This window comes from Zosterops lateralis (assembly GCF_965231275.1).
Source record: "Zosterops lateralis genome assembly, contig: HAP1_HAP1_SCAFFOLD_222, whole genome shotgun sequence".
Classification (NCBI taxonomy): domain Eukaryota; kingdom Metazoa; phylum Chordata; class Aves; order Passeriformes; family Zosteropidae; genus Zosterops; species Zosterops lateralis.
The window spans coordinates 1-55,533 of record NW_028154471.1 but is presented as its reverse complement, the minus strand read 5'-3'; the positions used below and the strand labels follow the sequence as shown (position 1 = coordinate 55,533).

At 55.0% G+C, this 55,533-nt stretch overlaps 2 protein-coding genes and 1 long non-coding RNA gene across 3 annotated transcripts; 1 reads left to right on the top strand and 2 right to left on the bottom strand.

The window, feature by feature from the left end:
- Nucleotides 1-6,215: 6,215 nt before the first annotated feature.
- LOC310923712 (uncharacterized protein) lies at nt 6,216-23,460 on the bottom strand (the record flags this gene model as incomplete). The annotated part of the gene is made up of 12 exons (XM_083885639.1): nt 6,216-6,232; nt 7,105-7,480; nt 14,955-15,228; nt 15,619-15,723; nt 18,005-18,087; nt 18,992-19,188; nt 19,588-19,687; nt 20,078-20,195; nt 20,955-21,064; nt 22,105-22,153; nt 22,985-23,048; nt 23,379-23,460. 12 exons carry the CDS (start codon nt 23,458-23,460, stop codon nt 6,216-6,218), a joined length of 1,575 nt encoding a protein of 524 aa, XP_083741765.1.
- Nucleotides 23,461-29,149: 5,689 nt separating this feature from the next.
- On the top strand, nt 29,150-32,611 carry LOC310923711 (class II histocompatibility antigen, B-L beta chain-like; the record flags this gene model as incomplete). Its single annotated transcript, XM_083885638.1, has 4 exons — nt 29,150-29,156; nt 31,410-31,542; nt 31,586-31,680; nt 32,097-32,611. 4 exons carry the CDS (start codon nt 29,150-29,152, stop codon nt 32,609-32,611), a joined length of 750 nt encoding a protein of 249 aa, XP_083741764.1.
- A 1,112-nt stretch (nt 32,612-33,723) lies between these two features.
- Nucleotides 33,724-44,889, bottom strand: LOC310923714. Its single transcript, XR_014592683.1, has 2 exons — nt 44,733-44,889; nt 33,724-35,485 (listed from the first exon to the last, which is right to left on the bottom strand). It is a non-coding gene; the product is annotated as an uncharacterized lncRNA (long non-coding RNA).
- Between the last annotated feature and the right edge of the window lie 10,644 nt (nt 44,890-55,533).

Sequence of the window (55,533 nt, the reverse complement as noted above, 5' to 3'; positions counted from 1 at the left end):
TTCTCTTCTCCTTGTGCTGCTGTGGTTTGGTTGGGAATAAATTCACTCCCTGTGCCCAGCCTGGCTCCGTTGTGGCTGTGCTGGAGTTTGCTGAGGGATCTCTCCCTGTCCTTGTCCCCAGCCAGGACTCCCCAGTTCCATTTTCTGTCCCCTGTGCAGCTGGGGGGGCAGGGACAGAGTGGCTTTGGTGGGTACCTGGCATCAGGCCAGCATCACCCCATGCCATGGGCACCCCTGAGATCCCAGAGTGGGGGTGCATTCCCCTCTCCTCCTCCTTTCCAGGCTGCAGTGTGATCTGAGAAATGCTCCTTAGGTCTTGTCCTTGGAAACAGCACCTGGGCTCAGCCTTTCCAAGCTTATCAGAAATACTGTCTGCTCCCAGGAATTGCTAACAGGCTCCTGTTTTCCTTATGACCAGCCTTGGAAAATATTCCTCTTGTCTGAATGGCACAACATTCCTGTTCTCACACATTTAGAGAAAGTGCCGACCCAAACTGTGGCCAGGATGAAACATTGTTATGACTGAAGCCCACTCTCCTGTGACCCTATCAATAGTGGTCCCAAAGGAGACCCTTTGAGCTCTCCTGGGCCACCATGGGCTGTGACCAACAATGTCCCCCTGTGGGGGCCTCTCAGAGCCAGGAAATCCTCGTGTTTGCTCTGCCTGGAGGATCCCTGAGACACAACGTGTCCTGGGCTGATGCCCTCACTCCTCAAGGCCCGATCCTTCACCCAGCAGGAGATGCAAAAGCGTCTGAAGTGAGGATTTCACTGACCTCTGAGGGGAATTTTTCACAGGTACCTTGCTTGCACTGACTGTTTCTGTCTCTGTGTGTGCCCCTCCACATATGCTATAGCAAATCTGAGACAAATATTGCTTTCTTGGATGTGGAAGTGCCTTGGATATCCAAGTTAGGCCTGTAAGCAAGGGTCAGTTATAGTTATGAACTTACTTAAATGCTGCCAAGGGTTGTTCTCTTGCTAAGTTGTTAAATGGAAGTTCTAAGCTAAATTAAGTGTTACTAAGGGTTGCTTTTTTGTTAAGTTGCTAAATAGAACTTGGAAGTTATAGCTATAAGTTAGGTTAAATGCTATTAAGTGTTATTCCTCTGTTGAATTGTTAAGGTTAAGTTATAAGTTAAGTTAGGTATAAGTTCAGTGTTGTTCCTCTGTGGAATTGCCAGGGCTATGGTATAAGTTATCTTATAAATTAAGGTAGAAGATAAAATGCTGCTCAGTGTTGTTCAGCTTTTGGGCCATGTTCCCTTTAATCCCTGCCTGCTTTGTCTCTTGTCTCTTGCACCCAAAGACAGCACACACCCACCCACACCCCCCTGGAGAGTTCTCAGTTCATTTCTCCTTTGGTTGCCTGGATTTTGTTTGGTTTTGTTGGTGCTTGTTTTCCCTTGTTGTGCCTTACCTGTCCTGTGGGCAGTAGAGTGAATCTTGCCAACCAACTTGTGCTTTGTGGCTAAATATTAAAACGGACTTTTGCCCTTTTCCCTGATGTTTAAGCGATCTCAAACACTCTCATTCACGACAGCACCACCATGTCCTGCATCACCGAGGGCCCTGACCACGCCCGTGTCACAAAGGGCCACACCCGGCCCCCAACAACAGAGGGACAGAGTGGAAGCGGCCCGGAGCAGCCCCGCCTTGTGGCCTTGTAGCCCGTGCCGTGCCCAGAGCCCTGGGAGGCTTTGGCCACGGTGCCACCCGACAGCCCCAGCCCCGCCCCGCAGAGCCGTGGGGCTGCAGCCCGGGCTGTTGGGGGCAGCAGGAATTGGCTGGCCGGCCGTGCCGGGCCCTTGTGGGCAGCGGCTCCTTGTCCCGTGGGAGGCCGGGGACGAGAGGTGTCCCTCAGGGCTCGGCCCGGGCCCCAGGACTCGGCACTGCCTCGCTCAGTGACACCCAGGGGCGCCCAGCACAGCCTCAGTGACACCCAGGGGCGCCCAGCACTGCCTCGCTCAGTGACACCCAGGGGCGCCCAGCACAGCCTCGGCGCCTTTGCAGGGCACGGGGAGCTGAGCAGGGCAGGGGCACCACGGAAACATCGAGTGTCTGCCCGGGGCACAGCCCGGGGAAAGCCAGGCTGGAAAGCCGCCAGAGGCTGCTCAGAGCTGCCCCGGGGACTTGGGTACCTGCGAGACAGAGCCCGGCTCTGAGCTGACACTGAGCCAAATACCTGAGACATGACAGCACGTTTTGCTGGACACGCTTCATTATTCTGGAGTTTCTCAACGTGGCTTTTTAGCAGGGAATATTTTCAGTGTTCATTTTACTTTATTTTTTAGCCTTCAGAAAGAGTTCCATTGTATTTTGTTATGTGTGAGGAGGGATGGGCTGGGAGAGGTTGTGGGTAATGGAGTTTTTAACTCAATATATTTTCAAAACTGAGATGTGACAAGTCCACACTGACTCCGACAGCAGTGTCTGGTTCCAGGCTGCTCTGCTTTTCATGGTGAGATCTCAGTTCTTTCAAATCCAGCAGTCAAAGCCCTTGAAAGATGGAAAAGCTGGAAATTTGGTTAAAGCCTTTAGAGGGTTTGCTCTGTCCGTACATTCCACATCTCCCCTGGTGTCCGTTCAGCCTCTCTGCTCCTGTCCTACGTGCACATTGCTGAGTCCAGAGTTCAGCACAGGCTTTTAGAGATAGATAGATACATGTGATTATTATTATCATCACTCCAGAGTGGCCTGTTTTAAATCATCTCTCTGAGTGGGACAGCCTAGAAGAGCTTGAAAAGCGGAATGAGCTCCAGCCTGAGCTCCCACCTGACCCAGCACCAGGAGATCCAAACTAAGGAACATCGCTGCTGGTGCCTGGAATGTGGGAAGAGCTTCAGCAAGAACTTCCACGGCATCGAGAATCACAGGATCCACATCAGGGACAGGCCCTACGAGTGTCCTCAGTGTGGGAAGAGCTTCTCACAGAGCTCTAACTTGACCAGACACCAACAGAGGCACCATAAGGGAAGCCCCGCGAGTGCCCCGAGTGCGGGAAGAGCTTCGTGCGCTGCCCCAGCTCCATCCCCCATGGGAGGATCGGCGTTGGATGATCCCCAGTGACCCCGTTGGGCAGAGCCCTGGTGATCCGTGGTCCTGGTGATCCGTGTTTGGTGTGGGGAAGGTGTTGGAGAGATTTCTTTCCCTTCTCCGTGTGCTGCTGTGGTTTGGTTGGTAATAAATTCACTCCCTGTGCCCAGGCTGGGTCTGTTGTGCTCAGGGCGGGATCTGTCCCCATCCTTCTCTCAACTGCCGGGCCTCTCCTCAGCCAATCAGAGAAGGCACTGAAATAATAGAGCCAATCAGAGCACAGAACGCTGATGACTCCCCAGTTGCCAGGCAGACCCACAGTGCCCAGAGCTCCTCCCCTGGACTCCACCCGCGCCCCGCCCCCAGCACCCCCCGCCAGGGGAATTTGGGGAGGGGGGCGGTGTCAGAACCCGCCTGGCGCTGCCCATGGGGCGTGTGGCGGCAGCTGCGGCCCGACTGTGGCACTGGGACCCCCTGGCTGGGGGCGCGGAGCTCTTGGGTCAGCGGGAAGGGAGGGGGGAAGTGGCGGGACGGTGGGAACAGTGGGGAGAGAAGGGGAAATGGGGAGGTGCGACCCCCAAACAGATGTTGGGGATGGGGGCGGCTGGGGACTGGGGAGCTATGGGAAAGGTGGAGGAAAATACGGAGAAAGGTGGAATGGAGGAACTGGGAGCGCGGGAAGGAGGGTCCCACGGCGGCCGTGGGGCACTGGGGCTGCGGAGTCGGGGTTGCCCCGGAGCTCTTGGCTACTGTGGGGTGCTGGGGGGCACCCCCGGACCTGTGTCCTGCACACACAGCGCTGTTCCAGGAGATGGGAAAGTCCGGCCGTCACTTCATGAACGGCACCGACCGGCTGAGGTTCGTGGACAGGAACATCTACAACCGGGAGCAGCTCCCGCCCTTGGGCAGCGACGTGGGGCTGTTCGTGGGGGACACCCCGTGTGGGGAGAAGTTGCCACGTACTGGAACAGCGACCCGGGATGGAGGGAGCACAGACGGGCTGCGGTGGACAGGCACTGCCGGCACAGCTGAGAGTTGTCCAGCCCGTTCCTGGGGGAGCGCAGAGGTGAGCGTGGGGCAGAGCGTGTCCCCTCGGGCCCTGCCCTGGGAATGACCCTGGAGCCCCTCAAACCCTCCCTGGGAATCACCCCAGAGCCCTCAGCCCTCCTTGGGCCCATCCCCGGGGCCTCCTGTCCCTCACCGGGACCCCCGAGATTATCCCAGTCCATCTCAGTCCGTCCAAGTCCATGCCCAGACTCCTCCAGTCCATTCCCAATCCATCCTACCTTATCCCAGTCCCTCTTCGTCCATTCCCAGTCCATTCCCAGTCACTCCCAGTCCATCCTAGTCCATTTCGACTCCCTCCCAGTCACTCCCAGTCAATCCGAGTCTTTCCCAGTCCATCCCAGTTCCTCTCAGTCCATTCCCAGCCCCTCCCAAGCGCACACCGCCCCTCCCCTCTCTCTCCCAGTGGTCCCCAGCTGATCCCAGTGTGTCCCCGCTCTCTCCCAGTGCCCCCCAGCGTTTCCATCTCGCTGCTGCCCTCCAGCTCCCAGGCCGGCAGTGCCAGAGGCCTGCTGTGCTCCGTGATGGATTTCTACCCCGCCCACATCCAGGTGAGGTGGTTCGAGGGCCAGCAGGAGCTGTCGGGCCAGGTGGTGGCCACCGACGTGGTCCCCAACGGGGACTGGAGCCACCAGCTGCTGGTGCTGCTGGAAAGGCCGCCCCGGCGCGGGCTCAGCTACACGTGCCAGGTGGAGCACGTCAGCCTGGAGCAGCCCCTGAGGCGCCACTGGGGTACGGGGGAGCCACTGGCCGGGCTGGCAGAGGCACTGGCGTGTGCTGGGAGCGAGTGGGAGGGAACTGGAGAGATCCTGGTTGAACCTGGGAGAGGGGCTGGGGGCTGTGGAAGGGCTGAGCAGGAGTCGGGAGGATGCTGGGGAGGGGGGTGTGGGGTCCCGGGGGTGCTGGTGGGCGCCGGGAGGGAGTTTGGGGGCGGCGGGTGGAAGTGGGAGGGATTGGAGTGAGGCTGGAGGGGCTGGGAGGAGCTGGGGGATGGGCAAGCGGGGCTGGGGCTGAGGTGGGTTGTGGTGGGAAGAGACTGGGAGGGGTGTGGGGGAGCGGTGGAGGGGCTGGGAAGGGACTGGGAGAGGGTTTGGGGGGGTTTTGGAGGGGCTTTGGTGGGGGACGAGCGGTTTGGGGCTGTGGGCTGGTGAGAGGGGCCAGGAGGGGCTTTGGTGGGCGGTGGGGAGGGCAGGCAGGGATTGGAAGGAGGTTTCAAAGGCTCCTGGGCATGCTGAGGGAGACTGAGAGGGAGTTTGGAGGGGCTCGGGGTGCAGGTGAGAGATTTGTGGGGGTCCTGACCCCTCTGGACCCCCCAGAGATGCCGCCGGACGCCGCCCGCAGCAAGATGCTGACGGGGATCGGGGGCTTCGTGTTGGGCTCGGTGTTCCTGGCGCTGGGGCTGGGCCTCTGCCTGTGCAAGAAGGTCAGGGGGGGTCCCGGGGGTCGTGTCCCCCCTCCCCCAGAGCGTGTGTGCCCCCCCAGGGCCCCCCAGCCCGGTGTCAACCCCTTTTCTCTGCCCACAGAGCTCCTGAGCCGCCGGCGGCCGCAGCCCCTCCCCGTGGCCTCGGGCCCAGCCGGGACCCCCCGCTCCGTCCCCGAGATGATTTTGGGGGCCTCGTGTGTCCCCCCAGCCCCACTGTCCCTGTGTCCCCGCCCGGCTGCTCCCAGTGTTCCCAATAAAGCTTTGAAGTTTGCCCTGGTCTCGGGGAGCAGCTGGAGCAGCTGCCCCAGAACCTCCCCCAGGGTCTCCCAGCACAGCCAGAGCCGCTGGGCCTGGGGTCCCCAAAGCCCTCAGCAAGCCCCAAGACCCTCCCAGGAACCCTCAGCTCCCTCAAACCCAGCATCCCCCACAGCCCCTGCAAGTTCCCCCCATGGCACTGGCCATGGCCATGGCCCCACATGTCACTGGCCATGTCCCACCCTGTCCTCACCCATGGCTGTCTCCCCACCCCATTCCCATCCCTGTCATTGTCCCCATATCTCCGTCCATGCCCCTGTCCTCCCACATCCCCATGAATGGCCACGTCCCCATCCACGTCCATGTGTCCCCATGTCTATGTCCCCCCATATCCCCAACCATATCTTAGTTCAATGTCTTTATTTTTACCCCAGTTTCAGGTGTTTTGAAAGGCTGAAAAGAAAAGCAAATCAAGGCCAAAAGAAAGGGATTTCCCTGTACATGCCGGCTGAGGAGCCACATAGTTGAGTGGGAGGGAAAGAAGCTGTTTCCACCTCACTGTCTCCAAAATCTTGGTCTTTGCCCAATCCATCACCATCTGGCTGCAGAAGAAGCTCTTGGGCCAGAGAAAATTGGAATGGAATCACTGAGGTTGGAAAAGACCTCAAGACCATCCAGTGTTGCTTGATGCCACTAGAAGATATGACTGAACTCAAAATAATTTTTTGGGCTTGAAAGACAACCAATCCACTCTCCCCAATGAATTCTTGATGTCAGTTTACATCCCCATGGATATTGCTGCCCCTGCATTCATCCAGGTGCCCACAGGGAGACAGGAACCAGTGGATCCCCCCAGCCAGGTGTCTTCCCAACACGGATCACCAGGACCACGGATCACCAGGGCTCTGCCCAACGGGGTCACTGGGGATCATCCAACGCCGATCCTCCCATGGGGGATGGAGCTGGAGCAGCGCACGAAGCTCTTCCCGCACTCGGGGCACTCGCGGGGCTTCCCTTATGGTGCCTCTGTTGGTGTTGGGTCAAGTGAGAGCTCCTGGAGAAGCTCTTCCCACACTCAGGACACTCGTAGGGCCTCTCCCCGGTGTGGATGCGCCGGTGCCTGATGAGGTTGGAGTTGCGCTTGAAGCCCTTCCCACAGTCGGGGCAGCGGAAGGGCCTCTCCTCCGTGTGAATCCGCTGATGGATGAGGAGATTGGAGCTGGTCTGAAACCTCTTCCCACACTCAGGACACTCGTAGGGCCTCTCCCCGGTGTGGATGCGCTGGTGTTTTCTCAGATCAGAGCTCCATCCAAAGCTCTTCCCACATTTCCCACACTCATAGGTCCGTTCACCAGTGTGGAGCTTCTGGTGCCGGATCAGGACGGAGCTGTAGCTGAAACCCTTCCCACACTCCCCACACTCGTAGGGCCGTTCCCCAGTGTGGATCCTCTGGTGCTGGATCAGGAGGGAGCTGTAGCTGAAGCCCTTCTCACATTCCAGGCACTTGTGGGGCTTCTCCCCTCCATGAGGCTTCTCCACCAGCTCTGAGCTCCGCCTGGATCTCCGGCCACCCTCCTGGCACAGGGCGGCTCTTTCCTCCTCGCAGCTCCCTGGGCTGGGTTTGCAGCCCCTCCTCCTGCGGGATCTCTGGGGCTTTTCCTCCTCCTTCTCCATCTGGGCACTCCTTGGCAATGAAAAATCCTGGTTTGGGGAAAAAACAAATGGAAAGCACTTTAGGCTGGGGGTTCCTCCTTCCTCAAGTTCATCTCAGGAAGTCAGTTCGCACCTTGTGTCTGTGAAAACCTCCAAAACACCAGGATTCAGCCCAAAAGTCCTCCAAACATCGAGACACAGATAAAAAACTCCCCAAACATCAAGACTCAGGTAATTAAGGACATGCACACCCAGAGGGGCAAGAAGGGAAGTCCAGAAGGGATTTAGACAGCAGGGGATGGATGGTGTTGGTGTGCTGGGAAGGGTGAGGGGGAAGGGGAGGGTGCAGGATTACAGTTAAGGCAAGAGGCAGCAGGAGGAATCTCTGTGGTGAGAAAGAGGATGATGGAAAAGAGCAGCAAGAGAAAAATACTGAGGACTGGGACGTTTTCAAGCAGGGTGTAATGCTCAAACTCTGGGAGCTGATGCAGATGGTTTGTAACCCCGGTTGGCAGGAGAGGCAAACAAGGAGGTCAGGATCCCAGGGGGTTTCTCTGTGCTGGGGAGCGGCAGGAGCGGGCGCAGAGGGGCGGCACCGGGAGCACGGGCTGGGGGCCTGTGGGGAGCTGCGGGGCCGGGCCGGGGCTGTGGGGCAGCCGGGGCTCAGCGCCGGGCGCTGCCTGACCCCACCACCCCCCGGGCAGGGCCGGCACTGGCCCCCGGCCCCCAGGAGGCTGCGGGACGCCCCGGCCGCTGCCCGGCCCCGTGGAGCTGCCGGCCCTGCCCGCCGGGGGAGCCGCCTTTGGACACTGCGGCACCACAGGCACCGGCTCTGGGATACGGGCTCTGCAGGGCACGGCCAGCACAAGCACCAGCGCCAAGGAAGGAAGGAAGGAAGGAAGGAAGAGCTGGGAAATGTGCATTATCCCGGCAAGGATCCAGATCATCTTTGAAGGATCTTGTTTGGGCCCTGCAGAAAGGAATGATTGTGCAGAAAGCTCAGCAGCTGTCAGAGGATGAGCACCCACAGGCACTCAGGGGGGCTGCACGAGGGGCACAAGAAGCCCCTGCAGCACTTGGGCACAAAGGCACAGCAGGTGAAGGCAAGAAGGGAGCAGGAAAAGGCCAAGCTGAAGGCAAAGGCCATGGCAGAGTTTCCACAGCCCCTGAGGGATGAAGCCCAGGGCCCAAGGGGGCCCCAGCACCGAGGGGACGGGCTCGGCCACATGCACCTGGCACAGGCATTGCCCTCCTCGGCAGGGGAGAGCCCACCCAAACAGCCCCTGCCAAGGAAGCAGGGATCCATCTGCAGCCCACAGGGACACTGCAAGCACACACAGCAGCACCCTCAGCAGGAGCAAGTCCAGCCCTGCACGGACATGGATTCCTAGGGCTGCCACAGCTCCCATTACACCAGGGACCCACCACACTGGAGCCCTTGACAACATTCAGCCTGGGGCTGCATCCACACCAGGCCTTTCCTCATACACACAGGGGCCTCTCCACCCACTCTCAATCTCAGACCTAAGGGGGGAAAATGCCAAAAATGTCTTTGATTATCCAGGGGACAAGTGGGAAAGATGAGGGGCTGTGTTTTATTCAACCACTATTAGCAGATGCCAGGGATGGGTTTGAAATGCAGGAAGTTTTATTTGCTCCTCATTGTCATTATAATTTACTGGGAAGGCCTTTGATGGCTAAATTGGGAATGCAAATTAATATTGTAAAAGGTGATACAGAGGCCAGTTCTCTTGTACCTCTGTGTCAAATGTCTGGCAAGGCCTGTGCTGAAGTGAACCCACAAGTGTGGGCAGCCCCAGGGAAAGAGGAAAATTAGATTCCCAGCCTCTCGAAATCACTCTGAAGTAACCAGCACTGTTGGGAAAGATGGGACAGGAAGGACTTATGGATATGATTGTCTGGCAAGAAATACTGCAGATGAAAAACCTGTGAGTGCAATAGAAATGAAAGCCAGCTTTGACATGTAGGCATGGGAGGCAGGAAAACGGTGATCAGCTGGAGATGGGTTGAAGGGCAGAAACAAAAGGACTCAGGAATGCAGCCTTTCCACTTTGCAAGGGATCAGGGAAAAAGCAGATAAGAAAAGCAGTCTTTAGAGTTTAGAATATAACATGACATGGTAATATAGTAGTTCTCATAGGCTGCATGCAAAGTTTGTAGGTTTTGGATCTTGCACCGGTTGGTCACTGTGAATTAGAATATTCAACACAAAAAGAGAGATAATGGATTGTAACAAGGTGCCCTCTCTCTTGCTCTTGCTCTCTTGCTCTTTCCCCCCACGCTCTTGCCCCCTCTCTCTTATCCCTTCCCCCACTCTTACCTCACTTCTACCCCTGAGCTCTCTTCTACCCTCTCTCTCCCCTCTCTCTCTCGGGGCTTCCCTCCAGCCCAGGCTGGTGGCTGAAGGCAAAGCCCTCTTTACCCACCACCCTTGTAATAAAGCCACGTGTTTCTAGAATATCTCAGCTCTGCAGAGTTCCTTGTCCCTGCCGTCCACGGATGTCACTACACAGCACGAGTGGTGTCTAAAAGCAAAACCCTATTGCAAGGGAGGGAAGGAAGGGCTTGGTAATCTCAGAAATGTTACCCAAGTCTAAAAAGCAGCTGTGACGATTCTGAGGATTAATAGGGAATTGCAGGACCTGGATTGAGGATTCTCTGTTCTAGCCAGAACATTGGATGACTTTTTAACCCCACACAGCCTCAATGTTATGGTTTGGACATGGGAAATGGAACAAAACTTGAGAAATGAAAAAAAACCCCAAAATGATTGATGCCCCAGCCATGGCTCCTCCAGACTCAGAAAATGAACTGGAATTGTATGTGAGTGTTAAACAGGGCCAGGCCAAAGGAATTCTTGTGCTAAAATGTTTAACCCAGTGGCCAGAGTGGCCCCACTGTCTGCAGAATTGTGCAGCCACAGCTTGAATGGGACCTGAGGCCTGAAAACTGACAGCACAAGGATCTCCTGTTGTCCAAGTCTGGCATCAAGTTCAGGCTTTGAGAACCAAAAGAGCAGGGCTGGGTTATTACAGCAGGAAACTTGTTCAGTGGCACAGGAGGATTTAGAAGTGAGGACAGGGGAAGGGTTTAACCCAGCCTCCTGTTGGAACAGCCTGCACAGGGGCTGGGGAGAAACCCATGACTGCACTGAGGTGACAGAGCTCCAGAGCCAGGCTGGGAGAGATTGATGAGACATTCCCCGGCCTCAGGGAGAAAAGGTGTTTCTGGATGGGGCTCCAAGGGCAGCAGAAGGGAAAAGAGTTACAAGACACGCTGTTATTTAGGAAAGGGAATCAGACAAAGCACAGGTTACTCCCCACATGGTCAGCTCAACCGGCAGAGCTGTGTGTGCCTGTGAGAGCCTGGGACTGAAATGCCCTGAGCAGGAAGGCTGAAATATCTCCTGCTGACACCATGTCACCCAACAGGGGGGCTAAAAGCAATTCTGACTTCTGCAGTAATCACTGGATCACTTAGAAAGGTATTTCTGAAACAAATAATTCCAAGAGAAAGGATTGTGGAAGCAATAAACTACAATAGGGGAACTCATTTTACAGGAAAGATCCTTCAGGGGGTTCTGGCAGCTTTAGGAACACAATGGGACCTCCACAACCCCTGGCACCCCCAGAGCTCAGGTCAGGTAGAAAGAATGAATGGGGAAATAAAGAAACACCTTTGGAAGCTGCTGACAGAAACCAAGATGCCACAGGTGGGGCTTTTGCCATTGGCTCTGGCAAGAATAAGAGCCAGATCCAGGGCAGATATTCAATTATCTCCCTTGGAATTGATCTTTGGAATTCCTTCCCCTGGCAATTCTCCACCTAGTGCAGGCTGGAGATAAGGGATGTGTATTTAAAGCAGCCTGTGGCCAGAATCCTGTCTCCTGTGAAATCTCTCCCACTGGAAGCTGGGCGGGCACAGACCCTGCCTTGGGACTTTGCTGTTCACACCATCCAAGCAGGACATGGGGCCCTGCCTGAGGAGTGGGAAGAAGCACCACTGGGGGCCAAGTGGCCCATCCCAAGTGTCCCTGAGCACAGAAACAGCCCCAGCACAGCTCAGCACGGGGGGACCCCTCACCCTGGGCTCAAGGGCTCGGAAGGCCCAAAGGAGATTTGGACTTCCCGGCTGCAGGAGGAGGATGGGAGGCCACCACTGACCCGCCCTGAAGGCACCGGAGCAGCAGCCAGGGCTCCACAGCGGGGGAAGCCCCTGTGCCTGCCCACAGATCCTCTGCTGGAACAGTCTGCCTGGGCACCTCCTGGGCCATCTCCAGACACTGGGGGCCCAGCCTTGCTGCCACTGCTTCAGCTTCAGGCCTTTCTGTGCCTGCACTCGCCACAGGGGCTGGGGAACACAACGGGACAATTCCACTCTGCCTCTCAGTCACACTCACACACAGGGCTGGATGGGATCACATTGCTCCAAAATATACCAAGTTCAAATTTAAAAAAAAAATCTTATTTCTCTAGTCAGGCTTGGTTTGCCTTTGCCCTGGGAAAGGAATTTTAAATATTATCTTTTAAAGGATGTTACAGCACTCAACAGAGATGAGTTTAACATCTCAGCAGACTGGGAAGAGCCCAAAAGACACCCACAAAGACAACGACCATCAACAAAACATCAACGACCATCAGCAAACAGCAACCAACATCTGCCCCAGACACTGCCCTGGAATAGCTGGAGACACCTGGTCTGGAAAAGGCTGATGAGGAAATCCAGGAGTGAGGACCTAATTAACATCAGAGGCAAAGAAATCCGGCTCCAATAGGAAACCAAATACTCAGAGCTCAGCGACTTGGAAGCAATGAACATCAAACCAATGGATTTCTATGGGTTCAGACTGTACAAAGTTTAGGAAAAATCCAGTAAAACTCATGTGTCATGGAAAGATTTTCTCTGCACACCCTGGCTACATGTGGATGAAATGATTTCTGTTGCACATCCTGGCCAAAATCAAGTAATGCCTTGACTCTCTAACAATAAAAATATTGTTGGACAAATTCTGTTTTTTCTCACCGTTTCTGTGACAAGATTACACCACCACAATGATTTCTCATAACAATCCTGCTTTTATATTGTCAGTTACTTTGGGACCAGGGGTGTGAGAATAAATTCTACTCCTAGGAGAAAAGTAAATAAAACTTGATTACTTTGAAATGTTTTTGTCTATGTTTGTGTGAGGCTCTTAGTGATGGCAAACTTTCGGTTTGGGTTTTTCGATGTTCATCTTTAGGCTCCATTTTGCAAAACTAGAAGGGCTTTAAAGGTGACCCTTTAAGGCATAAACAGTCAAAAGAATTAAACAGTTAAATTAACAGCTAAAACAAAAGCAGATTGTGAGGGGGCACATGTGAGTCATTCAGCGGCTGCTCTGGAAGAGAAGCTCCATTCCAGGCAGCCAGGAGAGGAGCTTTAGAAATGCAAATTAACACTGCTGGGGAAAAGTGGGGACAGTGCACCAGGCTCTTCTTGCCTGCGGGAGGAATTGGGCTGATTCCCTCTGCCCCTCAGCCCAAGCTCTGCCTGCTTGCACAGATGGAATTGGCACAGCCAAAGGCAGAGCCCACAGGGAGGAGATCTGACTCTGCAACACAAATTGCTTCAGCTGCAAAGGGAAACAGCCAGTGGAGAATGGTGTGAAAACTTCACTACAACAAGTGGGGGGAATCATCCCTCTCCCCACTCCAACATGTGCTGGCACTGTCTGTGTCACACAGGGAGCATCAGACCACTGGGCTGTTTGTGCTACCACAGGCTCAGAGAAATCACTTGGGAATCCAAGTCTGGCATGATTTAATTAGAGAAAAGAGATCAATTGATGCAGCCCTGGGTTAAAGGAATGCTCTTTCTCCTCTGTTGTGCTACAGCAACTCTCATCTTTGGGCCCTGCACCACACCTTGCTGAGGGCAGCTCATTCACAGCTGAGCAAGGGGATGCAGGTGGCAGCCAGGCCTCCTGAGCCACACACGACTACGAAAGGACAGGACTGTTAAAAACGACCCGATAATATTGGCTTTCACATTTGTGCATTAGTCTTTGTATGTGGTTATTGATTTCAAGTACAGTGGAATTTATAATCCCTTTGAGCTGCCTGTTAATAAAACTTATTTCTCATTTTAGTATGCACAGTAAAGCCCATGGAAATAGTAGTGTGATGAGTGTTATGTTGATGTATTCACCTTACAGCTTATAGAAATAATTATGTGATGAATGTATTGTACCACAGGCCTTAGCAAAATATAAAATGTTAAAATACTTCTTGTAACCGAGAGAACTGTGTAAAGCAATTAGGTTGTTTCCCACATCTGCTGACTGACCTCTCCAAGTGATAAGGGTGACACCAACCAGAGCACGGGAGAAGAATTAGAGAAGAATTTGATACCTGTTCAGTATCTGGGAAGTGTGAAACAACAGGATGAAGCCACAAGAAGAAATAAAATATATTGACCTGATCCACAGGATGTTATTTAGATAAGCCAGAACAGAAACCCAAAATAAAGCAAAGTTTCTATAACAATGAAAGCTACCAAGAATATTTGAATAATGCATGAAACTCATGAACATGTATGTGCCTTAGTAAAGTAACAGTACAGAGATAACACTGTCTTAACGCACCCACGGGTCCCTTGGCTGATCGCCAGGAACACCCAGCGCTGGACATGGAACTGGTTTGTCCCTTATTGAACTTCTGAAAAATATTCTAAGACTGAATATTCGTTTTTCTCAGAATTGAGGTCACTGACAATAATCCCAAAACCAAAGAGGACCCAGCAAGAAAAAACAGAGTCAACGAGTGAATCTGTTTGGAGACAGGGCCGGGGACTGGGAGATAAGGGAGCAACGGGAGAATCCATCAGTTTCAGAAAATGTTCCTCATTGACACGGACTGTGCTCAGCCAAGGCCCTGCGAAATTCCTGAACACGGAGAAGAAGAACAAAGACTGAGCAGAGCCGGGAATATCGGATGTTCTACAAAAGGGGGGCGCATATTAACGAGGACATGCAGGAGGCGGATCGGGAAGTCGGAACTTTCCAAGGACCTTCGCCACGGGGCAAAGGGACAGGGAGATGCAGGAGGGAAAATCAGGAGAAAAAGGAGGCCGCGTCCTACAACAATTGGAGAGACCCCCCCGGCAAAGGCCGCACGGCCTCTCCCTTTGTTCAGGAATAAAGTCACTTTTACAGGACTCCTCGGGCTCCTGTGGGGACACAAACCTCTGGCCACCTCTGGGAATTTTCCCGCACAGCCCCCCCCGGGGACAGGGCGGCCACCTCCGTCCTCCCCACAGGAACCGGGACGAGCCGGCGCTGCTCCGGCAGCGGCTCCTGCCGAGGCAGCGGCGGGAAGGAGAGCGCGGGCAGCCGCTCCCGCAGCGCCCTCAGGCCACGGGCAACACGGCGCCGACACGGCACAAGGAACCCGCCGGAGCCCCCTGCCGCCCCCTCCGCCCGCAGCCAGCCCCGAGCCCCGGCAGAACCGAGCGCGGCTCCCACCTGCGCTGGGGCCGCCTCCGAGCTCCGCCAGTGCCGCCTCACCGGGCTCCGGCCGCTGCCGCCGCTCCCGGGCCCGCACACGCGCTCCCACAATGGCGCCTCTGCCCAGCCACGGGCGCCCGGGGGGCGGCCCCGGCAACGGGCTTGGCCCCGCTCCGCCCAATCAGCGCGCGAGATCCCGCAGTGACGGCAGAAGCAGCCAATGGCGGCGAGCGAGGCCCGGGCTGTGCACACGGCCCACACCCGCCCCGCGCTCTCAGGCCCCGCCCCCGGGCTGTGGGAGGGGAAAGCCGCAGATGAGGAACCGCCCTGGGACGGGCCCGGGCCCGAGGCGGGATTGAGCTGGAATCACAAACAAAGTTCTCGGCACCTCCCGGCCCGCCTTTCCCAGCCCTGCGTGTTCGCTGCCACCGGCTCCGAGGAAAGCCCTCAGTTCTCCCGGCCCTAATGAGGAGCATCAGCGCATGGCTTTGATTTCGCCAAAAAAAAAAAGGGAAAAGCCCCAAGGCCCTTGGGCTGAGTGAAGGAGGGGGGGAGATTTCTGTGAGAAAATTCCCAAAGTCGTTTTTCCCCAGAGTTGGCAGTTTGCCCTCATGATCCGGAGCTATGATTCTTTCAGCAATTTCAAAGTCTCCTCTTTTAGTGCTTGTGGTTTTAACCGCACCCAGTGGTCATGAGGGTCGGGGGGTATAAATCAGGTTCTTTGTCAGGATCAAAAGGTCCAGGATCAAAGGGATCCTCCTCTGGACCATCTTGATCACTCTCCTCGCTGTCACAGTCGGCAGTGAAAAGCCTCACGGAGCTCAAAAACACTTTTTTCCTGGGCAGACATTCCCTGACCCATCGTCCCTTGCAGCAGCCCACCTCCAAAATCCCAGAGTGTTGGCTCACCTCCCATCTCTGGAGGGGTTCCTTTTGCCAGCTGTCATTCCTGCTTCTTTCAGCAGCACTTTGTTCTGCAGGGCTCCGTCACACGGGGCACCATTTGACGGCGATTGACAGAGAGACATGGACTCCATGGGGTGCAGGCATGAGGCCGTTTATTGATACGCCTGGCTGAGTTTATATACCTTTTCATTATATAACAGGTACTATTGCCAAGTACATTGCTTTAGTCATGCCTCGCACTAACTAACACAGGTATGTGCTGTCTTATCTCAGTCCTGCTTGCTAAGCACATCTTGTACCAAGCACATCGCTGTCTCTCACATTCCTCTCTCAAACTTCTGCTTTTGGTTGCCAAGGCTTGCGGCCACCTAATGCTGACATGTCCATTTGTGTCATGAGCTGAGCAGTGCTCCCAGCTCGGCTCTCTGGCTGTATTCCCACAACTGGGCAGGTTTTTCCCTTGCATGGAGCCTTCCCCGTGGCCCTTCTGGCCTTCCCCAGGCCCCTTCTGCCCTCCCGCAGAACCCGTGGCATTTTCCACCACACACAGTTGGTGACCCAGAGTCGGCTGCAGCCGAGAAGGCTCCAAGCAGCTCCTTCCAGGCTGACTCTGCAGATGCCGAGGCTGCTCTGGGCTCTGCCAGGGCTCTGCTGGGGCTCAGCTCTGGGCAAGGCTGGGCCCCCTCTGCCCTGGCATTGCTCCAGGCAACTGAGTCGCAGGGGGAGAAGGATGGGACATGTCAAAGGAGTTGAGGTTTAAGGGAGTTTTTATTCACAAAGCCTCCTGTAGGATCATCTGTGGACGGCGGGGAGAGGGAACTCTGCAGAGCTGAGACATTCTAGAACACGTGGGTTTATTGCAAGGGTGGTGGGTAAAAAGGGACTGCCTTCAGCCACCAGCCTCAGCTGAAGGGAAGTCCCAAAGAGAGAGGGAGAGAGAGAACAAGAGGGTAAGAGGTAAGAGAGGTGGCAGGGGTCAGAGCACAAGGGGCAGGAGCTGAGAGGGGGTGCAAAGAGAAAAGGGAGCAAGAGAGGAGAGGGCAAGAGAGCCAGAGAGAGCAAGGTCTTTGTTCCAATACATTATGTCTCCTTTTGTGTTGAATATTCTAATTTACACTAACCAACCAGTACAAGACACAAAATCCTATAGAATCTACATACAGCCTGTAGGAACTACTACTTTACCATACTGTGTTACATTTTCAACTCTAAAACTACTCTTCAGACTTTTCTCTTTTGCTACCTTGACCTTTGGATCCCTCAGCCAGCAGTAGGGTATTGTTCAATCAAAAGGGATTCCCCTTCAGCTGGTTAGGCTATTGTTTTCAAGTGATATAGTAACTAAGGCTTGGTATCCTACAACTCAAAGCAAGCTTTTATTTCTATTTCAATTATAGGATTCATATTTTCAGAATCATTTCCTAAGCCAACATATTTATAAGGTTTCCCTGATTCATCTTCCCCAACAGACACCATAACAAACAGGGTATCCTAACTACCATAACTAACTAGCAGTGCTAACTACCAGAACTATCTACTTGTCCTAACTACTGTAACAAAGGCTGCTTCATGTCCTTTGCTGCTCCCTCAGTGTCTTTGCTGCAGCGATCAGAGCAGTCAGGCTGGAGAGAGGCTCAGCTGATGATAAAAATGGGTGCTGCCCAAAGGATCAAAAAGAAAGAAATGAACCGTTACTTTCCAAAGTCAAGCTCCTCACAGGCCCTGTTGCCACAGGACAAAGGGGAATGGATTTTAACTGAAGGGAGGGAAGCAGGCTCAGATTAGATCGGAGGAAGAACTTTTTCACCAGGAGAGTGGGGAAACACTGACAGAAGGTGCCCAGAGATGTGGGAGGTGCCTCCTCCCTGGAAACATCCAAGCTCAGGTCAGGCAGGGCTCTGAGCCACCTGATGTGCTTGAAGATGTCTGTGCCCATTGAGGGCAGCAGGCCCAGATGACCTGGAAAGGACCCTGCCAACCCAAGCCAGGCCAGGCTTCTGCTCGCTTTGCGTGTGAAAAGCAGCGAGAGCGGAGATGATGGGAGAGGGCCCCACAAGAAAAGCCCTCCCTGGCTCTGCCGTTTCCCCTGCAGCCGCCGGGCACTGACCTGCAGCAGCTCCTGGGCAGACCAGCGCCGCTCCTCGTCCAGCTCCAGGCTGCACTCGAGGAAGTCCCGCAGCAGAGCCGACAGGCGCCGGGGCTCCTGCAGCCGCGGGGTCCCGTTCTGCCGGATCAGAGCGCGAGCCTGCAGGAAAGGCAAACACAGCGCTCCGCCAGCTCCCTTCACACCCACAGCTGCTCACATCCACCCCGGCTTCTCAGCCCCGGCTCCAGGGGCACTTTCCTCCCTGCCACAGATGCTGCTCCACAGCTCATTTTTCTAGGCCAACCAAAAATCCCAAACCCTGGTGCGGCCACAGCCATTGCAGCATCCAAATGATCTTGCCTTGAGAGCCAATCTCATTGCCTGACTTTGTTAGGAGGAACCTCCATCAGAAATAGCACATTTTGCTTCTCCAAATCCGGATACCAGCTTTACAGGCCATTTTCAGGAGTCACTGTGGTCTGACTGTGTCATTTCAAAGGGTTCTCACATCAAATGCATCTCTGCAGGGCCACTGACACTCAAGTAAATTCATTCCTGCTGCCCCATCCCAGAAACTGCCCGACAAAAAACAGGTTTGTGTTGCTGAAAGCTCAGGCTTGGTGACATGGAGAAAGGAGCTTGGGATAGGAAAGAAACATGTTAGACTATGGGGATGTTAAAGAATCATCTTCATGTGTTAGACAACTTTCCCAATGAGAAGAGCCAGAAAGGACTTCCCCTCGCAAAACCTGGTTTTGAAACTCCTTTGTAAATTTCTTGGGTTTGGGTTTTGGGGCGTGTTTGGGGGTTTTTTTTGCAAGATAACATTAGAGCTGATCCACTGGCTTCATGTTTTCAGGTCATCCTCACAGACAGGAGAGCTGCAACAACTTAAAGCCCAAAGAAAATTGTTGTTGGAGACTGCAGAATATTCGTCTGTGTTCAGGTTTGAGTCCTCTGGGAATTCCCCTCCCGATGTGCAGAAACCTCCAGCTGCTCCTCCCAGGGCAGGGTCACGCTGTGCTCACAGGCCTCTGCAAACACTGGAGAATTTGCCTCTTACCATGGCCCCCGTCTCCTTGAAGTAAGGAGGTTCTCCTTCCACCATCTCGATGGTCACAATGCCAAATGACCAGACGTCCACCTTGGGGCCGTAAGGAGAACTGGTCACAACTTCTGGGGCCATCCAGTGAGCAGTGCCCACCATGGAGCTGGGCTGGTCCTGCTCAGGGCTGAGCTGAGCGCAGAGGCCAAAATCAGCTGAGGACAGAAACAAACCCCGTCAAAGGCAGCTGGAATGAGGAAACCACTCACAAACATTCCCCACTCTCAGTCTGACAATGCACTACTGAATCCAGCTGGAAAAGTCCTCAGGGCTGTAGCCAAGGAAAGATGGAACTGGACCCTTAAAGAAACCCTCAGCTTTCATGCAGTGGCTTTTACTGATTCCCCTGAAGCTTGAGATTCCAACTCCCGCCCCTCTGGAAGGGCCAGAGCCAGAGCAAAGGCACTCCTGACACTGCTGCTCCTCTCCTGAGCTCTCTGCAGGGGCAGCAGGGGCCGGGCAGGGCCACCAGCAGCACCTGTGGGGCTCTGGCCGTCCCTGGGAAGCCCCACACCCGCACCCCGGGAGCGCCGTGCCTGGCCAGGAACACCCACCCAGCTTGACAGAGCCGTCCATTCCCAGCAGGATGTTGGAGCTCTTCAGATCTCTGTGGATCACCTGGTGTGAATGGAGGAAATCCAGGCCCTGCAGACACTGAGAGGGAACACAAAACACCAGGGTAAAAATCAAGGGCTGGAATATAGCACACAAGAAAGGAGAGTTTAGAATTCTGCCAGCAGAAACTTTGCTGGGACAGGCCAGGAGTGCAGTGCAGACCAGCTCCAGGCAAATGATTCAAGGCAAAGCTGAGAACAGCAAATCCAATCCAAACAAGACAGAGTACCCCCACAGCAGGAAAGAGGACAAGAACAGAAGTGCAGGGATGCTGGCAGGCCATTCTTTTCAGTGGCTCTTTCTTCTCCAGCTCATAAAAACAACACAGAAACAAAGCCCTGAGCTCACGTGGAGCCACCCCTGTTCCCCTGGCCTGTTTGGAAGGACCATTGTGTCCAAGCCATGGGAGGCACAAGCAGGATCCCTCACCTCCCGACTGACAGCTGCCATCTCTCCTTCAGCCATGCGTGTGTGTCTGACAACGTCCTGCAAAGTTCCTCCATCCATGTATTCCATCACCAGCCAGAGATCTCCATCAACAAGGAAGCTGGAAGAGGAACACAATGGCCCGGAGATGAATGTGCAGTGCTCAATTCCCCCATGGAAAAGCCTCCAGTGGGGTTTTGTTTCCAGGGCACTTGTCAATGAGGACAGAATCAGATGGAGAGACATTCCTGCCAGGGTGCACAGGCCTTGGAATCTGCACAGTCTAAAGGAGAAGGAGACACCTGTGCAAAAGGAGAGGCCTTAGAGGGCAAGCAAGTGAAAAATGCAGTTTAGCAACAGCCCAGATCCATGTGAAACCACAACACTTGGCCCCAGCTGGTTCAGCATCTGAACTCATCAGTTCCACCATTCACTCCAGAGCAAGGCCACACAACTTCCAGAGTTATCCAGGGAGGGAGGCCCTGCAGCACTTGGGATAAAAGTGGTCAACTGTTTGGAAAACCTTGCAGAAAGTCTCTTCAGAAACAGGCAGGGCCATTGAAAAATGGGCAAATGAGGCGTTTCTGGAAACAAGAACCTGGTCTTCCTGACATCTGCAGGAATGGAAAAGATTTGGGAAGAAGAAGCCAAGGGAAATAATTTCTGCCATGGATTGTCAGCACTTGTTGTAAGACACAGAAAATAGGGTCAACTTGAAGGAAACACCAAAGCAATAAAAGCACATGGAGGGAGTGAACTGCCAGGCTGTTGTTTTGGGAAGATATGGCCGGGTCAGGCTTTTTCAAGACAGGCTTCAGACTAGGGATGCCAGGAAAGATCAACGCAGGGCCTGTGCACGGGATGAGACCTGAACACTCACCTGTCCAAAGAGCTGACAATGTTGGGGTTCTTCTTGTCCCTCAGGACCAGGGTCTCATTCACAGCTCGTTCCCAGTTCTGCCCTCTGAGACTCATTTTCTTTATGGCCACCTGAAGGGACATTGCAGAGCTTTAACTGGAGGAGTCTGTGGCAGGAGGCCACAGCAAACACGGGGCGAGTCTTTTTGGAGCGACGGAGCCGGGCTGTGCCAAACTGCCCTGGGATGGGACACCAGAGCTCAGCAAGTGCCATTCCCACAGCCCATGGCTCTGCTCGCTGGGGGCTGCTGACAGGACACATGGCCAGAGACATTTGGCCTCGGGAGCTCTGCAGAAATGGTCCCTCAGCCTCAAAGCTCTAACAACATTCTCTGCACCTACACTCTTCTCAAATGGCCTTAGTTTACCACCACTCTTATAATGATGATGGTGATGCTCATTATTATTCAAACACATTTTGCAAGCAGGAGGTAATTCTGGTTCTGTGAAAACCAAGCAAAATAGCTGGGAACCCTTTAGCAATTCTATGGGGTTTGGTCATGATTTCAAATGCAGCTGCTCTGTTTGGGATTGCACAACAAAGCAAACACACACATCCACTGCTCAGATGATCCTTGTCACAGGCTGTCACTGACACCAGCCCCAAACACAACTGCAGGGTTTAGGAGAGAGCTTTGCTCTGGACATCCATCTTCTCATTGCTCTCCCTCTCTCTCTGTGAACAGCTGCAGTAGGACTAAAACCCCAAACTAAAATCCCAAGCAGGATCTCTCCTTAATTAGGACTTGAGGTATCCTTTGAAGATAAAACTCAGCATAGAAAAACTGCTAAACAGTGCTCCTGTCCAAGGCTGGGATGGAGATAAATTGGGCCTCAGTCTCCACCAGCTGATGCGTTCACGGTTTTAGATGTGCAGACCAAGGCAGCGTGTCCTGCTCTGACAGACACCGCTGCCCTCCTTGCATTCCTTTGGGCACTCCAGAAGCTCCAAGTCTGTCCCAGCTGTGCTCTGCAGGCTGACCCTGCTCTGCCTTCAGAGGAGCAGCCTGTGCAGGAAAGCTCTGCTGGGCCCCCAAAGCTCCAGCCACAGCTCCCAGCAGAGGGGAAAGCCCTCGAGAGCTGCCGGACGTGCCGGGCGTGTTGACACTGACCTCTCCTGCAGTGGCCCTGTCGAGTCCTTTGTAAACGGCCCCGAAAGCCCTGGAGACAAAAGAGCAGAGAAGAAAGAAGCAGTGCTTTAGCCCTGGGAGTGAAAGTCAGCCCAGACAGGAGATCTCTTCTGCCTGTAGCATTCAGAAAACACCTGGGTGCATCAGCCCTTCAAACAACGGCGCAGCAGCCACCAGTCCTCTGCCATGCAAGGTGTGCAAGGGAAAGCTGAGGCCAAACATGAAGGAAAAGTGCTGGAGCAAATCCCAAATGTCCACGACAAATTCCTTTAGTTCAAACCCTAGGGTGGGGTGCTGGGTGTCTAAGGAACTAGAAAAGAATCTATTTCATCTTTTTGCATTTCCTGCCTAAGACCTGCAGCATCCACAAGAGCCCTGCCATCAGGGCATCATGCATTTTCCCCTCAAGGGCAGCAGCTCTGTGTCTGTTACTGAATGTATGGGCTCTGCTACTTGTGCTGAAAAGAGCCCTTCTTAGTTCATCTCTAGTTTCTGTTTGTAAACTGTTATATTGATAATCCTGACCGGTGGATATTTTTGGAAGTAAAATATTTGAAAGAAATCATCTTGAGAGCTGTTTTCTGACAGTCACCAGCTGGTGAGTTGCTCTCTTAGGCAATCCCAGTCCAGGGACAGAAGATCTTCCAGGTCCTGCTCCTTGCTGCAGGCAGGACACTGCCAGCCTCAGGGGCCTTTGGCGGTGCCATCTGACCACAGTTATCAATTCTGGTCAGGACTGAGAGACAGCAGGATCATACCCCAGTGTCTGAAGGCGTTTGGAGCTCTCCTGACTCCTCACTTGATCCTGCACCAGCAGAATACCTGGGCCCTGCTGGTGTAGAAGTAACTGCCTTGCACTTACCCTTGGCCAATCTGCTCCAGTTCCAGGTATTTCTCTGCAGGCTCCCCCACGCTCACGGTGTTCCCTGAAAGAAACCACATGGAAGACGCTCCCTCCCAGATGGAGACCCTGCCTTGCAGCAGAGCCAGAATGGGGCCCCACTCCCTGGGGCCCTTGTTCTCAGCCGGGGAAGGACAATCAATGACTCTGTGACATTCAGCTGCAGAGCAACACTGGGTGCAGCTGATGCTGAGACACACACACAGCCCCTGCTCGGGCACACAGGAACAGAGCAGACGTACTCAGCTGCCTCAGGCACCACTCCCCTCTCTCCTCTGCCTGCAGGGCTGTGCTGCTGTCAGAACGTTCAGCCCAGGATCCCTCAGCAGAGGGAGGTTCAGTGTCCTCTTCCCACGCATAGGGAGGTTCTCCATCCTCTTCGCAAAACGCTGCAGGTTCTCCATCCTTTTCCCAAAATGCTGCAGGTTCGCCGTCATCTTTCCAACTCACGGGATGTTCGCTGTCCTCTTCCCATGCTGGGAGATGTCCACCATCCTCTTCCCACACCGGGAGATGTCCACTGTCCCTGTCCCATGCTGGGAGATGTCCACTGTCCCTGTCCCACACCGGGAGATGTCCACTGTCCCTGTCCCACGCCGCGGGAGCCTCGATGTTGTATTCCCAACCTGTGGGATGTTCGCCCTCATCTCCAAGAACAGCAGGGAGTTCACGGTCGTCTCCCGGCACAGAGGGAAGTTCACCACCATCCCCCAGAACAGTGGGAAGCTCACTGCTGTCTTCCTCCTCTTTGGCCTCCTCTTTGGAAGCAGAGGGAACCAGAGGAGGGGCTGATGCTGCTTTTGTGCCCTGTGGACAGAGGGCAGCGTGAGGGATGGGAAGTTCTGTCTCAGTTATCACCTTATTTATCCTCAGCTACACATCCAGCTGCACTAAGCAGAAACGGTTCTGAGCTGTTCAAACAAACAATGGGCTAAAGTTGACATTGCCACTTATTGTTGGGAATTTGATATTCCACCATGGCTAAAGCCAGCAAGCATCTTCTGCCTGCAAAACCAGACCTGCAGCTCTTCAAAAGCTCTTCAACAGAAAAGGAGAAACTGCCGGGGATCCCTTTGCTGCTGCTGCTGCTGCTGCAGAGACACCGACAGGAACTTTCCTTCAGCCCCCCAGGCTTGCACTCGGCTGCCACACGCTGAGCTCACACCTTGCTGCACAATTCCAAATATCAAAGGTTCCTTTCAAACTCACCAAAGGAGGAGCTGCTCGAGATCCTCGTGTGAGGTGCCCTGCAATGGGAGAGGGAACGTGAACCAGATGCTGTTAGGAAAAAAAGTGCCTGTGGTGGGAAATGCCACAGAGCAAGGCAACCCCAAGAGAGCCTTTTGCTTTCACAGCATCCCTCCAGGAGCCACAGTCCCTTCACACAGCAAGCAAGAGAACAGCACAAAATACTGGGCTGTGTCAGTTCTTGGCTGGACCAGCAAACGGAGGGAGTTCCAGGCTCCACTGCCACAGACTCTCCCCTTGAGAGGACAGAGCTCCCCCGGGCCTCACTGCAAATGCTGTGCACACCCCACTGCCCACAGACATCCCCTTTTTCAGCTGCAGCTGCTGGCAGGAGCTCTCCCAAACCAATGGTGTCTTTGGGGCAATTTGGTTACAAAGTCAACTCAGTTCCAGAGGAAGAACAGAAAGCACACAGCAAACCCAAGCCACAGATGCTGCACCAAGGGAAAGCCTCGACTTACGTGCCAAGTGGGTTAAGAAATACCCCGAATAAGCCACAGAGTACAGAGTGCAAACTGCAGCAATCACAGTGTGGATCATTTTGGCTGTGCTGCACACGTCTGCAGACTGTACCCCTGCAAGCACAGAAGGACACCCGTCAGGGGCTGGGCTGGCTGCTGAGAATGCCTCGGGCAGGAGGATCCTCCAGCAACGAGCAGGCGCCCAGAGCTGCTCTGGACACTGCGGCCTCTGTGTCCCACAGCAACAGGAACACCACGGGGACGTGCTCCTGTGACATCACAGCAGCGGGTCACGCAAACACCGCCTGGAAGGTTCTGCTGTGTCACAAAGGAGCACAAAGAATCCTACCAGGGCACAGCCTATTGCCCCAAGGATCCAAGAGGAGCTGTGAAAATGCAGCAAACAAGGACACCCCACAGCCCAGCCTGAATACTGAGGATGAGCAAGGACGGGACCAAGCCAAAGGAAACTTGATCTTTAGTCACTGATGCTTCTGACTAAAACCAGCAAGGCTCCTTCCATCTGGGATCTTTGTTCTAGTTCTGAAAACAAACAAGGTTCTCCACTCTAAATATGGAGGGCAGGAACTGGGGAGGAGGTGGGATTAGGAAGCAGGAGGAGCAGGAGGAGCAGGAGGGAGAGAGGAAAAGGAGGAGCAGGGGCAGGAACAGGAGGAGAAGCAGGAGGTTCCAGTGCCCCTGTGTCCGCAGCACCCCCCGGCCAGGGGACAATGGCCCCCACAGCATCCCGTGATGACGTGAGCAGGGAGGGGAACTTGGTCCCAAATCTACCGAGGGTTCCCTGAGAGAGTCTTTTTATTGGGGTGTGTTTGGAGCTGGCATATTGTGGAATTGAGCCCCAAATATCACCTGGCGTCCCTGAGAGGTGCCCCAGGGAGGTCCCCATGGGTGTGTGCAGGTGCCCCTTGGGGGGATCTTTGGGGATCTGCAGAGGGAGGACATTGGCCCTGGGGACCCCTGGGAGAGCAGAGGAGGGAAAACCCTTGGACCCTCAGGGTGGGGAGAGCAGAGAGGGGTGATCCCAGAGCTGGGGGACCCCTGGCAGGCTGGAAAGGGATGAGCCTGGAGAGGAGGGAGCCCTGGGATCCCTGGGATCTCAAAGTGGAGCATCAGGGGACTGGACCCACCAGCTGCTGGTGCTGCTGGAAACCACACCCGGCACGGGGTCACCACCAGCTGCCAGGTGGAGCACGTCAGCCTGGAGCAGCCCCTGAGCCGGCACTGGGGAACGGAGAACCACTGGCCGGGCTGGGAGGGGGATTGGAGTGTGCTGGGAGTGAGTGGGAAGGATTTGGGTGAGCCTGGAGGGGCTGGGAGGAGGGGCTGGGGATTGGAAAGCGAAGGTTGGGATAAGGTCGGTTGTGCTGGGAAGAAACTGGGAGGGGTCTGCGTGAGGCCTGGTGTGACTGGGAAGGGACTGGGAGAGGGTTTGGGGGGGGTTTGGTGGGGCCTGGGTGGGGGGCGAGCGGTTTGGGGCTGTGGGCTGGTGATAGGGGCCAGGAGGGGCTTTGGTGGGCGGTGGGGAGGGCGGGCAGGGATCGGGAGGAGGTCGGAGGGGCGGGTGGGTGGTGTAGGGGAGAGCGGGAGGGAGGTTGGAGGGGCTCGGGGTGCGGGTGAGAGGTTTTGGGGGGTCCTGACCCCTCTGGACCCCCCAGAGATGCCGCCGGACGCCGCCCGCAGCAAGATGCTGACGGGGATCGGGGGCTTCGTGTTGGGCTCGGTGTTCCTGGCGCTGGGGCTGGGCCTCTGCCTGTGCAAGAAGGTGAGGGGGGGTCCCGGGGGTCGTATCCCCCCTCCCCCAGAGCGTGTGTGCCCCCCCGGGGCCCCCCAGCCCGGTGTCACCCCCTTTTCTCTGCCCACAGAGCTCCTGAGCCGCCGGCGGCCGCAGCCCCTCCCCGTGGCCTCGGGCCCGGCCGGGACCCCCCGCTCCGTCCCCGAGATGATTTTGGGGGCCTCGTGTGTCCCCCCTGCCCGTGCCCAGAGCTGTCCCTGTGTCCCCGCCCGGCTGCTCCCAGTGTTCCCAATAAAGCTTCCCAGTTGTGCCCGGTGGGGTTTGTGGGGGGCTCTGGGGAGGGACTTGGGGGGGGCTGTGATTGGGGGGGCAGAGGCGGCCCCGGGCTGGATCGGGAATGGGGACCCCCGTGTGTCCCCCCGTGTCACCCCAAGGCTCTGGGGGGGCCTCGGGAGGCTCCTGAACCCCAAGGCGGCTCCCAGGGAACCCCAAAAGGCGCCGGAACCCCCCGAAGGCTCTGGTGGGGGGAATTTGGGGAGGGGGCGCGGGGGAGGCGCCCAGGCCGGGCCCAGAGCCCAGCGCTGCCCCAGCCCGACCTGCCCCGGCTCCATCGCGGCTCCTCCCGCGGGAAAAGGGGCACAAAGGGGGGCGCTGGGCCCGGGGGGAGCGGGAGAAGGGATGGAGGAGGAGGAGGAGGAGGAGGAGGAAGGAGCGGGAGAAGCGCTGGAGAGAAGAGGAGGCAGAGGCAGGATTAGAAGGGAGAAGGAACGAGACCCCTCCCAATGCAACTTGGGTGTCCCAGACCCCTCACCCACTGTTTGGCCGTTCTGCCCTGGGGTGACTTTATGATGCTCAGTTCTATCCCCGTTTGTCCCTTTAGCCCAGGAATATTTTTTTCAATTTTCAATCCACATCTGACAGTGACGGGAGGGAGAAGGAGAAGTGTTGGAACGTCTCAGGCGTTTGTTCTCAAATCACAGACATGAGGACTTCAGTTTCCCTTCTCCTGGACTGTGTTGTCTGTGGCACGGACGGGGCTGTGAGCTCTCCTTTGCTTTTAGTTTGGGTTTTCTTTAGTTATCTGAGGGCAGAGGTTTATTGGGGCTGTTCAGGTATTGTTTGGCCCGGGAACACCAGGACACACCCACAAGAAGGACTCTCTGTCTCTCTCTGATCCACACAAGGTCTTTTCTGAATTTTCTGTCTCTTTAGAACAGCAGGACGTTGTTCCACTGTTTAATACTCTTTTTTTTTTCACACAAAGTGAATAATTTGCTTGTTAAATAATTATGGTTTTTCCACTTTTCTCCACAGAAATCTTTTACCAAACCAGTTTGAGGAGAATTTGCTTTATAGAAGTACCCCATTGAGAAGTTTCTTCCCAAATTTTGCCCTAAACCAGGACAAATACCATTTGTTTTGGTGCCCAATGTTTGGCTTGAGAAAGTGGACGAAACCTGAACTGATTGAATTTTGGGTGCCCTCACCCTGTGCTGGGATAAAGCAGTCAGGACCCAGGTTGCTGCTTGTATTTATGGTGACTCCCAGGGTGGAGACCTTCCTGTGTCTCTGGTCCTGGAGCTTCTTTCAGGTTTAAATTCCTTTCTGTTCCGTAGGTTTATTTTCTTATCAGGAAACAGCTCCAGGATTGTCCCTAACACGGAACTTTTACAGTAGAGGGGCCTGGATTAGAACAGCCCAAACCAGGACTTGGTCCCTGCCCGTGTTTTCCCCCCTCTCTCCCAGCCCTTCCCCATTTCCCCCCAATCCCCACCCTCTGCCCCGGGTTGGGTTTGGGGGTCCCAGGCCCCTCCTGCCCAGTCTGGGGGTCCCGTCCCCCCTTTCCCTCCATTCTGGCCCCTCCCGGCAGCTTTTTCCTGGGAGGAATCCCCGAGTTTGGGGATTTTTGGGGTGCAGGTCTGGAGGGGGACAGCTGTGGCTGGCTTTTGTGGCCTTGTCCCCACGTGTTGGAGTCCAGGACACCCCCTTGGATGAGCTGGGACCCGAAAAAGGGAATTTGAGCCCTGGAAAGGGGGTGTGGAGCCAGTCCAGGGGGTTTAGAGACCTTGGCACAGCCCAGGAGAACACCAGGTTTGATTTTAGTCCATGGGAGAGGCTTCCGACACAGAGAGAGGAATTGCAAACCACCAGGAAGTGAAAATAGTAGTTTAGCACAGTAGAAGATGCAAAATTCAGTAGTTTTAGGGTTCTTAGGATAGAAGTAAATGGGTGACAAAATGGTGGAATTTGGGTGGTACCTCGTGTCCCTCTCCTTCTTCCTCGTCCTCCATCTCCTGGGGTGGTGATGGCACAAGGCAGTGAGAGTGGGTTGGGTCAGAGTAAAAGTGACCCTTTTAGTGTGAGCTCTGGGCATTGGTACAAAATAGTAAAAGTGACCCTTTTAGTGTGAGCCCTGGGCATTGGTACAAAATAGTAAATAATCTACACATAGTTATCTGTCAAAATGTGAGGTGACATTCCATCAATGGTCAGTCCCACCATGTCCCGGCCACTGTCCAGATCTCGGCTGGGAGAGGAGAAAATTCTGAGATACCAATTAATAAACAACACAAGAAATCTGAAAACAGAACCTTGAGGACTCTGCTTTTTTTATACCAACGTGACTTGGGGCTTTTAGAGGGCCAAGAACTTTAAACAACCAGAATGTCGGGTGAGGAAACCCTCCCCGAGACCCCAAATGTCATTGGCCTTGTCCCCACGTGTCACTGGCCATGTCCGGAGGAGGAGGAGGAAGAGCAGAGCAGGAAGGGTTGGATGGACGGGCACAGCCCAACAGGATGAGGTTTAACAAGTCCAAGTGCCCAGTCCTGCCCTTTGGCCACATTAACCCCTGCAGCGCCACGGGCTGGGCACGGTGTGGAAGGACAGTGGCCGGGCACAAAGGGACCTGGGGACACTGGTGACAGCAGCTGGACACGAGCCAGCAGTGTGCCCTGGGGGCCGAGAAGGCCAAGGGCTGCTGGCCTGGATCAGGAGTGGTGTGGCCAGCAGGAGCAGGGAGCTCATTCTGCCCCTGGGCTCGGCACTGCTTGGAGCCCTGGAGAATGAGAATTTCAGACTTTCTGTGCTGACAGGCACTGACCCCCCAGGAAAACTCTGCATTTGACCTGAGGCCGTGGAAAAGGCTTCCCGAATTATGGGATGGCACTGGGATTGTGGGTGTGCAGTTTGAATAGAGGTGTGTGGTCTCACACGGTGGAAAAATTAGAGTTTAGGCTTTTAGAATATACCAATATATATTTTAAAAATGGAGGTTTTAGGGTGTGGGCTCAGTCTTTGTTTTGACCTTCTGCCTTCATATTCATGGCTTTGGGTGGTATCTTTTAATTATGTAGAAAAATCAGTATTGTAGACCACAGGCTGTTGGTTATTGGGATAAAAGTAAAATAAAATTAGGCGTCACTTAATGGTTGGAGAATTCGTTTTTAAAATACCTTGGAAAGAGTTAGAGATGGAGCCATTTTTCACTTAGTTAGCCAGAACTCACAGCTTGTGACGCTGTAACATAGATAAGAATTAATGAACATCTGAGTCCGAACACAAAACAACCTCTCTCGTTCAATTAAATCCCGGCTCTAACAAGGAAAAAAGATTAAAAAATCCCACAGGCACTGGTGAGGGCTCACCTGGAGTGCTGTGTCCAGTTCTGAGTGTGTCAGTTTGGGAAATCCTGAATTCGGCCACCCCCAAACCCCCAAAATCTCGGAAAAGGGGGAAAAGTCGTCCGTCCCCCCCCCCCCCCCAAAAAAAAAAAAAAAAAAAAAAAAAAAACAACACAACAACAACTCCAGACGACACCCTTCCCAAATATCCTCAAAAATTCCCCACAAAAATAGGCTGGACCCCCTTAGCCCCCTCCATCCCCACATTCCCAAAGCTCCAGGGAACCCCAAATCCCAACCCCGCGGCTCCAGGACCCCCCAAACCCCACCTTGGACCCCCCAAATTCCGGGCAGGGTCAGGGCCAGCAGCAGCAGCAGCAGCCAGGGGAGGCTCCGCGCTCCATCCATGGCTCCTCGGGATCCCGGGAAATTGGGAAGGGCCGGTGCCGGTGCCAGAAAAGCGGCGGGAACTGGGGGGAGCGGGAGTGGGGGAGCAGCGCCCCAAAAAGCGCTCAGCCAATGGGAGCGCGGCGTCGCTGCGGGTCGGGACTTGCCGGCAAGAGCCCGAAAAAAACCAGAGCCTGGAGAAATTTCAGCCAATCAGAGTGCGTATTGCTGGTGACTCATCAGTTGCCGGGTAGAGCTTCTGAAAAACGGGTCCAAAACTGAACCCTGATCCGGCCAATGGGAGCGCGCAATAAACACCTCGAGCCAATCGGAGCGAGTCGAAAAAAATGTCAGCCAATGAAAGGGCGTCCTGAAACCACGCCCGACCAATCACGGAAGGCTTAGCTAATAACCCTGCGCTGCTCTGCGCTCTTGCCCCCATTTCCGAGCGGCTGTTTGGGGCTGGCGGCCCCTCCCGGCGCTGGCCATGGGGCGAGGGGCGGCAGCCGGGGCCGTACTGGGGGCACTGGTGGTGCTGGGAGCGGCCCCGGCTGCGGGCGCGGAGCTCTCGGGTGAGCGGGGGGCGGTGGGGCAGGGGGGGAGAAGGGGGCAAAGGGGGAGGGTGGGACCCCAAAACTGAGCGGGAGGGGGCTCGGAATGCGGGAAATAGTGTTTTAAAAATTTGGAAACGTGCAAAAGCGGGGAATGGGACCCCAAAGTTGATATGGGTGGTGGCTGGAGGGGATGTAAAAGGGGAAATGGGGGAAGGGTGTTACAGAGGAAGCGGCAGCGCGGGCAGGAGGGTCCCGGGGCGGCCGTGGGGCACAGGGGGTGCGGGGTGGGGTTCCGGGGTGGCCCTCGGAGCTCTGGGGGTGCTGGGGGAGCACCCCCTGACCTGTGTCCTGCACACTCAGGGGTGTTCCATTATCTGACTACGTCCGAGTGTTACTTCATTAACGGCACGGAGAAGGTGAAGTATTTGGACAGGAACATCTACAACCGGGAGGAGTTCCTGATGTTCGACAGCGACGTGGGGCACTTCGTGGGGTACACGGCCTGGGGGGGAGAAGGTGGCCCGGTACGCGAACAGCAACCCAATTATCATGGAGAACAGGCGGACTGCGGTGGACTGGCTCTGCCGGGTCAGCTATGAGATTGATGCCCCGTTCAGCGTGGAGCGCAGGGGTGAGCGTGGGGCAGAGCGTGTCCCCTCGGGCCCTGCCCTGGCAGTGACCCTGGAGCCCCTGAAAACCTCCCTGGGAATCACCCCAGAGCCCTCAGCCCTCCTTGGGCCCATCCCCGGGGCCTCCTGTCCCTCACCGGGACCCCCGAGATTATCCCAGTCCATCTCAGTCCGTCCAAGTCCATGCCCAGACTCCTCCAGTCCATTCCCAATCCATCCTACCTTATCCCAGTCCCTCCCAGTCCATTCCCAGTCCGTTCCCAGTCACTCCCAGTCAATTCCCAGTCAATCTGAGTCTTTCCCAGTCCATCCCAGTTCCTCCCAGTCCATTCCCAGCCCCTCCCAAGCCCACACCGCCCCTCCCCTCTCTCTCCCAGTGGCCCCCAGCTGATCCCAGTGTGTCCCCGCTCTCTCCCAGTGCCCCCCAGCGTTTCCATCTCGCTGCTGCCCTCCAGCTCGCAGGCCGGCAGTGCCAGAGGCCTGCTGTGCTCCGTGATGGATTTCTACCCCGCCCACATCCAGGTGAGGTGGTTCGAGGGCCAGCAGGAGCTGTCGGGCCAGGTGGTGGCCACCGACGTGGTCCCCAACGGGGACTGGAGCCACCAGCTGCTGGTGCTGCTGGAAAGGCCGCCCCGGCGCGGGCTCAGCTACACGTGCCAGGTGGAGCACGTCAGCCTGGAGCAGCCCCTGAGGCGCCACTGGGGTACGGGGGAGCCACTGGCCGGGCTGGCAGAGGCACTGGCGTGTGCTGGGAGCGAGTGGGAGGGAACTGGAGAGATCCTGGTTGAACCTGGGAGAGGGGCTGGGGGCTGTGGAAGGGCTGAGCAGGAGTCGGGAGGATGCTGGGGAGGGGGGTGTGGGGTCCCGGGGGTGCTGGTGGGCGCCGGGAGGGAGTTTGGGGGCGGCGGGTGGAAGTGGGAGGGATTGGAGTGAGGCTGGAGGGGCTGGGAGGAGCTGGGGGATGGGCAAGCGGGGCTGGGGCTGAGGTCGGTTGTGCTGGGAAGAGACTGGGAGGGGTGTGGGGGAGCGGTGGAGGGGCTGGGAAGGGACTGGGAGAGGGTTTGGGGGGGTTTGGTGGGGTGGTGGGGGGCGAGCGGTTTGGGGCTGTGGGCTGGTGAGAGGGGCCAGGAGGGGCTTTGGTGGGCGGTGGGGAGGGCGGGCAGGGATTGGGAGGAGGTTTTGGGGGCCGGTGGGTGGTGTGGGGGAGAGCGGGAGGGAGGCCGGAGGGGCTCGGGGTGCGGGTGAGAGGTTTTGGGGGGTCCTGACCCCTCTGGCCCCCCCAGAGATGCCGCCGGATGCCGCCCGCAGCAAGATGCTGACGGGGATCGGGGGCTTCGTGTTGGGCTCGGTGTTCCTGGCGCTGGGGCTGGGCCTCTGCCTGTGCAAGAAGGTCAGGGGGGTCCCGGGGGTCGTGTCCCCCCTCCCCCAGAGCGTGTGTGCCCCCCCCGCCCAGGGCCCCCCAGCCCGGTGTCACCCCCTTTTCTCTGCCCACAGAGCTCCTGAGCCGCCGGCGGCCGCAGCCCCTCCCCGTGGCCTCAGGCCCGGCCGGGACCCCCCGCTCCGTCCCTGAGATGATTTTGGGGGCCTCGTGTGTCCCCCCTGCCCGTGCCCAGAGCTGTCCCTGTGTCCCCGCCCGGCTGCTCCCAGTGTTCCCAATAAAGCTTTGAAGTTTGCCCTGGTCTCGGGGAGCAGCTGCTGGAGCACCTCCCCCAGGGTCTCCCAGCACAGCCAGAGCCGCTGGGCCTGGGGTCCCCAAAGCCCTCAGCAAGCCCCATGTCCTTCCCAGGAACCCTCAGCTCCCTCAAACCCAGCATCCCCCACAGCCCCTAAAAGTTCCCCCCATGGCACCGGCCATGGCCATGGCCCACCCTGTCCTCACCCGTGGCTGTCTCCCCACAATGTTTCCATCCCTGTCATTGTCCCCCACGGCCTCATCTGTACCCGTGTTCCCCCCGTGTCCCCATGAATGACCATGTACCCCCCAAATATCCATGTGTCCCCATGTCACTCTCCATGTCCATGTCCCCTGTCATCCCAACCATGTCTTAGTTCCATGTCTTTATTTTTACCACACTGTTGGATATTTTAAATGAAGAGAAATGAAAAGCAAATGAAGGCCAAAAGAAAAGGATTTCCCTGTCTGTGCCAGCTGAGGATCCACATGCTTAGATGGGAGGGAAGTACCATTTTTGGAGGGGTTTCCACCGCAATCTCCAAAATCTTGGTCTTTGCCCCAGATCATCACCATTTGGCTGTGGAAGACACTCTTGGGCAATAGGAAATCAAAATCATGGAATCCCTGAGGTTGGAAAACACCTCCAAGACTATCCAGTATTTATTGATGCCCCCATGTTGGAGTTGAGATGGCCATGAACTCAGAGTGCTTCAAAAAAACTTCAGAGGCCTTTAAGTATCGGCACCTTGTTATCTAGAAGTTCTTCATACCTTTTCTATGTAGCAATCCTCCAGGCAGCTCCACACAGCTCAGGCTCTTTTTCTCCTTCTTCTCTCTTTCTTTGGCAGTTCCAGCTCACTGCTTCCTGTCCCTAGAAAAGCCACTGAACCCTGTCTGTCCCTCATGCAGTGGCTCACCTTATCTGTCCCTTGCCCAGCCTCCTGTCCCTTCCTCCTCACAGCACGGCCAGCAGATGCCAACTGACTCTCTACCAACTAACTCACTTTTGTATCACACCCATAGCTGTGAGGGCAAGGCTGTTCTCACTCTTCAGTAATTAACACAGCTGCAATATAGAGGGGCAGGATTGCCCTTAGCACTACATCTGTCTCCCCATACCCCCAGAAGACAGAATTGAACATAAAAGATTTTCTGGGGTTGAAAGACAACAAGTCTGCTCCCCCCAAGGAATTCCCAATGTCCGTCTGTGTCCCGATGGATGTTCCTGCCCCTGTGTTCATCCAGGTGCCCACAGGGAGACAGGAACCAGTGGATCCCCCCCCCCCAGCCAGGTGTCTTCCCAACACGGATCACCAGGACCACGGATCACCAGGGCTCTGCCCAACGGGGTCACTGGGGACCATCCAACGCCGATCCTCCCATGGGGGATGGAGCTGGAGCAGCGCACGAAGCTCTTCCCGCACTCGGGGCACTCGCGGGGCTTCCCTTATGGTGCCTCTGTTGGTGTCTGGTCAAGTGAGAGCTCGTGGAGAAGCTCTTCCCACACTCAGGACACTCGTAGGGCCTCTCCCCGGTGTGGATGCGTTGGTGCCTGATGAGGTTGGAGTTGTGCTTGAAGCCCTTCCCACAGTCGAGGCAGCAGAAGGGCCTCTCCTCCGTGTGAATCCGCTGATGTTTGAGGAGATCAGAGCTGGTCTGAAACCTCTTCCCACACTCAGGACACTCGTAGGGCCTCTCCCCGGTGTGGACACGCTGGTGTTTTCTCAGCTCAGAGCTCCATCCAAAGCTCTTCCCACATTCCCCACACTCATAGGGCCGTTCCCCAGTATGGACTACCTGGTGGCACATAAGGATGGTGCAGTTACTGAACCTCTTCCCACATTTCCCCACACTCAAAGGGCCGTTCACCAGTGTGGATCACCTGGTGTTTCTTCAGGAAGAAGCTGCAGCTGAAACCCTTCCCACATTCCAGGCACTTGTGGGGCTTCTCCCCTCCATGAGGCTTCTCCACCAGCTCTGAGCTCCACCTGGATCTCCAGCCGCCCTCCTGGCACAGGGCGGCTCTTTCCTCCTCGCAGCTCCCTGGGCTGGGTTTGCAGCCCCTCCTCCTGCGGGATCTCTGGGGCTTTTCCTCCCTCCTCCATCTGGGCACTCCTTGGCAATGAAAAATCCTGGTTTGGGGAAAAAACAAATGGAAAAGCACCTTAGGCTGGGGGTTCCTCCTTCGCCAAGTTATTCTCAAGAAGTCAATGGGTACCTTGTGTCTGTGAAAACCTCCAAAACACCAAGATTCAGCCCAAAAGTCCTCCAAACATCAAGACACAGATAATAAACTCCCCAAACATCAAGACTCAGCCAAAACCGCTTCTAAAATACAAAGATTCAGCCCATTCCAAAAAACCAAAGCATCAACATTTAGCCAATGGAAGCTGAGAAACATCAAGATTCACCCCCACGAAAATTGGGATCCTCCTCCTGGTCACCTGCTGCATGTGGGGGGGCAACACTCCTGGGGCTGGGGGGAGGGTGCAGATACAGGGAGGGGTGGAACCTTCTGCTGCCTCCTCCTCCTGCTCCTCCTCCTCCTGTGTCCCTACTCCTTCCAACACTCCATTTCCTCCTACTATTCCTCTTTCTCCTGCACAATCCCACCTTCTCCTCCCATGAGCATCCTTTAAACACTTGCTTTTTCAACCCTGCTTCTCCTTCCCTTCCCCTCCTGCCCCAGGCCCAGCACCCACTGCCGGCTCCCTACCGGAGGGGCACCGGCGATGGAGCTGGGGCAGCTCGGGCTGGGGCAAGCGCTGGGCTGCTGGGCCTGGCAGCGTGGGCTCTCGGCCGCTCCCGCCGCACTCGCTCCCCACTGCAGCCGCTCCCGCCACGACAGCGCGGGGGGACTGAAGAGAGAAACAACAAGGATGACACCTCACCACCTGAGCCTGGGGCTGGACAACTGGGCTCCCAACATGCAAATGGACCAAAACAGCAAAGTTTAGGACCTCGTGACCAGTCGTCCATGAGGAGACCATTTCAAGTCCACCTTGAGTGTAGCCCTGGTCAGGCTCCTGCCCTGCCCAAGGTCTGCCCTAAAGAGCTTTCAATAAATATCTGCTTTATTCTCTAGCTCTGTCCAGTCTCTGTTTCAGGCCAGCCTTCCCAAGGCATCATTCTCCCAGAGGTAATTAAGGACATGGACAGCCAGAGGGGCAAGAAGGGAAGTCCAGAAGGGATTTAGACAGCAGGGGATGGATGGTGTTGGTGTGCTGGGAAGGGTGAGGGGGAAGGGGAGGCTGCAGGATTACAGTTAAGGCAAGAGGCAGCAGGAGGAATCTCTGTGGTGAGAAAGAGGATGATGGAAAAGAGCAGGAAGAGAAAAATACTGAGGACTGGGACGTTTTCAAGCAGGGTGTAATGCTGAAACTCTGGGAGCTGATGCAGATGGTTTGTAGCCCCGGTTGGCAGGAGAGGCAAACAAGGAGGTCAGGATCCCAGGGGGTTTCTCTGTGCTGGGGAGCGGCAGGAGCGGGCGCAGAGGGGCGGCACCGGGAGCACGGGCTGGGGGCCTGTGGGGAGCTGCGGGGCCGGGCCGGGGCTGTGGGGCAGCCGGGGCTCAGCGCCGGGCGCTGCCTGACCCCACCACCCCCCGGGCAGGGCCGGCACTGGCCCCCGGCCCCCAGGAGGCTGCGGGACGCCCCGGCCGCTGCCCGGCCCCGTGGAGCTGCCGGCCCTGCCCGCCGGGGGAGCCGCCTTTGGACACTGCGGCACCACAGGCACCGGCTCTGGGATACGGGCTCTGCAGGGCACGGCCAGCACAAGCACCAGCGCCAAGGAAGGAAGGAAGGAAGGAAGAGCTGGGAAATGTGCATTATCCCTGCAAGGATCCAGATCACCTTTGAAGGATCTTGTTTGGGCCCTGCAGAAAGGAATGATTGTGCAGAAAGCTCAGCAGCTGTCAGAGGATGAGCACCCACAGGCACTCAGGGGGGCTGCACGAGGGGCACAAGAAGCCCCTGCAGCACTTGGGCACAAAGGCACAGCAGGTGAAGGCAAGAAGGGAGCAGGAAAAGGCCAAGCTGAAGGCAAAGGCCATGGCAGAGTTTCCACAGCCCCTGAGGGATGAAGCCCAGGGCCCAAGGGGGCCCCAGCACCGAGGGGACGGGCTCGGCCACAAGCACCTGGCACAGGCATTGCCCTCCTCGGCAGGGGAGAGCCCACCCAAACAGCCCCTGCCAAGGAAGCAGGGATCCATCTGCAGCCCACAGGGACACTGCAAGCACACACAGCAGCACCCTCAGCAGGAGCAAGTCCAGCCCTGCACGGACATGGATTCCTAGGGCTGCCAGAGCTCCCATTACACCAGGGACCCACCACACTGGAGCCCTTGACAACATTCAGCCTGGGGCTGCATCCACACGAGGCCTTTCCTCATACACACAGGGGCCTCTCCACCCACTCTCAATCTCAGACCTAAGGGGGGAAAAGGCCAAAACTGGCTTTGATTATCCAGGGGACAAGTGGGAAAGATGAGGGGCTGTGTTTTATTCAACCACTATTAGCAGATGCCGGGGATGGGTTTGAAATGCAGGAAGTTTTATTTGCTCCTCATTGTGATTGTAATTTACTGGGAAGGCCTTTGATGGCTAAATTGGGAATGCAAATTAATATTGTAAAAGGTGATACAGAGGCCAGTTCTCTTGTACCTCTGTGTCAAATGTCTGGCAAGGCCTGTGCTGAAGTGAACCCACAAGTGTGGGCAGCCCCAGGGAAAGGGGGAAAATCAGATTCCCAGCCTCTCCAATGTACTCTGAAGTAACCAGCACTGTTGGGAAAGATGGGACAGGAAGGACTTATGGATATGATTGTCTGGCAAGAAATCCTGCAGATGAAAAACCTGTGAGTGCAATAGAAATGAAAGCCAGCTTTGACATGTAGGCATGGGAGGCAGGAAAACGGTGATTAGCTGGAGATGGGTTGAAGGGCAGAAACAAAAGGACTCAGGAATGCAGCCTTTCCACTTTGCAAGGGATCAGGGAAAAAGCAGATAAGAAAAGTAGTCTTTAGAGTTTAGAATATAACATGACATGGTAATATAGTAGTTCTCATAGGCTGCATGCAAAGTTTGTAGGTTTTGGATCTTGCACCGGTTGGTCACTGTGAATTAGAATATTCAACACAAAAAGAGAGAGAATGGATTGTAACAAGGTGCCCTCTCTCTTGCTCTTGCTCTCTTGCTCTTTCCCCCCACGCTCTTGCCCCCTCTCTCTTATCCCTGCTGTCTTATCCCTTCCCCCACTCTTACCTCACTTCTACCCCTGAGCTCTCTTCTACCCTCTCTCTCCCCTCTCTCTCTCGGGGCTTCCCTCCAGCCCAGGCTGGTGGCTGAAGGCAAAGCCCTCTTTACCCACCACCCTTGTAATAAAGCCACGTGTTTCTAGAATATCTCAGCTCTGCAGAGTTCCTTGTCCCTGCCGTCCACGGATGTCACTACACAGCACGAGTGGTGTCTAAAAGCAAAACCCTATTGCAAGGGAGTGTTATATGCGTGTATTATAAAATTGGCTTTTCGCAAGATGTGTGCTATATGATTAATAACATAGTAAGGATATAGGATATAAGTTTATTTCTGCTATTGGTAAAAGAAGATTAGATACAATGGGAGTGGTTGATGTAAGTATGCTTAAACTGTCTGTTTGGTTGGGATAACATCCAGTGAACATGTAAAGAGGACCCTGCTATTGATACACCAACTATCAGCATCTCCCACCTGCAGAAAGCACGGACCAAGGCCCAAGCTGGACGCGATAAAAAGGACACAGCCACGAAACACGCATGCTCTAAAAAGGCGGACCCAAGGAGGGGCCATGCAAAACAGTTCCTGGAATATGGAAACTAGTTTATGGAATTTTATGAATATTCATATATCGATATAACGGGAAGGGTATTTAACGAGTGTCTCTGAGAAAGCAAAGTGTGGACTTGGCTGAATGCCGAGTCACCCGGCCGGCCGTACTTGGCTTTTTTAATCTCCTAATTGTCTTAATTATTTTATTAAACATAGTTTTTTAAATTTACCAAAAAGTGAACCTCGTTTTTCACAATTGGGAATTGCAGGACCTGGATTGAGGATTCTCTGCTCCAGCTAAAACATTGTATGACTTTTTAACCCCAGACAAACTCGGTGTTATGGTTTGAACATGGGAAAGGGAACAAGACTTGAGAAATGAAAAAAAAAAACCAAAATGATTGATGCCCCAGCCACGGCTCCTCCAGACTCAGAAAAGGAACTGGAATTGTATGTGAGTGTTAAACAGGGCCAGGCCAAAGGAATTCTTGTGCTAAAATGTTTAACCCAGTGGCCAGAGTGGCCCCACTGTCTGCAGAATTGTGCAGCCACAGCTTGAATGGGACCTGAGGCCTGAAAACTGACAGCACAAGGATCTCCTCTTGTCCAAGTCTGGCATCAAGTTCAGGCTTTGAGAACCAAAAGAGCAGGGCTGGGTTATTACAGCAGGAAACTTGTTCAGTGGCACAGGAGGATTTAGAAGTGAGGACAGGGGAAGGGTTTAACCCAGCCTCCTGTTGGAACAGCCTGCACAGGGGCTGGGGAGAAACCCATGACTGCACTGAGGTGACAGAGCTCCAGAGCCAGGCTGGGAGAGATTGATGAGACATTCCCTGGCCTCAGGGAGAAAAGGTGTTTCTGGATGGGGCTCCAAGGGCAGCAGAAGGGAAAAGAGTTACAAGACACGCTGTTATTTAGGAAAGGGAATCAGACAAAGCACAGGTTACCCCCCACATGGTCAGCTCAACCGGCAGAGCTGTGTGTGCCTGTGAGAGCCTGGGACTGAAATGCCCTGAGCAGGAAGGCTGAAATATCTCCTGCTGACACCATGTCACCCAACAGGGGGGCCAAAGGCAATTCTGACTTCTGCAGTAATCACTGGATCACTTAGAAAGCTATTTCTGAAACAAATAATTCCAAGAGAAAGGATTGTGGGAGCAATAAACTACAATAGGGGAACTCATTTTACAGGAAAGATCCTTCAGGGGGTTCTGGCAGCTTTAGGAACACAATGGGACCTCCACAACCCCTGGCACCCCCAGAGCTCAGGTCAGGTAGAAAGAATGAATGGGGAAATAAAGAAACACCTTTGGAAGCTGCTGACAGAAACCAAGAGGCCACAGGTGGGGCTTTTGCCATTGGCTCTGGCAAGAATAAGAGCCAGATCCAGGGCAGATATTCAATTATCTCCCTTGGAATTGATCTTTGGAATTCCTTCCCCTGGCAATTCTCCACCTAGTGCAGGCTGGAGATAAGGGATGTGTATTTAAAGCAGCCTGTGGCCAGAATCCTGTCTCCTGTGAAATCTCTCCCACTGGAAGCTGGGCTGGCACAGACCCTGCCTTGGGACTTTGCTGTTCACACCATCCAAGCAGGACATGGGGCCCTGCCTGAGGAGTGGGAAGAAGCACCACTGGGGGCCAAGTGGCCCATCCCAAGTGTCCCTGAGCACAGAAACAGCCCCAGCACAGCTCAGCACGGGGGGACCCCTCACCCTGGGCTCAAGGGCTCGCAAGGCCCAAAGGAGATTTGGACTTCCCGGCTGCAGGAGGAGGATGGGAGGCCACGACTGACCCGCCCTGAAGGCACCGGAGCAGCAGCCAGGGCTCCACAGCGGGGGAAGCCCCTGTGCCTGCCCACAGATCCTCTGCTGGAATAGTCTGCCTGGGCACCTCCTGGGCCATCTCCAGACACTGGGGGCCCAGCCTTGCTGCCACTGCTTCAGCTTCAGGGCTTTCTGTGCCTGCACTCGCCACAGGGGCTGGGGAACACAACGGGACAATTCCACTCTGGCTCTCAGTCACACTCACACACGGGGCTGGATGGGATCACATTGCTCCAAAATATACCAAGTTCAAATTTAAAAAAAAAAAATCTTATTTCTCTAGTCAGGCTTGGTTTGCCTTTGCCCTGGGAAAGGAATTTTAAATATTATCTTTTAAAGGATGTTACAGCACTCAACAGAAATGAGTTTAACATCTCAGCAGACTGGGAAGAGCCCAAAAGACACCCACAAAGACAACGACCATCAACAAAACATCAACGACCATCAGCAAACAGCAACCAACATCTGCCCCAGACACTGCCCTGGAATAGCTGGAGACACCTGGTCTGGAAAAGGCTGATGAGGAAATCCAGGAGTGAGGACCTAATTAACATCAGAGGCAAAGAAATCTGGCTCCAATAGGAAACCAAATACTCAGAACTCAGCGACTTGGAAGCAATGAACATCAAACCAAAGGATTTCTATGGGTTCAGACTGTAGAAAGTTTAGGAAAAATCCAGTAAAACTCACGTGTCATGGAATGATTTTCTCTGCACACCCTGGCTACGAGTGGATGAAATGATTTCTGTTGCACATCCTGGCCAAAATCAAGTAACGCCTTGACTCTCTAACACTGAAAATATTGTAGGAGAAATTCTGGTTTTCTCACCGTTTCTGTGACAAGATTACACCACCACAATGATTTCTCATAATAATCCTGCTTTTATATTGTCAGTTACATTTGGACCAGGGGTGAGAATCAATTCTTAGTCCCAGGAGGAAAAGTAAATCAAACTTGATTACTTTGAAATGTTTTTGTCTATGTTTGTGTGAGGCTCTTAGTGATGGCAAAATTTCGGTTTAGGTTTTTCGATGTTCACCTTTAGGCTGCATTTTGCAAAACTAGAAGGGCTTTAAAGGCGACCCTTTAAGGCACAAACAGTGAAAAGAATTAAACAGTTAAATTAACAGTTAAAACAAAAGCAGACTGTGGGGAGGCACATGTGAGTCATTCAGTGGCTGCTCTGGAAGAGAAGCTCCATTCCAGGCAGCCAGGAGAGGAGCTTTAGAAATGCAAATTAACACTGCTGGGGAAAAGTGGGGACAGTGCACCAGGCTCTTCTTGCCTGCGGGAGGAATTGGGCTGATTCCCTCTGCCCCTCAGCCCAAGCTCTGCCTGCTTGCACAGATGGAATTGGCACAGCCAAAGGCAGAGCCCACAGGGAGGAGATCTGACTCTGCAACACAAATTGCTTCAGCTGCAAAGGGAAACAGCCAGTGGAGAATGGTGTGAAAACTTCACTACAACAAGTGGGGGGAATCATCCCTCTCCCCACTCCAACATGTGCTGGCACTGTCTGTGTCACACAGGGAGCATCAGACCACTGGGCTGTTTGTGCTACCACAGGCTCAGAGAAATCACTTGGGAATCCAAGTCTGGGATGATTTAATTAGAGAAAAGAGATCAACTGATGCAGCCCTGGCTGGAGGGAGCCCCCAAAAATGGGGAAAAGATGAACGGCCACCACAACAAATCCTACAACACCCTGGACCAGCCCCTGGGAACCCAAACCAATTCACATCAGGAGCCAGAGAACACATTGATCATTCCAATGGCACAATTAGATTACAAGATGTCCACGAAATAATAACCAACCAGACAGATCCAGCTCCTCAGTCTGGCCCACCAATCCACTCAAACCAAGAACACAACATTTCACCACGGGCTGGGATCAGATTATCTGTGAGCAGAAGGAGGAGGACAGGGTGGAAAATTAAATGACTCAAGATGCTGTTGGCAAAGAGATGACAACAGAAAAGTGGTGAAACAGAAAACAAAGGAAATAAGAAAGCAGCTCATGTTCCGGTCCAAACGTGGAAAGGATGGGAATGGGACACGGTTTGGTGGCTCCCTGGCACAGCAGGGGTTAAACGAATGCTCTTTCTCCTCTGTTGTGCTACAGCAACTCTCATCTTTGGGCCCTGCACCACACCTTGCTGAGGGCAGCTCATTCACAGCTGAGCAAGGGGATGCAGGTGGCAGCCAGGCCTCCTGAGCCACACACGGCTACAAAAGGACAGGAACTGTTAAAAATGACCCGATAATATTGGCTTTCACATTTGTGCATTAGTCTTTATATGTGGTTATTGATTTCAAGTACAGTGGAATTTAAAATCTCTTTTAGCTTCTTGCTTATAAAACTTATTTCTCATTTTAGTATGCACAGTAAAGCCCATGGAAATAGTAGTGTGATGAGTGTTATGTTGATGTATTCACCTTACAGCTTATAGAAATAATTATGTGATGAATGTATTGTACCACAGGCCTTAGCAAAATATAAAATGTTAAAATACTTCTTGTAACCGAGAGAACTGTGTAAAGCAATTAGGTTGTTTCCCACATCTGCTGACTGACCTCTCCAAGTGATAAGGGTGACACCAACCAGAGCACGGGAGAAGAATTAGAGAAGAATTTGTTACCTGTTCAGTATCTGGGAAGTGTGAAACAACAGGATGAAGCCACAAGAAGAAATAAAATATATTGACCTGATCCACAGGATGTTATTTAGATAAGCCAGAACAGAAACCCAAAATAAAGCAAAGTTTCTATAACAATGAAAGCTACCAAGAATATTTGAATAATGCATGAAACTCATGAACATGTATGTGCCTTAGTAAAGTAACAATACAGAGATAACACTGTCTTAATGCACCCACGGGTCCCTTGGCTGATCGCCAGGAACACCCAGTGCTGGACATGGAACTGGTTTGTCCCTTATCGAACTTTTGAAAAATATTCTAAGACTGAATATTCGTTATCCTCAGAATTGAGGTCACTGACAATAATCCCAAAACCAAAGAGGACCCAGCAAGAAAAAACAGAGTCAACGAGTGAATCTGCTTGGAGACAGGGCCGGGGACTGGGAGATAAGGGAGGAACGGGAGAATCCATCAGTTTCAGAAAATGTTCCTCATTGACACGGACTGTGCTCAGCCAAGGCCCTGCGAAATTCCTGAACACGGAGAAGAACAACAAAGACTGAGCAGAGCCGTGAATATCGGATGTTCTACAAAAGGGGGGCGCATATTAACGAGGACATGCAGGAGGCGGATCGGGAAGTCGGAACTTTCCAAGGACCTTCGCCACGGGGCAAAGGGACAGGGAGATGCAGAAGGGAAAATCAGGAGAAAAAGGAGGCCGCGTCCTACACCAATTGGAGAGACCCCCCGGCAAAGGCCGCACGGCCTCTCCCTTTGTTCAGGAATAAAGTCACTTTTACAGGACTCCTCGGGCTCCTGTGGGGACACAAACCTCTGGCCACCTCTGGGAATTTTCCCGCACAGCCCCCCCCGGGGACAGGGCGGCCACCTCCGTCCTCCCCACAGGAACCGGGACGAGCCGGCGCTGCTCCGGCAGCGGCTCCTGCCGAGGCAGCGGCGGGAAGGAGAGCGCGGGCAGCCGCTCCCGCAGCGCCCTCAGGCCACGGGCAACACGGCGCCGACACGGCACAAGGAACCCGCCGGAGCCCCCTGCCGCCCCCTCCGCCCGCAGCCAGCCCCGAGCCCCGGCAGAACCGAGCGCGGCTCCCACCTGCGCTGGGGCCGCCTCCGAGCTCCGCCAGTGCCGCCTCACCGGGCTCCGGCCGCTGCCGCCGCTCCCGGGCCCGCACACGCGCTCCCACAATGGCGCCTCTGCCCAGCCACGGGCGCCCGGGGGGCGGCCCCGGCAACGCGCTTGGCCCCGCTCCGCCCAATCAGCGCGCGCCCACAACCGGCACCGACGGCACAATCAGCCAATGGCGGCGAGCGAGGCCCGGGCTGTGCACACGGCCCACACCCGCTCCGCGCTCTCAGGCCCCGCCCCCGGGCTGTGGGAGGGGAAAGCCGCAGATGAGGAACCGCCCTGGGACGGGCCCGGGCCCGAGGCGGGATTGAGCTGGAAACACAAACAAAGTTCTCCGCACCTCCCGGCCCGCCTTTTCCAGCCCTGCGTGTTGGCTGCCACCGCCTCCGAGGAAAGCCCTCAGTTCTCCCGGCCCTAATGAGGAGCATCAGCGCATGGCTTTGATTTTGCCAAAAAAAAAAAGGGAAAAGCCCCAAGGCCCTTGGGCTGAGTGGAGGAGGGGGGAGATTTCTGGCAGAAAACTCCAGAAATCTTTTTTCCCGAGGCGGGGAAGAACAAAGCCCAGCCCAGTGAGGCGGGTCGCTCCCAGCAGCGCCTCTCTGCCGTCCCAGCTGAAGCCCTCGCTGGCTGCTCCGGGCTGGACGGGCGCACCGGGAGCGCTGGGAAGGGGCCCCGGCTCGGGGCGCGGCCCCCGGGGCAGCCCCGCGGCAGCTCCAAGGCTCCGCCAGCCGGGATGGAACGTGGCAGGGGGAGCGGGGAAGGGACGGGGCTGCCGGCGCCGAGGGAACACCAGGGACACCGGGGGCGCTTCACGAGCATTTAATGAGAAACCCCAAAATTATAAACAATACAAAAACAGCAACAGTGGCACCTTAAAAACAGATGGGGGTCAGGAAGAGACATCCCACAGAAGGGATGGAATGGAATTCCACTGAATTGGAATGGACCCACAAGGATTGAGTCACACCCTTAAGGTATTGGTGCCTGTGGGGTCAAATCACACATTGGCATTATTGGCACCTTGCCCCAGCCACAGTCACATTCACATGTTTGTACCTGTTTGTACATTGCACTTGTTTGTTGCCTGTATTCACAGTGTTATACCAGTATAGATATGAAATATTTGTGTATAAATAGTGTTAGAAGAAGGTATATGAAACCTGTTTCCACAGTGTTATATCTACATATATATACAGGCTTAGTGTATAAATGTGTAGTGCAAGAGAAACAGGATGAGTCCTGGAGTGGCTCCAGGAGAAAGAAACCCCCAGCCCCAGCCCAGGCAGCCACACCTCAGCTTCCACATCACCTCCTCTTCCTGCACGTTCATCTCCTGGAGACCAGGCACTGAGGTGACCCTGAGACAAAATACTGAGATGTTCATGAGATCAGGCACTGAGGTGACCCTGAGGGTCAGTGCAAGGCAGACACTGTGCCTGAGGAAGGACATCCCAGGGTCTGGGAAAGGGCAAAGCTGTGACTGCCCAGCACAGAGAAGATGCTTTGTCCATCCCCTGTTACAGCCGAGTTTGGGGCCTGCTGCACAGATAGGGCATCAGGTATGAGCAGGGCACACTCCTGAGTTGATTCTCAGCCAGGAAAACACACTCTGCATCGCCCAGGACAGGAACCCTGCAAGGAGGAGCAGAGACAATGCTGGCAACACAGGGGACACATTGTGCTCCCATGCCCCCATTCCCTGCCCACATCCCCCAGGCCCTGCTCGGCTCCCTGGGACTCACGAGGAGTTGAAGCTGCTGCCGTCCTCCCACTGAAGCTGCTGTCCCCGTCTGCGCAGCCCCAGCCAGAGATTGACCTTCCGGCTGGGGCGGGACAGGAACTCCTGGGAAGTGAAGAGACCAGCAGTCAGATCTGCACCCCCAGCCCAGGAGCCCCCCAGGCCCCCCTCGGACACCCCACACCCCCAGCCCCTCACTCACCATTTCCTCATCCCTGAGCACGGCCAGGGAGGCCCCGAGCTCAGAGCACCGAGCCTGACCCTGATCCCAGGTGTGCTGATCCTTCGAGAGGAAGTAGCAGATCCTGCGGTACCCGACCCAGTCATCAGGACAGGCCAGCGGAGTGCCAGGAAAAGCTGCAATGTTTGTTTGTCTTCCCCCTGCAGAGGGAAGAGGAGAAGGTCCAGGATTCCCCTCCACAGGCAATAGGGACCCTGCTGTGCCCCGAGGGGCTGGGCTGAGGCAGCTGCTCCTCCCTTACCTGACAGCACAGCCAAGGCCGGCACCAAAGCCAGGACCAGCATCACGAGCAGAGTCAGCACCAGGGTGACCTTGGGATGGGATCTGAACCTCTCACCTGCAGCAGTAAAGAGTCCATGGCTGTGAGGACGGGGCTGTCCTGAGCACGCCCAGCCCTCACATCCCCCCACCCAACACCCGGGGGACACAGGAGGGATCCCCCATTCTGTGTGCCCCTCACTCAGTTGGCAGCAAGAGAAACAAGGGACAGGGGCACAGCCAGGGCCAGGGCACAGCCGGGGCCAGAAGAACTGCCCAGCGCCGGGGGCAGCCGGGGGTGTCGGTCCCGGCCCCTGCGGGGGCCCAGCAGAGCAGGAGGGCTCTTCCAGAGCCCTGGAAACAGCCACAGCCCTGCCAGCCCTGTGCACCTGTGGGGTGACACTGTCCCCTCCCTACAGCCCACGGCGCTGGCCCTGCACTCACACAGAAATCCTCCACGAATTCTTTCCTGTCCTTTCCTGGTTGCCGATCCACCTTGGACGTCCAGGATTTCATTCACTGTCCTGGCACTGCAGCGGGGTCCTTCCTCCGCATCTTCACTCTCTGCACACTCACCAGTGGCCCCTTCCTGCTTAGGACAAGTGGCTTCTTGCGCCCGAGGAAAGTGTGTGCAGACGAGCTCCGGGCCGGGACAGGCGGTGACAGCGCCTGGGACCTGCCGAGTGCCGGCCCGGGGCGGCTGCGGATCGGGCTCGGCCTCCGAGGGGAAGAACCGGCAGCCCCGAGGAGGCGCAGGACCGTCCCCTGCAGCCCCTGTCCGGGCGGGCCGGAGCCCAGGGACACTGAGCGCTGCCACCGCCCTTTGTGTCCCTGTTGGGAACAGGAGAGGCGGGGCCTGGCAGGAAAAGCCGAACTTCGGCGGCTTCACCCGGCGCTGTGCCCGGAGGGACATCCCAGCCCAGTTTCACATCCGACTTTTCAAATTAGGGAAACAATGGAATAATCACAGGACGGGATCGCGGCAGTTCCGTGCCGCGCGCCAAGCCCGCCCCTCTCCCCCATTGGCCGACGTCTCCCGCCGCGTCTCCTTCTCGCGCGCTGATTGGTCAGAGCTGGGCTGAGGGACGATCCCGGCCCGCCCACTCCGCCATGCTCGGATCGGCCCCCGGAGCGCGGAGCGACTCTGGAAACCGGGACCGGCCCCGGGAGCGGCGGCAGCGGCCGGAGCCCGGTGAGGCGGCACTGGCGGAGCTCGGAGGCGGCCCCAGCGCAGGTGGGAGCCGCGCTCGGTTCTGCCGGGGCTCGGGGCTGGCTGCGGGCGGAGGGGGCGGCAGGGGGCTCCGGCGGGTTCCTTGTGCCGTGTCGGCGCCGTGTTGCCCGTGGCCTGAGGGCGCTGCGGGAGCGGCTGCCCGCGCTCTCCTTCCCGCCGCTGCCTCGGCAGGAGCCGCTGCCGGAGCAGCGCCGGCTCGTCCCGGTTCCTGTGGGGAGGACGGAGGTGGCCGCCCTGTCCCCGGGGGGGGCTGTGCGGGAAAATTCCCAGAGGTGGCCAGAGGTTTGTGTCCCCACAGGAGCCCGAGGAGTCCTGTAAAAGTGACTTTATTCCTGAACAAAGGGAGAGGCCGTGCGGCCTTTGCCGGGGGGTCTCTCCAATTGTTGTAGGACGCGGCCTCCTTTTTCTCCTGATTTTCCCTCCTGCATCTCCCTGTCCCTTTGCCCCGTGGCGAAGGTCCTTGGAAAGTTCCGACTTCCCGATCCGCCTCCTGCATGTCCTCGTTAATATGCGCCCCCCTTTTGTAGAACATCCGATATTCACGGCTCTGCTCAGTCTTTGTTGTTCTTCTCCGTGTTCAGGAATTTCGCAGGGCCTTGGCTGAGCACAGTCCGTGTCAATGAGGAACATTTTCTGAAACTGATGGATTCTCCCGTTGCTCCCTTATCTCCCAGTCCCCGGCCCTGTCTCCAAGCAGATTCACTCGTTGACTCTGTTTTTTCTTGCTGGGTCCTCTTTGGTTCTGGGATTATTGTCAGTGAGCTCGTTCCCTGTCCTTTTGTAGCCGTGTGTGGCTCAGGAGGCCTGGCTGCCACCTGCATCCCCTTGCTCAGCTGTGAATGAGCTGCCCTCAGCAAGGTGTGGTGCAGGGCCCAAAGATGAGAGTTGCTGTAGCACAACAGAGGAGAAAGAGCATTCGTTTAACCCCTGCTGTGCCAGGGAGCCACCAAACCGTGTCCCATTCCCATCCTTTCCACGTTTGGACCGGAACATGAGCTGCTTTCTTATTTCCTTTGTTTTCTGTTTCCCCACTTTTCTGTTGTCATCTCTTTGCCAACAGCACCTTGAGTCATTTAATTTTCCACCCTGTCCTCCTCCTTCTGCTCACAGATAATCTGATCCCAGCCCGTGGTGAAATGCTGTGTTCTTGGTTTGAGTGGATTGGTGGGCCAGACTGAGGAGCTGGATCTGTCTGGTTGGTTATTATTTCGTGGACATCTTATAATCTAATTGTGCCATTGGAATGATCAATGTGTTCTCTGTCTCCTGATGTGAATTGGTTTGGGTTCCCAGGGGCTGGTCCAGGGTGTTGTAGGATTTGTTGTGGTGGCCGTTCATCTTTTCCCCATTTTTGGGGGCTCCCTCCAGCCAGGGCTGCATCAATTGATCTCTTTTCTCTAATTAAATCATCCCAGACTTGGATTCCCAAGTGATTTCTCTGAGCCTGTGGTAGCACAAACAGCCCAGTGGTCTGATGCTCCCTGTGTGACACAGACAGTTCCAGCACATGTTGGAGTGGGGAGAGGGATGATTCCCCCCACTTCTTGTAGTGAAGTTTTCACACCATTCTCCACTGGCTGTTTCCCTTTGCAGCTGAAGCAATTTGTGTTGCAGAGTCAGATCTCCTCCCTGTGGGCTCTGCCTTTGGCTGTGCCAATTCCATCTGTGCAAGCAGGCAGAGCTTGGGCTGAGGGGCAGAGGGAATCAGCCCAATTCCTCCCGCAGGCAAGAAGAGCCTGGTGCACTGTCCCCACTTTTCCCCAGCAGTGTTAATTTGCATTTCTAAAGCTCCTCTCCTGGCTGCCTGGAATGGAGCTTCTCTTCCAGAGCAGCCACTGAATGACTCACATGTGCCCCCCCACAATCTGCTTTTGTTTTAACTGTTAATTTAACTGTTTAATTCTTTTCCCTGTTTGTGCCTTAAAGGGTCACCTTTAAAGCCCTTCTAGTTTTGCAAAATGCAGCCTAAAGATGAACATCGAAAAACCCAAACCAAAATTTTGCCATCACTAAGAGCCTCACACAAACATAGACAAAAACATTTCAAAGTAATCAAGTTTTATTTACTTTTCCTCCTAGGTGTAGAATTGATTCTCACCCCTGGTCCAAATGTAACTGACAATATAAAAGTAGGATTATTATGAGAAATTATTCTGGTGGTGTAATCTTGTCACAGAAACTGCGAGAAAACCAGAATTTCTCCAACAATATTGTTAGTGTTAGAGAGTCAAGGCATTACTTGATTTTGGCCAGGATGTGCAACAGAAATCATTTCATCCACTCGTAGCCAGGGTGTGCAGAGGAAATCATTCCATGACACGTGAGTTTTACTGGATTTTTCCTAAACTTTCTACAGTCTGAACCCATAGAAATCCTTTGGTTTGATGTTCATTGCTTCCAAGTCGCTGAGTTCTGAGTATTTGGTTTCCTATTGGAGCCGGGTTTCTTTGCCTCTGATGTTAATTAGGTCCTCACTCCCGGATTTCCTCATCAGCCTTTTCCAGACCAGGTGTCTCCAGCTATTCCAGGGCAGTGTCTGGGGCAGATGTTGGTTGCTGTTTGCTGATGGTCGTTGATGTTTTGTTGATGGTCGTTGTCTTTGTGGGTGTCTTTTGGGCTATTCCCAGTCTGCTGAGATGTTAAACTCATCTCTGTTGAGTGGTGTAACATCCTTTAAAAGATAATATTTAAAATTCCTTTCCCAGGGCAAAGGCAGACCAAGCCTGACTAGAGAAATAAGATTTTTTTGTAAATTTGAACTTGGTATATTTTGGAGCAATGTGATCCCATCCAGCCCCGTGTGTGAGTGTGACTGAGAGCCAGAGTGGAATTGTCCCGTTGTGTTCCCCAGCCCCTGTGGCGAGTGCAGGCACAGAAAGCCCTGAAGCTGAAGCAGTGGCAGCAAGGCTGGGCCCCCAGTGTCTGGAGATGGCCCAGGAGGTGCCCAGGCAGACTATTCCAGCAGAGGATCTGTGGGCAGGCACAGGGGCTTCCCCCGCTGTGGAGCCCTGGCTGCTGCTCCGGTGCCTTCAGGGCGGGTCAGTCGTGGCCTCCCATCCTCCTCCTGCAGCCGGGAAGTCCAAATCTCCTTTGGGCCTTCCGAGCCCTTGAGCCCAGGGTGAGGGGTCCCCCCGTGCTGAGCTGTGCTGGGGCTGTTTCTGTGCTCAGGGACACTTGGGATGGGCCACTTGGCCCCCAGTGGTGCTTCTTCCCACTCCTCAGGCAGGGCCCCATGTCCTGGTTGGATGGTGTGAACAGCAAAGTCCCAAGGCAGGGTCTGTGCCAGCCCAGCCTCCAGTGGGAGAGATTTCACAGGAGACAGGATTCTGGCCACAGGCTGCTTTAAATACACATCCCTTATCTCCAGCCTGCACTAGGTGGAGAATTGCCAGGGGAAGGAATTCCAAAGATCAATTCCAAGGGAGATAATTGAATATCTGCCCTGGATCTGGCTCTTATTCTTGCCAGAGCCAATGACAAAACCCCCACCTGTGGCCTCTTGGTTTCTGTCAGCAGCTTCCAAAGGTGTTTCTTTATTTCCCCATTCATTCTTTCTACCTGACCTGAGCTCTGGGGGTGCCAGGGGTTGTGGAGGTCCCATTGTGTTCCTAAAGCTGCCAGAACCCCCTGAAGGATCTTTCCTGTAAAATGAGTTCCCCTATTGTAGTTTATTGCTCCCACAATCCTTTCTCTTGGAATTATTTGTTTCAGAAATACCTTTCTAAGTGATCCAGTGATTACTGCAGAAGTCAGAATTGCCTTTGGCCCCCCTGTTGGGTGACATGGTGTCAGCAGGAGATATTTCAGCCTTCCTGCTCAGGGCATTTCAGTCCCAGGCTCTCACAGGCACACACAGCTCTGCCGGTTGAGCTGACCATGTGGGGGGTAACCTGTGCTTTGTCTGATTCCCTTTCCTAAATAACAGCGTGTCTTGTAACTCTTTTCCCTTCTGCTGCCCTTGGAGCCCCATCCAGAAACACCTTTTCTCCCTGAGGCCAGGGAATGTCTCATCAATCTCTCCCAGCCTGGCTCTGGAGCTCTGTCACCTCAGTGCAGTCATGGGTTTCTCCCCAGCCCCTGTGCAGGCTGTTCCAACAGGAGGCTGGGTTAAACCCTTCCCCTGTCCTCACTTCTAAATCCTCCTGTGCCACTGAACAAGTTTCCTGCTGGAATAACCCAGCCCTGCTCTTTTGGTTCTCAGAGGCTGAACTTGATGCCAGACTTGGACAACAGGAGATCCTTGTGCTGTCAGTTTTCAGGCCTCAGGTCCCATTCAAGCTGTGGCTGCACAATTCTGCAGACAGTGGGGCCACTCTGGCCACTGGGTTAAACATTTTAGCACAAGAATTCCTTTGGCCTGGCCCTGTTTAACACTCACATACAATTCCAGTTCCATTTCTGAGTCTGGAGGAGCCATGGCTGGGGCATCAATCATTTTGGGTTTTTTTTTAATTTCTCAAGTTTTGTTCCCTTTCCCATGTCCAAACCATAACACTGAGGCTGTGTGGGGTTAAAAAGTCATACAATGCTCTAGCTAGAGCAGAGAATCCTCAATCCAGGTCCTGCAGTTCCCTATTAATCCTCAGAATTGTCACAGCTGCTTTTTAGTCCTGGGTAACATTACTCCTGAGATTACAAAGCCCTTCCTTCCCTCCCTTGCAATAGGGTTTTGCTTTTAGACACCACTCGTGCTGTGTAGTGACATCCGTGGACGGCAGGGACAAGGAACTCTGCAGAGCTGAGATATTCTAGAAACACATGGCTTTATTACAAGGGTGGTGGGTAAAGAGGGCTTTGCCTTCAGCCACCAGCCTGGGCTGGAGGGAAGCCCCGAGAGAGAGAGGGGAGAGAGAGGGTAGAAGAGAGCTCAGGGGTAGAAGTGAGGTAAGAGTGGGGGAAGGGATAAGACAGCAGGGATAAGAGAGAGGGGGCAAGAGCGTGGGGGGAAAGAGCAAGAGAGCAAGAGCAAGAGAGAGGGCACCTTGTTACAATCCATTATCTCTCCTTTTGTGTTGAATATTCTAATTCACAGTAACCAACCGGTGCAAGATCCAAAACCTACAAACTTTGCATGCAGCCTATGAGAACTACTATATTACCATGTCATTTTATATTCTAAACTCTAAAGACTACTTTTCTTATCTGCTTTTTCCCTGATCCCTTGCAAAGTGGAAAGGCTGCATTCCTGAGTCCTTTTGTTTCTGCCCTTCAACCCATCTCCAGCTAATCACCGTTTTCCTGCCTCCCATGCCTACATGTCAAAGCTGGCTTTCATTTCTATTGCACTCACAGGTTTTTCATCTGCAGTATTTCTTGCCAGACAATCATATCCATAAGTCCTTCCTGTCCCATCTTTCCCAACAGTGCTGGTTGCTTCAGAGTAATTTGGAGAGGCTGGGAATCTAATTTTCCTCTTTCCCTGGGGCTGCCCACACTTGTGGGTTCACTTCAGCACAGGCCTTGCCAGACATTTGACACAGAGGTACAAGAGAACTGGCCTCTGTATCACCTTTTACAATATTAATTTGCATTCCCAATTTAGCCATCAAAGGCCTTCCCAGTAAATTACAATGACAATGAGGAGCAAATAAAACTTCCTGCATTTCAAACCCATCCCCGGCATCTGCTAATAGTGGTTGAATAAAACAGAGGAAAGGCCTGGTGTGGATGCAGCCCCAGGCTGAATGTTGTCAAGGGCTCCAGTGTGGTGGGTCCCTGGTGTAATGGGAGCTGTGGCAGCCCTAGGAATCCATGTCCGTGCAGGGCTGGACTTGCTCCTGCTGAGGGTGCTGCTGTGTGTGCTTGCAGTGTCCCTGTGGGCTGCAGATGGATCCCTGCTTCCTTGGCAGGGGCTGTTTGGGTGGGCTCTCCCCTGCCGAGGAGGGCAATGCCTGTGCCAGGTGCTTGTGGCCGAGCCCGTCCCCTCGGTGCTGGGGCCCCCTTGGGCCCTGGGCTTCATCCCTCAGGGGCTGTGGAAACTCTGCCATGGCCTTTGCCTTCAGCTTGGCCTTTTCCTGCTCCCTTCTTGCCTTCACCTGCTGTGCCTTTGTGCCCAAGTGCTGCAGGGGCTTCTTGTGCCCCTCGTGCAGCCCCCCTGAGTGCCTGTGGGTGCTCATCCTCTGACAGCTGCTGAGCTTTCTGCACAATCATTCCTTTCTGCAGGGCCCAAACAAGATCCTTCAAAGATGATCTGGATCCTTCCCGGGATAATGCACATTTCCCAGCTCTTCCTTCCTTCCTTCCTTCCTTCCTTCCTTCCTTCCTTCCTTCCTTCCTTCCTTCCTTGGCGCTGGTGCTTGTGCCGGCCGTGCCCTGCAGAGCCCGTATCCCAGAGCCGGTGCCTGTGGTGCCGCAGTGTCCAAAGGCGGCTCCCCCGGCGGGCAGGGCCGGCAGCTCCACGGGGCCGGGCAGCGGCCGGGGCGTCCCGCAGCCTCCTGGGGGCCGGGGGCCAGTGCCGGCCCTGCCCGGGGGGTGCTGGGGTCAGGCAGCGCCCGGCGCTGAGCCCCGGCTGCCCCACAGCCCCGGCCCGGCCCCGCAGCTCCCCACAGGCCCCCAGCCCGTGCTCCCGGTGCCGCCCCTCTGCGCCCGCTCCTGCCGCTCCCCAGCACAGAGAAACCCCCTGGGATCCTGACCTCCTTGTTTGCCTCTCCTGCCAACCGGGGCTACAAACCATCTGCATCAGCTCCCAGAGTTTGAGCATTACACCCTGCTTGAAAACGTCCCAGTCCTCAGTATTTTTCTCTTCCTGCTCTTTTCCATCGTCTTCTTTCTCACCACAGAGATTCCTCCTGCTGCCTCTTGCCTTAACTGTAATCCTGCACCCTCCCCTTCCCCCTCACCCTTCCCAGCACACCAACACCATCCATCCCCTGCTGTCTAAATCCCTTCTGGACTTCCCTTCTTGCCCCTCTGGGTGTCCATGTCCTTAATTACCTCTGGGAGAATGATGCCTTGGGAAGGCTGGCCTGAAACAGAGACTGGACAGAGCTAGAGAATAAAGCAGATATTTATTGAAAGCTCTTTAGGGCAGACCTTGGGCAGGGCAGGAGCCTGACCAGGGCTACACTCAAGGTGGACTTGAAATGGTCTCCTCATGGACGACTGGTCACGAGGTCCTAAACTTTGCTGTTTTGGTCCATTTGCATGTTGGAGCCCAGTTGTCCAGCCCCAGGCTCAGGTGGTGAGGTGTCATCCTTGTTGTTTCTCTCTTCAGTCCCCCCGCGCTGTCGTGGCGGGAGCGGCTGCAGTGGGGAGCGAGTGCGGGCGGGAGCGGCCGAGAGCCCAGCGCTGCCCCAGCCCG